Source organism: Hemicordylus capensis, chromosome 8 (genome assembly GCF_027244095.1).
Source record: "Hemicordylus capensis ecotype Gifberg chromosome 8, rHemCap1.1.pri, whole genome shotgun sequence".
Lineage (NCBI taxonomy): Eukaryota > Metazoa > Chordata > Lepidosauria > Squamata > Cordylidae > Hemicordylus > Hemicordylus capensis.
Genome location: NC_069664.1, coordinates 32,621,643 through 32,686,014, shown reverse-complemented (window position 1 = coordinate 32,686,014; position 64,372 = coordinate 32,621,643). Strand labels below are relative to the sequence as shown.

Genomic DNA, 64,372 nt, shown 5'->3' with positions numbered 1-64,372 from the left:
GCGGCAGGTGTCGCGCCCCCCCCAAAAAAAGAGGGCAGTGCAGCGCCCACCTCCTCTGAAGTCGGAGGTCCAGGTACTCCGAGGTGCTTGCTCCGAGGTGGCGGGCAGGATCCGGTCCCTTTCCCCGAACTGCCCTGGCAGACGAGCAGCACTTCGGGGGTTTCCAGCCTCGGGTGGACTCAGCGGTGCTCTTACCCTTAGACTTGGGGCCGAGAAGTGCAGGGCCTGCATAGCCCCCGGGCCCCGCAACTCCTCTTTCCTCTCTCCCGAGTGGTGTGGTCGCCCAGCTGAGCATGATGGTGCTTAGTTTGCAGGGGTGGGGCGGGGGAGCTCCAAAGGCCTTTCGGTCCAGGCTCCTAGGTGCACCTCCGATGGGGCGGGGAGGGGGTCTTGGCTGTGGCTGCTGCTGCGGGCTCGCCCACCCTCACCTTGGCCTGCCATCCTTCCTGTCTGGACTGAGAACCAGGACCAGCTGTTGAGCCAAGTGGATTGGTGTCTGCTTTCAAGTCTCACAGATCTCCTCAGCACAAGAATAGGCAGGCAATCCCCTGAGCTGTTGCAGCCTCAGGTCCTGTTGAGGAGGGGAGAAGGGGAGGCTGACCTGCCACCTGGCCCCCCCACAGTCTGGGTGGGTGGGTGTGGTGTTCACCCCAGACCCAGCAGCAGCCAGCCCCTCCCCCCCAGGCACACCTTTGCCCATCTGCCCGGCCTTTGGGCCTTTTGCAAACCAGCTCCGCAGGTGGCGCTGAGCAAGCACCCTTTCCTGTGGGGCTGGGCGAGAGGTGGCTGGCCCAAGAGAGACCAGCCGGAGTAAGCCCTTCAGTTCTCTTCTGACTTGGGGAGCCTCACCACAGCAGATTCAGGGAGGGGATGCTGTACCCGAGATGGGGCCACTCAGCAAGGAAGCCCGTCAAATATGTCGCTCCAAGACCAAGACCACCCTGAACAGGAGGCAGGCTCAAGCCCCGATCCCAGCGAGGAGCCTTTCTGCACTGCACAGATGCTGAGGGAGTCTCTGTGGGTGGCTCCAAGCTGGCATTCCTGTTGGGAAATGAGAGAGAAAGTGCCAAAGGAGGGAGGAGAGGAAAGCCCAGGGCCCCCAGTGGGCGCCATGCCCCATGTGAGGAGGGGGGTGCGGCTGCATGGCAGGAAAGGGGGGGCAATCCAATCCTCCCCCCCACCCCGGCCAGGCTGCAGGGAGGGGAGGGGACAGGGGAGGCCAGAGAGACAGTTGGGATCTCCTGGACAGAGTCTGCAGCAAGGACACCCCAGCGGGTTTGGGCTGGAGTGAGGGGCTGCGTGAGACCCGGATGCTGCTTCTCTGAAGGCTGCAAGGGAGGAACCACCGTGACTCAGGGATTGCGGTGCTGTGATGAAGGAAAGAGCTGTGAAGCTGCTGCCAGGACCGCCCTGCAAGCACTCTGAGGACCAGGTCTCCATGGGAAGCGGGAGGGGGGCCACTTCCATCCCTCCCTCCCTCCCTCCCTCCCTCCCTCCCAGTGTTGCAAGATGGCCACAGCAGAGAGCCAGTTGCCCAGATGGCAGATGGGGGGAGCCCTCTTGTGGTGGGGGCAACAACACAGGAGAAGAGTGGAGCCAGCAAAGAGGCGAACCCCCCCCCCGCCCCCCACAGGCAAGGCTCAAGAGCCCAGCGGTGAGGGGGATCCCTTTGGCCTTGGCCTGCCCGACTGGCTTTTCCTGCAGGGCGGGTGGGACGGACTCCTCTCTGGGCCTGACTTGCTTTGGGCACGCTGGATGGCCTGCAGAGGCTCCCCAGGACTGCTGGGCCACCCAGAGCAGCCCAAAGGTCTCCAGCAGTGGCCAGCCAGGCAGTTGCCCCAGGCATGAGTCTGTCCCCAAAACCTGCTAAGCAGCGGTATGCTGCCTCTGAGCATTCAGGTTCCATTCTGCCAGCCTAGGTAAGAGCTCTAGCTACAGCTACTCCCCAGGGACTTGTCCAAACCCCCCCCCCCCTTTTAATCCATTCTAGGCTGGTGTTGGCACAAGATCCAGGGACAATGGATTCCGTGCATTAATCGTAAGAATGGAGGCTGATTCCTGGGGAGCTGGAGGAGAGGTGGCAGGCCTGGTCCTCTTCGACTCTTTGATTTGTGGAGTCCAAAAGGCAGTGGCAGGGGGTGGGGGGAGAAGATGGCAAGGAACTTCGAGCCAGCCCCAGCCCCAGGCAGAACTAGAAGTCCCAGTCCCGTCCCCTCCTCCTCCTCCTCCTCGTGATCCCCGAGGGAGGCTTTCTTTGGGAAAGGAGAGCCTCTGAGCAGAGGGGGGGGGCTTCTCTCCTCACTCCCTTCTTGGCAAGGAATCTGCCCCGTGGCGGAGAGACGGGGCTTATTGGCCAGCTCCCCATGCCAGGTGCTCGGGGCCAAGGCAGGCCAGCCGTCAGGGTGCCCTCCACACGCTCCCTGCTGATGGATCACAAGGTGCAAAAATAGACGGAGCCCGAGGAGGAGGAGGAGGGAGGCCAAGCAGGTGTTGCCAGAGATGCTGACTTAGCAACGTCCTCCAAGGGGGACAGCAGCGGAAATCAGGACATCCCGGTGGTTATTTGGGGCAGGGGGGATGTTGGCGCACCCTACAGGAAGGCACTCAAGGAAGCCCTTGCCCCTCACTCCTGCTGTTCTCCCTGGGTGAAGGAAGGGTGATCCACACATGCGTGGAGAATCTCTCTCCTCTAATGCCCCCCAGTGGAGAGGGGTCCCTCCCTAGTCTCTGCTGAGTCAAGCTATGTGTGGGGCACATTTTTTCAGGAAAAGCCTCCCATCTCTGGAGGCAAAGCCACGCCTGCGCTGCTGCTGCTGCTGCTTCGGCAGCCAGGTGTCACCTTCCCAGAGTGACAGGAAACCGGAGATCCGGGCTCCTTCCGCCTGGAGTGGGGAGGCCAGCAGAGAGTGGGAGCCAGGGGCACTCAGGTTTCCAGGGCTATTCTGAGAGCCTGCCCTTGGGCCTGACCCATCTCACCCATTGCCATCTCTCCCTCCGGTTTTGCTTTTGAAGACTCTTCTCTAGGCCATAAAGCTGCTGCCAGTCAGAGCAGACAATGCTGAGCTGGATGGACCAAGGGTTTGACTCAACAGTAGCAGGCACAGGGAAGCTAGGAAGCTGCCCTATACTGAGTCAGACCATTGGTCTATCTAGATCAGTACTGTCAACCCAGACTGGCAGGGGCCTCTCTGAGGTTGCAAGCAGGAGTCTGGAGTCTCTCTCAGCCCTCTCTCGGAGATGCTGCCAGAGAGGGAACTTGCAACCTTCTGCTCTTCTCAGAGCAGCTCCATCCCCTGCTGAGGGGAAGATCTTGCAGTGCTCACACTTCTAGTCTCCCATTCATATGCAACCAGGGTGGACCCTGCTTAGCTAAGGGGACAAGTCATGCTCACTACCACCAGACCAGCTCTCCTCTCCAGGCAACTTCTGAGCATCTCTTGCCCTCGGCTGCCCACCCCTTGCCAAAGCAGTGCCAGGCTGGTCTCCTTGCTTGGGAGATAGGGGGCGGGTGGAAGGGGCATACGTATCCCCCTGCTTGAAGCACTGGGGCGCCAGCCCGCCCCTTTCCAGGCAATCTCCTGCCTGTGTGTGAGCTGAGGGAGGTGTGGCGTGTGAGAGACAGAACCAGTGGTGTCGATGATGCCAAGGCAGGAGGGCAGAAGAAGGGCTCTGCATGACAGCCCCCATGGCCATGCCCACCCCCAACTGCCAGAGAAGCCAAGCGCCGCCCGGGGCTCCTGCCTGCGCCTCCGCCCTCCACCACGAGCGCTCTGGACAGAACGCCGGCCCGCGGCGGGCTTTTCCTCGGGGTGGGGGCGAGAGGCTCGAGGCCTGCGAGGAGGACTGCCCGCTCCATCTCTCCATGGCGCTTCCCCTCCCGCCCCCACGGTGCGGCGTTGGCAGAAGAGGTCCCGAGGGAGCAAGGAAGTGGAGCTCAGCCTCAGCCGGCCCCTGCCCACGGATCCAGGTGGAGGAGGCTGCGTCCAGAGAGCCCCCCCCCCCGCCCGAGGATGTCAGCAGCACGGTCCGGGGGCGCCTTGGGAGGGCGACGGCGGCCCTCCCCTTCTGCTGCTTCCACATCACCGCTCCACGCCGGAGACTTCTCAGCCTGCAAAGACGGCGACGCCGGGGCGGGGGGGGGGGGGACACTTGCCGGCCTCTCCCTCGCTCCCGCGGACTCTCCTCTTTGGAGGGGGCAAGCCACGCAGTCCGCCTGTCCCGCAAGTGCGGACCGCTAGCAGGCAGGCCCCCTCCCGCCCCCCGACCCCCCGACCCCAGAACAGCAACTGCCTGCCTCGACGCGCGGCATCCTCCTTTCCCAGGAAAACTGGCGCGTCCTCTGGGTTGGGCGAGGAGGCGCGTGGGGGGGGAGCGAGAGAGAGCGCCCAAGTGCCTGACTCTGCAAACTCTGCAAACTGAGCTGCCTGCAGCGGGACAGTCCGGCTCAGAAGCAGCTAGAGCGCGCGCGAGGCGCCTGCTGACTGAGAGGCCAGAAGCAGCGTCGGTGGCGGGTGAGTCGTTCAGCTCAGGCCGCCCCGTCGGAAGTGCGCGAGCGCAGGGAGGATTCCCACCACCCGATCTTGGGGCTGAGTAGGTAGGTGGCGGGCGTCGAGGGTTTGGAGTGGCCAACCTCGAGGCTTGGCCCGAATCTTTCTCCGGGACTCGGCCCTCCTCCCTCGCCAAGGCAACTTAATGCGAGGGGTGCGGTGGGGTGGGGGCGCAATTACAGGGATGACTTTTATCAGCCAGACTTGTTGGCTGCAAGATCTCCCCCCCCCAGTAGGGGATGGGGCGCTCTGGGGAGAGCAGAAGGTTCCCAGTCCGCTCCCTGGAGGCAGCATCTCCAAGGTAGGGCTGAGAGAGGCTCCTGCCTGCTACCCTGGAGAAGCTGCTGCCAGTCTGGGCAGACAGTACTGAGCTGGATAGACCAAGGGCCTGACTCAGTCTAGGGCCGCTTCCTATGCTGGCAACCCTGAAGGGCTGTTGGCTGACGCGGAATCGCTGCGAAGGAGACCCGTCCGGCCCGCGGTGCGAGGGCCCGCGGACAGCCCTTTGCCCGCGAGTTCACCGACCACGCGGCGGACTCGTCGTCGGGTTCAGCGCTGCTGCAGTGCCGCCGGCCCAGCTGGCGAGAGAGCACAGGCGCCTCCGAGCCGTAAGCCGCCGCCGCTCCAGCTCTCGGGCCGGGCCTGCATGGAGCGGACAAGCGGCTCCGTCCCGGACTGGCGAAGGGCCCTCTCCGCGCGAGACGAGGAGGAGCCGCTGCCGGCTCCTGCCTGCCTCTGGCCCAGAGCGCACCTGCTGCCCAGCTCCCCAAGCAAGAAGTGGAGGCGGCAGCAGGACCGCTCCGAGGGGCAAGGCCTGGATTCCCCGGACAGGCCCAGGCAGAGAAAGGGCCAAAGAGCAGCGCAAAGACCCGGCAGGGCACGGTGGGCTCCACCCGCCCCGTTTCTTGTAGATGCCCAGCCAGCCAGAAGGACATTCCAGAAAGAGGCTTCAGTGGGATCCAAAGGGCAGACTTGGCAAAGCAAGGTGGGGTGGGGGAGATGGTGGGCCAGGAGAGCAAGGGCCAAGCGCCGTCCCAGGATCCAGCAGGATCACCCCCACCCCCAGGCCACTCTGCTCCCCACAGTTCCTTTTGCCCTCAGGTGCCGCAGCAGCAGGAGAAGCTCCGGGTCTCTGATCCAGCTCTGTCACAGGCAGGAAAGGCAGGTCAGTGTGCGCTGAGCGGAGAGAGGAGGGGGCCTGGCACAGAGCACCCAGGAGTACCCCCCCCTTGTGCCCAGACTGCCTCCCCCCACACCAAGTGCTGAACTCCAGGGGGTTCTTGGGGAGGGGGACCTAACCACACACCCCCAGCCAATTCTCCCTTTCCCAAATTGTATGGGGCAATAGGAACATGGGGGGGGCAATGATAAGGGGCAAGAAACAGAAGCTTCCCTTGCAAGAATCCCTTGATAGGAGCCCCCCCCTGATGCTTGCAGGGGGCAGGAAGTAAGTAAGTAAATCCTTTATTACAGTCTTTGACATAGTGATAAATAACACCAAATGGGATGTACCAGTAAAATATGTACCAGTAATATAACAGTAAATAACTTACATGATAGAATAAAATATATGGTTGTTGTATACCACCCAGAGACAGAAGTCTGGGGTGGTCTACACATTTGGTAGATAAAATAAGCAACCAACAAGGAACGTGCACAGAGACCAATTCAATGCAATAGTTTTCCGTTGCTCAGTTCACCCAATTATAGACGGGAGGAGTCCTTGGTTAATTCATGGCGCACTCTGCTAGCCACTGAGTAAGGGGGCAGGAAGTGCTCTGGAGGGTGGGCTGTAGTTTTGCGGGCCCCCACCCACTGGCAGTGAATGGTTGTCTTGGCAGTCGCAGATTGTGCTTCCCTTCCCTAGAAGGAAGGCGAGAAGTGGCAGTTTTGGTATCCCAAAGGAGAGCCCAGCCCAGCCCAGCCCAGCCTGCCCCATCCTCTTCGGGGAGAAAACAGATCCTCAAAAGTCCAACCACCTTGGCTGAGTTCTGCTCAGTTCCGCTCCCTGCATCCACATCGGGGGCCCAAGCAGACAAGGAGAGGCCTCCGGGCAGGGGCTGGGCCCAGGGCTCCAGCTCAAAGGCAAGGCCCTTCAGCCCAGACTGCTGGGGGGCAGGGGACGGGGGGGGGGTTCTAGCAACCCCAGCCCTGCTCACCTCGAGAGAGAGCAAGACACACAAGCACGGCTGATGGGGAGAAGGCGCCCTCCCCCGGCCTGGCCTCTCCCCAGCTCACCCAGCAGATGTAACCAACCCACATCTGGGAGGGGGAGCCGAGACAGGCGGGCCGGGCCGGGCCAGCTGCCTCCTCTCTGGCACCACGGAGGAGGCCCTTGCTTTAGGTAAAGCACATGGGTGTGGGGGGGGGCAGTGTACAGCAGGGAGGACAGAGGAGGCGTGGCGGCGGCGGCGGCCTGCGGGGAGCTGGCTCTACTTGGTGCCCTCCTCAGGGTGGCCCTCCCCATCCGTCTTCCCCTCCTCCTCCGTCTTCTGGTCATCCGTGTTCAGCTGCTGCTGCTTCTTCCGACGGACACACTTCACCACCACCAGCGCCAGGATCACCACCGCCAAGAGCACCCCCACGGTGGTGCCCACAATCACGGCCACGGTGGAGTCGCGCTCAGGAGGCTCTGCGGAAACACAGCCGGGGGGTCAAGGTAGGAGCGGGGGGGGCAGAGGGGCTTGGCAGGGCCGAGTGGGGAGGGCCCCCGGAGGGCCTTGGGTGGGGAGCAGCAGCAGGGGCCGGCCAAGGGAAATCCCAGCTCCCTGAGCAGACGGGAGGCAGCTGGGGCTTGCTGGGGGGAGGCCCTGTGGGATCCTCCCCCCCCCAGTGCACTGCTGCACCTTTGCAGAAGGAAAAGGGGTGAGAAAGAGGCTGGGGTGGGAGCCGCTTGGGGAGGGGGGAGGACAAGCCCCCGCCCCCGCCCCCAGGGCCTGTGCACTGACCTTCTGTGATGACTTTCAGGTCGATCTTGGCCAGGCCCTTGTGTCGGTCAGGGGGGTTCATCACATAGCAGCGGTACACCCCCTCGTCATCCAGCTGCACGTCGTGGAGGGTGAAGGAGACGTCGTTCTTGGTGGGGTTCCCAGTGAACTCCACGCGGTTCCCAAACCGATTCGGCTCCACAGGAAGAGCCCTCAGTTTAAACGTCAAGAACTGGGGAGGCGTGGGGGGTGGAGGGTATTTGGGGAAAGAGAAACCAGACAAGAAGAAGAAGAAACACCTCAGAAGACCAGGCAGAGATGCTCCGGAGAGCGGGGGGCGGGGGGTGTCCGTACAGAGCTGGAGGGGGAGGCGGCACACCCCAACCCACTGGTCACCAGTGCTCCCTTGCATGTCTCAAACAAAGAGCGTCCCTGAGCACAGGCAAGAGTGCCTTTATTTGGATATGGAGCCACCCCTACAGGAGAGGACGGAGGGGCTTCCCAATCAGAGGAGCCACAATCTAGGCATGCTTCTCAGGTACCTCCAGGGTCTCTCCACATGTGGACTTGCAGTATCCCAGGGCTTAGTGGCCCTCTGGGGTGGGGCGGGGCATCTGGTGTGCCCACCCCACCTGCTCGCCAGTGAACTTACTGCATCCTCGCTGCAGTTGCTGCACCCCTGGTAGGTCCAGTTGAGGGAGAAGTGCTTTTTTTCCACTTGGTAGCAAGAGTTGAAGGTGCAGGTGAGGCGGATGGAGGAGCCGTTCAGGGCACCGATGGTGGCAGGAGCCATGACCTCCATGCCCAGGCCTCTTGGCACTGCAGGCAGAGACGCAGACCGGGTCAGGAGAGACACCCCAGCTGGCCCCGTCACACTCGCAGCCCCACCTGCGCTTGGGCAGAAGGAGCAGCACCCGGGGCAACGGGTCTTGTGCGGGCAGCAGGGAGGGGGCGGAATGGACAGACGGGCAGACAGCAAAGGAGCCAACGGGCCATTCCTGGTCCTGCTGGTGGCGGGGCAGGCGGGGAGATGCCCTTCGGACCACTGCGGAGCGCACACAGCCAGGTGGGGGGTGGGGGGGCCCGATCCAGGCCAAGCAGCTGCCATAAAGCGAGCGCAGTGCAGCTGCTTCACTTGCTGCCACCTCCAGCCCTCCCTCTCATGGGCAGATTCTGCCCCAGCCCTGGCACCTGTGGTGGCGGCGGCAATTGCAGTGCACCCAGTTAGTTCAGCAGGGCCCATCTCGGAGAGAACCTGGCCATAACTCCTAGGCAGTCAGTGGGTCTGCACTCGGGAAGCCCAGGCCGGGGGTGGGGTGGGGGGCCAGCGGCAGAGGCAGCAGCAGCTCCATCCCTTAGTCATGCTGCTGCTCCTGCACCAGCCCTCCGAGGAGGAGGAGGAGGAGGAGGCGGCGGCGGCGGACTTGTCTCTGCAGCACCATGGACAGAGCAGCTGCCTTGCACAGCCCGGGAGGGCCAGTCGGCCCCGCCCCCCAGCCCTGGGGGGCTCTTGCTGCAGGAAGCCGGTGGAGGGGGAGCCGCCCTTGCCCAGAGGATGCTCCAAGAGCGAGCTTCTGGGGCAAACTGAGCGCGGGGGGGGGGCAGGGTGGACTCTCCGGCCCGAGGTTGTTGCCTCCCTCCCTCCTGCTGACGCCCGGAGAAATAGTGTGCGTTGCTGCTCTCTGCCTGCTGCAGAACCTGCAGCGCCCTGCAGTGCTCTTAATGCAGCAGCAGCAGCCGCCGCAGCCGAGGCAGTTTCCGGCTGCGCTCATCAGATTTCCATGCAGGCCAGGAGCAGATCCCCACCCCACCTCGCACGCCCCACAAGCGGTGGAGAGCCATGCACCAGCTCCCCTCCTCCTCCTCCTCCTCCTCCTTCTCGTCTCACAGGGTCTGCAGCTGGGGGCGGCTGATCCTAAGGAGCCGGGTTAGGCTGGCCTGAGGAATCACTCACTCCTCAGCGCTACCTGATGAATGACTAGCCTGCGGGCGGGCAGGCAGCCTGGGAAGACCCAGATCTGAGCCACTGCTGCTGCTGCGGAGAAGCCTCCTTGGGCTCCCTACAACAAACCAAGGGCTGCCTGCCCGGGAGGGCTCCAGCGCCCCCGCTTCAGCTCCGGGACAGGCTGAGCACTCCGGGGTTCAGGCTGCCCAGAGCAGCCTTCGGGGGGGGGCAGAGCATCCCTGCAAGACAAGGAGCCCTCTCCGTCCTCTCCCGGGGGCATGGAGCAGGGGAAGGGAGGGGCTGGAAGGGTGACAAGAGCGGCCTGGCTCTGGGGCCGCCAACCAACTCTCAGGCCTCCCCGCCGTCGCCACGCATCTGAGAGACCATGGGGGGGGGGGGTCACACACAAGGAGCCGGCCAGGGAGCGGCCTTCGGCGGAGTTCCCGGCACCACCACGGGGCAGAGGCTGGGAGGAGGCTGCCAGAAGCGCCTGGAAAGCGCCCCGGTCCTGCCACCACTACGAGCGGCTCCCCCAGGGGTGGAAAGCCCCCCGGACTTTGCCTGGGTTGGAAGCATTTGGGGCGGGGGGGAGGAGTGGAGTCCAGGCTGTGGGATGCGGGTCAAGGCCCTGCCAGCCAGTCATGCAGCGGCTTTTCCTAGGGTGGGGGGGGGTGGCCCACGAACCAAGCCCACCGCAGGGAGGGAGGAAGCGCAGCTCCTCTTGGGGAGGTGACTCTGCTCTGCCGCTCCGACGCGGCGGCACCCCTGAGCGCCTCCAGGGGCGGCCCCCTCTGGCCAAAAAAAGCCCCGCCCCGCCCCGTCCCGTGTTGTGCTAGCCCAAGAGCGCCCGCCTGCTGACCGAGACTCACTGACGCCGCCGCCACCGCCGCTGACCCTCGACGGCTCCCGGCAGGTGGCGGAGCGCTCTGCAGCGGGGACCAGCGGCGGGCGGGCGGGCGGGCGACCGTCCGCCCGCTCCTCGCATTTCGCCAGCCGCCGCCGCCGCCGCCACCTCCGGGGCTCCGCATGCACCGAAGGAGGAGAGCCCGCGACGCCGCGCCGCGACTTACCCAGCGCGAGGAGCAGCAGGCTGAACGCCAGGCGGGGCGCCGGGGCAGCGGCGGCGGCAGGGCGCATCCTCAGGCCGGGCCGGCGAGTCGGCTGCTGGGCGGGGAGGGGCGCGCAGGGTCACATGCCTGGCTTCGGGGCCGCGCCGCGCCGCATCCTGCTGCCCAACCAGTCTCCAAAATGGCCGGCTTGGCTGCCGCCCCCGCCGCTTTTTGCTATGAAGAACCGGGGGCGTGGTGCCCCCCCCCTCAATCCTGTGGTTGGCAGATCGCGGCGAAGGAAGCGGGAGGGCGCGAAAACCGGCACGGCGGCGGGCCACGCGCGAGCAGAGCGGAGGAGCCCGTTTGCTCTCCAGGCCGGAGGGAGCAGGCGCTGCCGCTGCCTGCCGCCTCTGCAGCTGCTGGGACTGCGCCTGGAAGGGGGGCGGGCATCCAGGAGCCCCCGCAGGGCAACCCCACCAGGGGCGTGCACGCGACACCTGCCCCTCCGCGCGGCCACTGGATGGAGGAGCAGGGCTGTTGAAGGGGCTGCTGGGGGTGAGGCTCCTCCGGCGGGCGTGCTTGCTCTGGAGCGAGGCCTCCTCTCAGCTGCGCGGTGCGGCCGCCGCAGAAGGAGCAGCTCGCAAGGCTAAGCGTGACTCCTCGGCACGTCCTGCCAGCTGGCGAAAGCTGCGAGAGCCAGCCCTTCTGGCCGCCGCCCCAAAGCAGCGCAGGAGGTGCGGGCGTCAGGGCCACGATCCGAGGAGGCCCTGCCTGCTCCAGCCAGGAACTCGGGGGCGGGGGGGGCGCTCACTCACTTGCTGCTGGTTTCCTCGGGCTGGTGCTTGAGAGAGACCAACTGCCTGGCTGCACTGAAAAACCGAGGAGGGTGGCAACATGAAACAAGAGAATGCATCAGGACTGCAGCATGTTCACCCACTCCCAAGGCAGGCGGCGGGGGGGGGGGTGGGGTTTGCTTTCCCTCAGCACCTGGAGGTGTCAGCCATCTGTTGGAGGCCGGACTGGAAGCATGCCTCCATCTAGAAGGGAGGGCCCTACTGCAGCCCCCCGGAAGCAGGGTCACCGTGGGGCAGGGACAGAAGAGGGGGCTGCCAGCCCAGGATGCAAGGACAAGCCAGGGAGGGAGCTTGCTTGCCAGCCCCATGAGCCACACAGAGCCTGCTAGGGCTGCTGCCTGCCCTAGGGGCAGAAGAGGGCGCCAGGGAGGCTGGGCCAGCAGGCTCTTGGCCCAGGGAGGCAGCATCTGGGCAGACCCAGCTTGCAGGGAAGCCCACCTGTGGATCTCATGGCCCAGATGACCCTGTGGTGCCTTGAACCCTCCCTGCTTGCCCTCGCACCAGCACTCTCCACTGGGCAACAGGCCTTGGCCCCCTTTCCCTGGGCCACGCCCAGCTGAGGCCCGTGGCCCAACCACCATGGCACGCCCTGCTGCTCTCCAGGAGCTGAGCCAAGGCTTCTGTCCATCACAACTGCCCTGGGCGCCTTCACACCAGGCGCCTTTGGACAGGAGGCCAAGCCTCTGGCCCGGTCTCTTCCGCCAACACTGCAAGGCCCTCCCCCTTGGGACAACAGGCAGGGCTGGCTGGGCCTGGATAGAGTCAGTTTCTTCTGCTCCAATCACCTGCCCTTCCTTACAGAAGCCGCGATGGATGCCCCCAGCACAGGCCAGGCTGTGCCCAAGGCTGGCCCCTGGTTGCAAGGGGGCTTTGGGCCAGCAGAACAGGAAGGCCTGCCAGAACGGAGCTCTCCCCCACCTGGGAGCGCTAGCCCAGCTCAGCCAGCCCACTGTGAAGGGGGTTTCCAGGATCCCTGCAAGTCTGGGGTATTCTGCTCCGGCATCCTGCAGATGCAACCCTCTCCCTGTGTTGCCCGGAAGGGGAGCTGCGGCTGGCCCTGCAGGAGTGGAGAGGGCCAGGCCTCGTGGATGCCCTGCGCTTCTGCTGCTCCCCCACACCCAGGCAGCTGCTCCTGCTCCGAGGAGGGGTGCTGAGATGCAAAGCAGGCGCCCGGGTGGTGCTGTGGCATGACGGCAAGAAGATGGCAGCACCACAGAAGAGACACTGACTCAGCCCCACGCTGGCCACGACAGCAGCTGCCCACCACCCTCAGAAGATGTAGCTGCGCACGTGACTGGATCCTCAAGTCAAGTCAGACCCTGGGTCCATCTCACTCAGGATTGTCTACGCAGACTGGCAGCGGCTTCTCCAAGGTGACAGGCAGGAGCCTCTCTCAGCCCTCTCTGGGGATGGCAGGGAGGGCACCTTCCAATGCAAGCAGGCAGCCCCATCACCTCAGGGGAACAGCTCACAGTTGCTCACACATGTTGCCTCCCATCCAAAGGCAAACCAGGGCAGACCCTGCTTAGCAAAGGGGGCCATTCCTGCTGGCTACCACAAACCCAGCTCTCCTTCCAAAGAACCCAGCACTGGCTCCATCACATCCCTCCTGTGCTCAAGCCGGGCCTCTGCTTCCCCTCTCCGCTCTCCAGCTGAGCCCTTGGAAGCGGCCACAAACCAGCACGCTCTCTGCTCACCTGCCCAGGCTAGTTCTCCCTGCCGGAGCAAGGGCTCCGTGAGCAGCCGCCCGCCCCAACAAGCCAGGGGGGCACTGGAGGAGGAGCTGCAGCTGCCTCTGCTTCCCAGCAGCAGCTCCGGTTGCTTGCTCCTCTCTCTCCTCCCAACACGGCTCCCGGGTGGAAGGGAGAGGAGAAGCCCAAGTTGCCCCCTTTGGCACACGCACACACACACACACCCAGCTCATTGGGACACCCCCTCCTGAGCGGAAGATCTGGCTCTGCCCCAGCACGCCAGCATGACCTGTGTCACTCCACAATGTTATTTTCATCCCCAGGTTTCGGCACAAAGTCTGTGCTCTCCGAATTCTGGGTCTGCAGAATCCTTCCTCAAAACTTCAGGAAAATTTTGTAGGGAAAGATTCTGTAGGAAGCACATGGAATAGAGATGGTGTTCTGCTTGGCAACTGCTACTTATTTTCAGACAAACTAGAGTGAATGGTTTGTCCTTAGGTGCGTGATGATGCAATACCGGCATTTCCTCAAGGGAAGTTGCTGACGGTGAAGCCACACTGCACTCCTGGCTCCTTGGTAGACACTTGGTTAGGCCTCTATGGTCATCCATTTGACACATCCAGGCAGAGCTTAAGGCTACTATTCAAAGCCTATGTTTGGTTACAGCCCATCAGCCTCCAAACTGAGTGGATAGAATGACTTGTTCCCATCAGGACCTGGGAGGTCGGGGCCTGTGAACTGGAATGAGGCCTGAACCTCCTCTTTGGGAGTGACAGATTTCTATACTGCATATGCATTTAGCTGGCTCCTAATGTTCTGTGTTAGAAAGCTGTGCAGGGGTGAAACATCCACATCTCCTCTTCTACAGTTGGTTTGGGAGAGCAAAGAGTTTGTTTTGTTTAGTTAATTAGTTGACATTTTTATACCACCCAAAACTCACATCTCTGGGCAGTTTACAACAAAACAAAATAAACAGACAAAATATCTAAACATTACAACAATTTATAATTTCAAAACAATGTAAAAACTATTAGAACAGTAAAACTATTTACTGGTTATGCTTTGGAGAGAAGAGAGGGTTTGATTGGATTGCGTAAGTCTTAAAATGAGGGAGGGAACCTGAGTTGTCCTGACTGGCCTGTTTAGAAAAGAGTGAAAGTTTGTTCAAGTTGGAGTCAGTGGCACGAACAGGCATTTGCATACAGCAGCAAATGGGGTCAGCAGCTACGGGGGCGGGGGGACAAGCAGAGGGTGAGGGGATCGCCCTAAAGAACCCTCGGAGTGACTGCACAGCCTCTCTGCTGTGCATCCTGTGTTCAGCCTTCCTCCTTCCTTGCTGCCGCCGCCACGAATGGAATTTTTTAACACAACAAGTAAAGGGCCAGCAAAATCCTTTTTGCCTATGGGCAACAAAAAGCTTAATCTGCCCCATGTTGGATCTGGGGTCTTGGAGAGCCAGGAGAGAAGACCTGGGAAGAAAAGAGCTGAAATTAAGAGCTGAGAAATCACTGGGAGAGTTAAGCTGAAAAAACTGTTGAGATCCAAATCATCCTCAAAGCAGCTGAAGGAACAGTCTGGAATTGAACCTCTAGCACTAGAAAAGAAGAGCCAGACCTGAAGCTGAGCAAGGGGAAAAGCCAGGCTCACTGCAGAAGCTGATTAGAGGTGATTATAAGAAAACTCCTGGTAAGGACTCTGGGTTCACGCACAGCATTCGGTGCAGTTTAGATTGAATGCATTTTCCTCTTTTATTTGTTCCTTTATGCTCGTATGGCTGCTGTTTCTTTGTATTCAGTTCTCCCAAAGAACTACTGTTTTTAACAGTTTGAGAGCAAAATTCCTCTTTGAATTTAACTATTTGTAGCCTCTGTCTGTTTTCCCCACCTCAGGCTTAGAAGGCCTTTCCACACGACCCAGTTTGGATGAAAGGCTGTTTCGGAAGACTCAGCGAGAGAAAACATAAGTCCGCTTGGTGGCAGCAGTGAAGCTTAGAAGTCACAGGACTGGTTGAGACCCACGGCACGACAGGCCCCCATTTGAGCCCACATGGATGCTGCTCGCTCGGGCCAGTCACTTTATCCTGGAAATGCACAGAACCCGAGGGTCACTTTCATCTTTAGCACAGGAGTTTGGACTGCCAGTTCAAAGATTGTTTGTTCAGCCTCAGTAAACAGCCTGCTAGTGATCTACTAATGACAAACCTGCCTTACTCTGCTTTGGGGGGAAATCCCAATAAGTTGCTCTTAGCTGGTTGCTTGTGATCAGGGACTATCAAAGGCAATCAGTTTCTCAGGTAGTGCAAGTGGCACTCCATCCCAGGGGAAAGTGGCCCACTCTTGGTTCAGACAGACAAAGAGATGAGTAGACTGAGCTGGAACCAAGATGTTTATTGGCCACAAGAGAGAGGAGACCTCCCTTCAGCCCCTCTCCTGGAAAGGCCCCTCAGGGGGCAGGGGAGGGAGAGCGAGAGAGAGCGCACACACACACACAGGCAGGAGCAGGCCTCCAGGGAAGCCATCAGGGAAGGCCTAGGAGGCTCCTCTGGTGGGCCAGCACCCGTCTGTGGGCACCTTCAGGTTCTCGCACAGCTTGCCAAGGCCACAACCCTCACCTTAATCAGCCAAGCACAGCCAACTCAGCCAGATGTTGTCATGCAGGAGCCCCCACCCATCTGAATGCAAGGCAGCGGGGAGTCCCCAGGGCACCGGAGAAGCCCACCACCTGCAGCCGGCCATCTGTCACGGTCAGCTCAGCTGCCCCCTGCCCCTCCCATTCAAAGCAGCCCCCTTCACCACTAACCCGGGCGTGAGGCTGTAGCTCAGGGGTGGAGCACCGGTTCCACACCCAGAAAGGCCCCCGTTTGGCCTCCAGCACCTCCACCTGAGAAGCATCTCTGGGAGAAGAGCTTGCTCTGCCCGAGGCCTTGAGGGGGTCTCCGGAGCTGGAGCTGCCCAGTGGCCAGCCCAGTAGAAGGCAGCTGCAGCAGAGTACAGACAGGCCACCTAACCGCTGCTCCTGCTGCTGGGGGCCAGGATCCAAGAGGCTTCCCAAGGCCGATGGGAAGTCTGTGCCAAGATCCAGCCAAGAGGAGAACCACGAGGCACCGCACCTTCCGCAGGGATCAAATGCTGCAACCAGGCAGACCTCCGTGCAGCAAAAGGAGTCACGAAAGGCTCTCCCCTCCAGAGCAGACCATGGAGCACAAGGCAGGAAGCTGGCTGACTCAGCTCTATCCCCCACATGCCCCATTCATAAGCCAGACACACGGGGCAAGGGAGTCAGAACAGCAAAGGGGGCGCTGGAAGATCTCAGTGATGCCCAGGAAGAAAGAGAAGCGGGACCCGCAACACTGGGCACTTTCTGACATTCAGGGCCCAGTGCTCAGTTCCTTGCAGAGCTAGCGGAGGTGGAGATCATGGAAGCCTTCTGGTGACCCTTCAGGGGGTGGTCTTTGCCCTCCAGTCAGTAAGGGTCCTCCTCATCTGTATCCTAAGCAGGATGCCAAAAAAATAAAAATAAATCAGGCAAACGCACCCAATCAGAACCCGCAATGTCTCTGTGCCAAGAAGGACCCCCGGCCCAGACTCAGAAACCCTCAGCTGGCTGCAGCGGAGACTGTGGCGGGGGGGGGGGGGGAGCATGAGGCAAAGTAACCACCGGATCATCCCGGCAGAGGGTGCTCCCCAGCAGAGTGCCACGGAGAGCAGCCCAGACACCCTACAGCCATATGGGCAGATTACCACATAGGCAGTATAAGCAGCTGTCTATGGTGGCAAATCTTGGAGGGGGGAGCATCTTGGGGGTTAAATCTTTTCCCCCACTTTTAAAACTGCCCGCTGCTTTCTTGTCTCATCAGCATCCCTGGCCCTTCGTACACAATCATGACCCTTCCAGATGCTACTCTAGAGGCGAGCAAGCAAGTGACAGGGACAGATGACCAACCCCTCCTGGGACACAGTGGCCCCAGATGTTGTTGACTACAACTCCCAGAATCCCCAGCATCCCCAGCTGCAATGGCTTTGGCTTGGGGATAATGGGACGACATCTGGGAATCCCTGTGAGAGGGAAGACTGCTTGGGTATCCACCTCTTTGACAAAGTGGCTCCCAACCCAGATCCTGGCCAGACCCCTTCTGGGCCCTGATGCCCCCCGGGGACAAGGGCACAGGGTTTCCGAGCAGGCGTCTGGATGGGGCCATGCCCGAAGGGGCACTTGGCTGAGGCCCAGCATGCTTGGTGCTCTCTGCAGCCCTCCCATCCGCCACGCCAGGAGCCCTGCATCTCCTGTGGAAGAGCGGTTGGGGCTGTCGCTTACCAGGCACTGCATGCAACATCTGCTCAGCCGCGCCCCACAGCCAGGTTTCTCAGGCCTGCAGGAGAGCACAGGAGAGGCCCAGATCAGCACCACCACCCACCCCCGGTCCAGGGCCTGGTGGGCAGTCAGCCACATCCAGGTTCCAGTCCACAGGGAACACCCTTCGGGAGTCGAGGCTTCCCAGCCAGGCTCGCCTCTGCCTCTCCTGGGCTGGCTGCTCCAAGGGCTGCTTCTCAGGAGGACCCCCCTGGCAAGACTGGTCAGCAGAGGACCCCCCCCCCCCCCGAGTTGGAGAGGACAACCCCTGCATCTTGGAGCCAGAGGGGGCACCCCAGCCCCAGGACCAGAGAAGGTGCTCGGCTCACTCCTCAGAGACTTCAATGGAGGACTTCTTGTAGCCCGCCTTCTTCCCGCCTTTCAGCACCCCAAACTTCCTGCCCATCCGGATCAGCAGCAGACACACCACCGCAGCCGAGGGGAGGAAGACCAGGAGGGCGAGCAGCCCGGCCAAGGTCAGCTGGAAGGAGGAGCCTGTGGCAGGAGAGGAGGACAAGGACGTGGTGTCGGCAGGCAGTGGGGATCTTTTGGGAAGCCCAAACCCCAAGGAAGTTCCCACCAGGCGTGTGAAAAGAAAGGCAAAGCCCCCCAGCCCCGCCTTGGGGCCAGGGAACAACCAGGCTGCACCTCTCTGAGTGACGGTCAGTACAGTCCGGGGGAGGTTGTGCTGCACATCCGGGGGGTTCTTCACTGCGCAGGTGAAGGTCCCATTGTCCTCCAGGGTTGGGCTGGCAATAATGATGGAGGCATCGCGCTGGGCCAGGTCTCCAGCCCAAGAGATCCGGTCGCGAAAGGTGCCCCTCTTGGCCGGGTAGGCATCAGACTGGTAGTGGAAGATCTGGGCGGTGGGGGACACAGGCAGTGAGCATTGTGCCCCCTGCCCACCCAGCCGCCCCCCAGCAGCACATCCCTGCAACTGGCACCCGCAGGAAGGGACCAAGCGCAGGGACCAGAGACACTCACCGGCTCCAGCTTCCCTCCGGCAAGAGGCCGGAAGGTCCAGTCCACGGTGAGCTTTTCGGTGACCGGAGAGGAGGACGTGAACCGGCACTTCAGCGTCACTGGCTCGCCCACAAAGGCCCGGACCTCGGCCTCTGCTTGGATCTCCAGGGAGCAGACTCCAGTGACGGCTGAGGGGAAACGCCCCCCCCGCCCCGCAAATCAGGCACGGGGGGGGGCAAGCTGCGCTCTGGGGCACGTGCCTGCCCCAGTCCCTGCCGCCCCCTCTCTCCTCCAAGGTCCGCCAGGAAGCAGCAAGCAGAGCCAGCGCCAGCTTTTGCAGGGCCCAGCGCAGAAGGCCTTTCGGCCAGCCGGCCAGCCGCCCGACCCCTCCGCAGGCAATGTGGGTCCAGTCCTCGAGGAGCCAGCGGAGGTTCTGCTGCTGGCCTGCAGGTGGAGCCCTAGACGACTGCCCCCCCCCCGCTCCCAAACAGCAAGGCGGGCGAGAGGGAGCGGTCAACAGTACTGCCTGCCCCGCCAGCAGCTTGGCCCAGGCCTTTGCCGAGGAGGGCCGGCCGGCCGGCCAGCCCAAAGAGGTCCCCGGAGCGGCGCTAGACACCGGGATGCGCCTCCCGAGCGGGGGCTCGAGCCGGGACCGCCCAGCCCCACCGACCTCGGCTGGACACGGGACCTGCCAGGGCCACTTCCACTCCCGCCCCGGCGCTCGGTGGCTTTGGTCGCCCGCGGGGGCGGGTCCCTGAGGGCTCCCCAGCTCGGCCGGGTGGCCCCCGGGACCTCTGCTGCCTTCCTCAGCCGGCGGCGGCGACTGCCACCCCCATGAGCTGCGGGCTGCGGGCGGGCAGCGAGCCCCAGAGACGCCCTCAAGATCTCCAGAGGCACGGCCGGCCGCCCTCCTCGCCCGGACTCGGGACTCCCCGGCTGGCCGCCTTCACTCACCGAGCAGAAGCAGTGGGAGGGCGGTGGGCCCGCCGACCTGCCGCGGCAACGGCAGCGGCAACGCCATTTTCTTCCCCAGCGTTGTCCTGGACGGCACCTACTACCTGGCCAGGTGAGCCGGAAGGGGCGGGGCCACGCCCCCAAATGGCCGCCCGAAACTCCGGCGCTCTGGGCTGGCTTCCTCCTCCCGCGCCCCGATGTTGCAGGCAGGCGCTCTGCACATGCTCAGAGGCAGCTCTGCTGTCGAGCCCAAGGAGGCGGAACCTTTGCTTCCTGGCTGCCGCCCGCCGACCCGTCCCTCCTCGGCTTAGCGCCCCCCCAGCCCGGACTGCCTTCGCGGGGGAGGGGGACAAGCGCCCCCTCAGACGCATCGTTTCTCTCCCCCCCGCCCCCCACCATTTCTCTTTCGGGAATCGGATCTGTGACACAGCCGCTCACCCAGCCGGGAATGCACTTTGACCCCCCCCTTTTAATATTTTATATGTTTGGTTCCAGAAAGGCGGGGGGGGGGGAGGCCAAGGAGCCCAAAAGCCTGCTACATTTTGTTTAGAAGTACATGTCCAGCCTTTGAATAAGAAATATGGTTTATTTGTATACAAATGTTCTAAAATCTCTCTCTCTCTGTATAAATAAATTACAATCTAAAACCGCTGCGATTCTACAGCCACTATCTGCCCCGCCCCCTCCAAGTCACAGATGTGGAAGGAGGCGCAAGGAGCTCTGAGCTCGCTGGTACCTGCAAGCATCGCGATCAGGCTAAAAGGCAGCTTTGCGGTGAATGGGGGGGGTGTCAGGGGTCAGGCAGTGCTGTGCAAAGGGACGAGCCTGCCCCCTTGGCCCCAAGGCCAGCTGCTTCGGTGGGGTGGGGGTGGGTCATGCAGCAGCAACCGGAGAGGCAGCCTTTGGAGACAGGAGCTCATCCTGCTGGTGCCCCCCCAGGACCAAGCAGGCCTGCAAAAGCTGTAGCTCAGCCCGCACCCCCCATCCAGAGGAGGAAGCCCCCGGATGACGCCTTGTGGCAAAGGGGAGGGAGAGCTGCTCCCGCCTGGCAAGCTGGGCTCAGAAGCCGGAGTAGGCACAGGGTGGGTCCTGGTGCTTGTGCCGGGGGGCCTGATCCTGCTGGAAAGGGAGGCCCGAGTGGCGGAAGGCCTTGCCTTTCTGGAAGGAACTGCACATGGGCCAGCTTTCTAGGCACTGGCTCCACGTGATTCCCCTCGCTTAAGCGTGGAAGCCGCTCTCGCTCGTGGGGGCTCTTTGGAACAAATCGCCAGCCTTGCTGCAGCTGCCTACAGCAGCAGCTCTGGGGAAGTCCTGCACCCCAGGGCCCTGTTGTGTGTCGAAAACGAGCAGCAGTGTTGTAGCAGAGAGCCTGGAGGCCTGGCTCCAGGGGGCTGAGCCAGAGGGGGGTGGGCAGGGGCTGGGCAGCAGGAGCCGGGACTCTTCTTCTTCAGCACGGAAGGGGCAGCAGCCCCACAAGTGCCAGAGGATCAGGCCCCCACCCGCAGCAGGAGAGTCCACCTCCAGGAAGAGTCGGCCTTCACAGCAGGCCTGTAACCAGCCTCAAAATTGGGGGGGGGGGTTGCAGAAGTCAGGGGAGGCAGGTTATACAATGTCCAGTGGAAACAGTCAGTGAGGCTGAGGAGGAAAGAGAATTTCTTGGGGTGGCAGCAGGCACACACCAGGCCCCCAGCTGGCGACGGGCCTGCTCTCGGCCTCCTAGTCCTGGGAGCATTTCCAGCATCCTCTCCAGGTAAAGGAGATGGTTCTTGCTGCGTTCACGGGAGGCAGGCGGGATTGAGACAAGGGGAGGCTTCGTGCTGCCCCGTTTTCTTCCATGGTGCTGGCAGGATGGTTTTGCTTCCCACTCTTTAGAAATACTCTGCTGGTTGTACAGGAGTTGGCAGTTTAGCGAGTCTCTCTTCAACCTGCCCACTTCTCAGGGCAAGTGGCCAGCCCGTCTCTTCAGCCAGTTCCGCTTCCTTGCACGTAGCAGGGGACTGGGGGCTTCTTTCCTCCTAAGTGGAGGACGGTCCCCCCTCCCAGCTACAGCCAAGGCAGCTTTGGAAGAGGAATGGTGCCCACCAACAGCAGCCTCCTCAGCCATCTGCAGAACCAGCTTCCAGCTCTCACAGCATAGCGGGGGTGTGTGTGTTTGTGTGTATGGGTGTGTGTGTGTGTGTGTGTGTGTGTGTGTGTGTGGCAGCCCTGTGGAGAGAAAAGAGGGGAGGGGGGCAGGTTCGCCACACCAGAGACTGTGATGAGCAGAGAGCAAAAGCAACCCTGGTCAGCTGAGCTGCAGAGGGGGGCAGCATCCGTGCAAGGCAGCCGTGACCCCAGCTCCCTCCAAGAAGGCCTTGGTCCCCTTGAGAAAGAGGTAGTGCGGCGCTCACAACCTCAGCCTATCACACCTGCCGCTCAGCTCACCAGGCAGCATGGGGGGGGGCTGGGGTCTACCAGGCCCCTAAATCCCCTGGGTCACAGGAAAGCCCTCTGGAGTAGGAGGGGGGCACTTACCAGCAGCATCAGGCCCTCTCCCGGCAGCGGGGGCGGTTCAGTCTCCTGTCTCCTCTCTGGTTTTCTCCAGTGGCTCCTTCTCGGACCTGTGATTAAAGGCAGCCATCAATCGAGCGGCCCCAGGGGCCGAGTCTCAGGGAGGCGAAGCCGGCTCCTTTCCCCTGCAATGGGGAGGACTGGCCTAGATCTGGGAGGAAACCAGGGACAGCCAGGTACTGCTGCCGCCGCCCCCCATCCAGAAGTGGCCCAGGGGGAATTCCCACACTTGAATGTGCTCTACATTGCAAACTCCCTGCAAGAAGAACAGCCCAAAGGAGAAAGGAGTGAGCTAGACTGCTAGAGCCTCTCTTTGGAGAGAGACATTTCTAGATGCAGAGAATATTAAAGAGATACTCCCCAACACACCTGCAGTCCCTGTCAACATCTGTTTCTGCTCCAGCCTCTCCTCCAGTTCACCCCGCTGCAAGTTTCACAGGACCCAGAGGGGAGCACTCTGATGTTTCCCATTTCTCGTTACAGCATTTGCTAACCCATCCCCGGCTCTGTCTCTGAAGAGCCACACAGTGTTTTGTGCCGCTCTGGGTCAACAGACTGCCCGTTAGGTGTGACTAGCACGAGGCCAGTGCTAGCCCCCGCCCCAGGCCAGGAGCCCTCCTTACAATTCTGTCTCCACCATCTCCACGTTCTTCTCTTGCCGCATCCTCCGCCGATGACGGCAAATGACAACTCCAACCACAACAACAATCATCAAAGTGCAGGCAGAGCCAATAGTGATGGCCAGGATGTGGATCTCCGAGAAATTCACTGTGCAGAGAGGACAGACTTGAGGGGGGGCACAAGAGGAAACAAGGAGTCCCAGAGGCCCTGCCCATGCCAGCACCCCCAGCACCCTTCCTGGGTCACAAACCTTTCAGCACCACGCTCAGCTGGATCTCGCCAATGACACCGTCCACATCTGGCGGATTCTTCACTTGGCAGAAGAAGGTCCCGTTGTCAGTGGGGTTCACATTCCTGATCATGATGGAGGCATCGTTCTTGGCAATGTTGCCATCCCACACGGCTCGGCCAGAGAAACGGCCTTTTTGGGGTGGATAGGGCTCATAACTGTAGTAGAAAACCTGGGAGGTCACAGCAAGGAGAGTCCAAGTATTATTCCCGCCACTGGTGGGACAAACAAACCCCCACTTCCATCGATTTCACCACCTCTCCATTGGAGGTTGAGCATCTGAAGGAACAGGAAGGTCTGTGGATGAAGGAAGTCACGGGAAAAGGGGGAGCATGGTGAAGGAGGCTGGGCCTCCCTGGAGAAGAGGGGATTGGGGTTGCTTTCCCATCAGGCCAGCTTGCTATCGTGTAGACGCCAGCAACAGCTACAGAGGAGGAGGCCGAGAGACAAGCTGGAGAAGGCACAGCTCTCGTCTGGAATCCCCGGAGCGGCCCCTCGTGAGTCTGACCCTGGGAAGGGGCCGTGCCACGTTCTGCAGAAGTCAGGAGAGGAACTCACAGACTCGGACTGGCTCTTTTCCTGCGGCCGGAAGTCCCAGGAAACTGTCGTCTGCTGCCCAACAGAGTGATGGCTGCTGAAGGTACACTTCAAACGCACATCGGTCCCATTCAGCGCCTCCAAGGTGCCAGGTGTGTAGATCTCCACAGCTGCCACAGGCCAGAGTGCTGCAGGAAAGGGAGAAGGGTGCAGACAGTGCGGCAAGTGTGTGCGGGGGGGGGGGACGGACAGGGGGAGCCACAGCAGCATTCCCATGCAAGAATGGCCAAGAGCCCAGTGGTGCCTTCCTAGGCCCACGTGGAGGCAGGCTAGGGTGGGGCTCTGCCACCCCAAAGCTGGCCACAGTAGAGCCTGGCTTGCTCCTCACTTTAGGGAATGGGCCCCTGGACCGCAGAGTAACCCCTGGGGGCCTCATGGGTCTCTCTCTGCAGCTGTCCAGTCTGGCTGTCAGGGAGAAAGGGGGGCAGAGAAGGAGGGGGCTGACTGGGCCCAGGTTCAATGTCCTCCTCCTCCTCCTCCTCCTCACTCACACCCCCACCCCCAAGACTGCTGCCAGGGATTCCCAGATGTGGTTGACTACAACTCCCACAATCCCCAGCCAAAGGCCATTGCAGCTGGAAATGCTGGGCGGGCCTTGTGGTCAGCAACATCTGGGAATCCCTGTGAGAGGGAACAGGGCTTGCCAGCAAAGCGGCCTTCTAGAAAAGCAGGCCTCTAAAAGGGGGAAGCCCTGGAGATGCCCGGCCTGGCTGCAGGGGCACGAGAGGGGAGGGGGCCCCGCTGGGTGGGACCCCTTGCAGAGCCCCACCAGCCCCGGAGGCGCAGCAGCAGCAGCAGCAGCAGGCCCGTCTCAGGAACCAGTCCGGAGGTGGTGGTGATTCACGCCGCGTCCCGGCCAAGCCCCTGGCGGGCCGCGCACGCTCCGCGAGCGAACCCTGCGACCGACGGGGCGGTGATGCAAGAGCTCCGCGTCAGAGCGCCCTGTTGGGACACGCTCAGCGCCCGCTGGGGAGTCCCTGGCTGGCTGCCCGCCCGCCCGCCCCGGAGGAGCCTGGCGAGAAGGAAGCCCCCTCCCGCCGCCCGGCCGGCCTCCCAGTCCTCTGGCCAGCACCCCGTCCCAGGACAGCAGCAGCAGCAGCAGCAGCAGCTCCAGCGCCCGCCGCGCCCTCTCCGGGCCTGACCCGGCGGCGTCTCCCAGCCTCGACGCCAGGCGACCCTCGGAGGCCGCCTGGGGTGCGGCGGCGGACCGGAGGAGCTGGAAGGGGGCTGCCTGCCTGCGTGCTGCTGTCCGCCTGCTGGGGGCCCTTCTCCCCGCTCCAGGAGCGTCCGCGGCTGGACGTCTTACCGAGCAGCAGGACGCCGGTGCTCAGCAGGGGAAACCGGGCCGCCGACGCCTCCGTGGCCATGTCTGGGCGGAGTGAGGCTGCCGCGGCGGCGGGTCCGTTCCGGGGCTGCTGCTGGAATGCGCGGGGCTCCCTCCCGGCCTCGCTTCCTCCTCCAGCGGCGGAGCCCAGCCAGGAAGAGCCACGCCCCTCGTGCCCGCAGCCCCGCCCACCCGCCCAGGTAGAGGCAGCTCGGCCGCCGGGCCAGAGGGGGCGGGCGGCGGCGGCGGCGGCCTCCAGAGAGGACGGGGCGGTGCAGCTTGTTCGCCCGCGGGACCTCCCCAGAAGCGAAGGAGAGCCTGCCGGCAGCAGCAGCCGCCACCATGCCGGGAGTTCGGGCCAGCTGTAGCCCACTCCCTGCCTCTCCCCATTGGCCCCGACGCGGGTGCCTCTGGCCCTCCGCCCTCACGCAGACAGGCGGGACGTTTTTGTTTGGTTTGTTTTGATTTTATATCCCGCTCTTCTTCCAAGGAGCCCAGAGCGGTGTACTTAATACTTAAGTTCCTCCTCACAACAACCCTGTGAAGTAGGTTAGGCTGAGAGAGAAGTGACTGGCCCAGAGTCACCCAACAAGTCTCATGGCTGAAGGGGGATTTGAACTCGGGTCTCCCCACTCCTAGTCCAGCACTCTCACCACTACACCACGCTGCACTCGTTTCCAGTGGCTGCTGACTTCAAGGAACCCACAAGGAACTGGAGAGTTCCCAAGAGCCGCAGCTAAACTGGCCAGAAGCAGGAGGATCCTTGAGGAGGGGAGTGGGGTTCCCATCACCCCAGGGAGACACACCCACCCACCCACAACATTTGAGAAGAGGGACTGTCTTGCTGGGGTGCCCCAAGGCACTGGCTGACATTATAACCCCGGCTAACTGGGCGAAGAGGCACCTTTTAACGTGGTGATTCATTTTATTTTGAGGGGGAGAGTAACTGGCCCTGTCCACCCCCAGCACAGCATCCCTCCAGAGACTGTTGCTGGTGTCTATCTTGAGGTTTTTTTTACACTGTGAGCCCTTCGGGGACAGGAATGCATCTTATTTATTTGTTATTTCTCTGTGTAAACCACCCTGAGCCATTTTGGGAAGGGCGGTATAGATGATCAGGTACCTGGAGGACATTCCAGGCAGGGGCGTAGCTATAACTGAGCAGAGGGGTTCAAAGAACCAGGGCCTCCGAGCTCCTGAGGGCCCTCCAGCCCCACCCCTCCCTGTTTTCTGCATTCTCTCCCGGACTGAGAGGCTGCTGGAGAGAAGGGTGAACGCCCCCCCCCCCCCGGCCCCAGCTATGCCCCTGATCCCGGGCCTGTTTGCTGCTGCTGCCGCCTGGCTGTCCCGCTGCAGGAGCTGCCTGCCTGGTCAGGCCTGGGCATGCTGCAGGAGGGCAAGGCACTTGGCAGGGCCTGCTCTGACCCAGACCGGGCTGTGGTGGGGAGAAGGGAGTGGAGCTGCCGGACCCCACAAGCAAGCTGATTTGCCAGCCTGCTCCCCACTCTGGCCTGCCGGAGAGAGGGCCGGGGAGGAGCTGCAGCAGCCCCACTCCTGGGCAAGGCGCCTGCACTGCTTCCTGCCTAAGAGGTCTGAAACGGAAATACCGGGGCAGGTGGTGCCGGCAGCGGCTTGTTCATAGGAGCCGGGGAGCACCAGAGGAGGAGGAGGAGGAGGGTGCTCGGGTTGCTCCTCTCCCACCCCACCCTGCCGGCAGAGCTGTGCTGTCTGCAGGCTGACCATTCATCAGGTAGAGCTGCCCGCACAGCTCTACCTGACCAGTGGCCAACCTGCAGGCAGCACAGCTATCCTGGGTGGGGCAGGAGAGAGAGGGGCAACCTCTGGCCCCCTTGGCTCCTGCGGGGGGCAGATGACTTGTCTTGAGGGAGCATTTCCCCCCCTCTTGCAGAGGTGCTGGATGAGTCCCCCCTCCCACCACCGCTGCTCACAGGCCTCTGCCCCGCGGTGGGCTCAGTGGGGAGGCCCCACAGCCCTTTAGCCCAAGGGAGAATGGCCTTGGATGAAGAAGGACCCAGAGGACTGGAGGAGGGGTGGGTGGGGCTGGGGCAGAAGGGGATCCGTTCCCCTCCTTCAGAGAAGCAGCATATCCTTCTGCAGGCAGTGCACCAGGTTGCCCAGCCGGAGAGCTGGGAGAGACCCCGAACCCGGGACCTTGCTGACCCCCCCCCCTGCCCTTCCCGGCTATCAGTGGAGTGCCAAGGTGGTGTGCCTTGAGAGGAATTGGCTGGCTCTAGGATTCCCTTCTGAGTGGGGGGAACGGAGGCAGGCTTGCTTGGGCAAGCTCCAGAGGAAAGAGTCTTCTGACTGGGAGCCACGGGCGAAGAGGCCCCTCGGCCCAGCTTGGAGGAGCAAACGCCCGGCCCGGCCCATCTAGCCCAAAGGCCCTACCAGGCACCGGCTGGCAGCCACTGCTGAGGCCCCCCCCCCGCCGCCCCAAGAGCCTCACGCCTCCACACTTCCTGGGAGGGCTTGTGCAGCTGCAAACAGGGGGAACTGCTGCTGCTTCGGAAACAGAGCCTCCTGCTGCTGGTGGTGGTGCTGCTGCTCACAGCCTCCTTGGGCCAGGCTCCGCGATTCCGGACACCCCGGCCTGTCTCAGCAGCAAGGTTGGGAAAGCGCTAGAACAGCCAGGAGACGGGAGGGGCAGCGCCCAGATGGGCTGGGGGGTCTCCTTCAGTGCCCTGGGCCTCCTGCTCTGTCTGTGTAAGTACAAGAGGCGGGGGGTGTCTGTGGGGGGGGCATCACCACGGGAGGGCCCGGCTAGGTCCAGCTAGCCCAGGAGGCGGCCCCAGTGGCCAGCCGAGGTTGCCAGCAAGCCCTGAACAGGCCAGGAAGGCTTCCGCCCTCCCCCAGGTGGTCTGTCTCGTGCTGCTTCCCGGGGAGAGGGAGGAGGGGGACACACACACACACACACACACACACACACACACACACACCCGCGCACTGCTCCTCCGTGGAGTGGCCTCATCCCCTTTCCAAGCCCAGCTCCTGGCAGAGGAGGCCACATGTCCGGGATGCTGCTGTGCCTTGTGCGAAGGGCTGGCCCACAGCAATGGCTTGCCCTGCAGAAGAGCCTCCCTCCCACTCCACTCTCAGGCAGCCCGAGTAGGAAAGGGTGGTGGTAGTAGCAGCAGCAGCAGCAGAAGCCCAACCAGCCCTTTCAGCAAAAAGCTGTGAAAGCGGCTTACGCCGAAAAAGAAACAAGATGGTTCCCTGTCCTCAAAGGGCTCACAGACTAGACACCAGGTAGATACCAGCCACAGCCACGGGAGGGATGCTGTGCTGGGGCTGGAGAGGGCCGCTCGCTCTCCCCCTGCTGCTAGAGGTAAGAGAGCCAACATTTTAAAAGGTGCCCCTTTGCTCAGTTGGCCGGGGTGGGGGGCCACCATGAGTTCCAAACCTCCAGAGTGGGCCTCCTGGGCTGGAGGAGGCAGTGGCCACTGCTGAGTGGCTAGAGCCAGCCCAGGCACCTTCTCTGGGAAGAGCTGTCCTCTTGCAGCGGCTGCACAGCTTAGCCGAGAGGGCCAGCTCCTTCCAGCTCCTTCCAGCGTTCTTGGGGGTTGCCTGATGGGTGGCTGCCCCACAGACAGCGTCTGTCTGCCCAGCACTGGCTGCTCATCCTAAGGAGCAGGGGCCTGGGGAGCAAAGGTAGCACAGCCTGGTGGCGACTTCGGAGGAGGTTGTGTGGTTCTCCTCCGAGTTCAGGAGTGGGAAGGCTGCCTGGCGGGGTAAAGGGAAGAAGTCCTTTTTGTTGAACAGTGTCATATGCAGATGATGAAGAAGAATGAATCATCCATTTGCCCTGAGGCCAAGCTTCTTTTGCCCCAGTCCCACTGCTGTCAAGATGCTTCTGGGCCCAGTTCCAAGTGCTGGTTCTGACCTTGAAAGCACTTGATGTCTTGGGACCTTGGCACCTCAAGGGCCCCCTGCTCAACTTGCCGGGCCTTTGACACCTGCCACAGAGACCCTGCTCTCTGGCTTGTCATTCAATTTGATTGGCAGGGACCAAGCCTTTTGTGTGGTGGCCCAGTGCTTGCGGAATTCACTTCCACTGGAGACTCACTTGCCCCTCTCACTTGCCATGTCCAAGAAACAACTGAAGAGGCATCTTTCTCCAAAGGCCTCTCGGGGTTTAGGGTAGCTGCCCTTTTGTCAGTTTTGACTGCAGATTTGCTTCATTGTATTGCAGTATTGAGGATGTTTTAGGGTTTCCATTTGTTTTTAACTTGTTCATAAGCTGCCTTGAGGTTCTTGAAAATATAAGCTAGCATTCAGGCCCAAACCAGATGAGGGAACAGAGCTCTGGGATCTTCCGTCTTTTAACATCGGAGCCAACAGCCGGGTGCAATCCAGACCGCAAGCAGGGTCCTGGCTTTCCCCCGAATGGTTTTCCCAATGGAGATCACCTCTGGGCTGCTCTGGGCCGCCCCCTTCCACTTCCACATGGTGAGGTCTGGCCCTGCTTGCTCAGGGGAGGCCACCGAATGGCTCTCCAGCGCCATTTTGGCAGAGTCAGCAGAGGACTTTGTGGCTTTGTGAATACGACGCAACAGAAGAAGCCCTTCTAAAGGGCAGAAGCCGCCCGCGCTGTGCTTTCTCCCCAGGCCAGCGCTCCGGGCTAGGAGGAGGGCCCCTCCCTAACTGTTTTCCTTGCCCATTCACAGCCAGCCCTGTCGGGGGACGGCAAGACGAGGCACAGGATGCAAGTAAGTGAGGCGCCGCGCCCGGTTCTGCGAGCAGCTCCAGCGTCTGCCTGTCCAGTTCTTAGGCCGTTGGGCGGGCTGTGGTGCGCAGGGCTGCCTGCCTCCTCCTGTCCATGAGAGAAGCCCCTGGCCACTGCCCCGGCAAGAGGAGGCCTGGTGGTGGGATTCTTCATGAACTCCTCCCCCCCCCCGCCCCACATACATCCCCGGAGGCACCACTGCTTCTTTGCAGCGACTGGGTTGGGGGAAGCAGGCGTCATTTCCTCTCCCCCCCCATTGCGCCCCCCCCCCCACCCCGATCTGGAGTGGGGCCATTCCCACCCACACCTGAGAGGAGCAGACCTGGCCCGAGCTCTTCCCTCTGGATGCCTCCTCCCGCCTTTGTCTGTGTGGGGCTGGGAGCAGCCTCTGGGTGCAAGCGGAGCGGGAGGTCCTGCCCTCCCTTGGGGGCAGCCGCCTCGGGCCAGGGCAGAGCCCAAGGAGCTGGAGCTGCTCGGCAGGCCTCCCTGCTTGGGGTGCTGCTGGGGCATGGAGAGGCCCCCGGGAAAGGCCGGCTCTTGGGGCCCCGGCTTGAGCGCCGCCCTCCCTCCCTCTTCTTCTGTCTCCCCCCTTGCTGCAGAGTTCAGTGTGAGCATCTCTGGGAAAAGGGTGACTCTCAGCTGTCCCTCAGGGAGCCATTTCAAGGACAAGGACAAGGACACGTCAGCCATCACAATCGAGGGCGAGGAAGATGTGGTTGAGAAGAAGTGCAGCTGCAAAGAGGGCGAGGAGATCGTTGGAGACCTTTACCTGAAAGCCCGAGGTCAGTGCTGGGTGGGGGGCAGGGGGGTCCCAAGGCGGCCAGAAGCGGTGGCTAGTCTGCTGGCGCCAGGCTTTCTCTGCCCAGGGCAGTTGGGGAGGCCTTCCTCGTGAGGGGGGGGGCCTTCGAGCCGGCTCCGGCTGACACTGTGGTCCCACCAAGGCTAGAGGGGAGGGGGAGTCCTCCCTCCCCCTCCCCCAGGAGACCCTTCTTCAGGGCCTGCCAGGGCCCCTCTCCCTTGGCCCCCTTCCCGCCCGGAGTGACCCTCTTGCTCCCCCCGCCCCCCCCCCCACAGTGTGTGCGGATTGCGTGGAGCTGAGCGTTGCCCTCGTGGCCGGCCTCATCCTCTCCGACCTGCTCATCACGCTGGGCATCCTCCTCCTCGTCTACTACTGCGGCCAGAAGCGCAGGGCCCGCTGTGGGGGGGGGGCTGTGGGGAGAAGCCCCCAAGGACAGCCACAAGGTGAGTGCTTCTCCCAGGAGCAGCGAGAGCACTCCTCCCTTCCCTCCCTCCCACCCACCCTGCGCAGGGGAGCGGAGGCCCCGGGAGGGCCCCTCAGCCAGAGTGCTGGTCCTCCGGCTCCGCGGGCTCGCGGGGTCCCAGGGCTCTGCTGAGCGGGAAGCCCTGTGCCCCCCCGCCCCCCCCCAGGCCTCGGTGCAAGGCGGAGGCACCAGGCTCTGGCCAGACGAGGGTTTCCGGGCTCAGCCTGGCCGAGGCATCGGGGTGTGGGGGGGGGAGTGCATTGCACCTCTGAGCAAGCGCGTCCTTCTGGGTGTGGACGGAGCAGAGGCTGTGACAGGCCTGCGGCAGCCACCTCTGTGTCCGGCTTCTGGAAACAAGCTCCTCTCTGCTCTGCGTTCCAGGCCCAAAGGCAGACCGTCCCCCGCCTGTTCCGAACCCCGACTATGAGGTAAGCCAAGGAGCCAGCGAGGGCGGTCTCTGCCTCCAGGCTCCCCCCCCCCGGCCAGCAGAGCCTAGAGACACTGCCCTGTGGGGCCCCTGGGACCTCCTCCCTCTCCTGTGACCATCAGGAGCTGCCCTACCGGGGGGGGGGGCCCATGTGGATGGGACCCCTCTATGAGCAGCTCCTGCTCTTTGCTCCTACAGCCCATCCGGAAAGGCCAACGGGAGGTGTATGCCGGGCTGGAGCCCAGGGCCCTCTGAGGCCGGCTGCGGACCTGGCTCGGAGACCCGGGCAGCTCCCCACTCCCACCGCGGCAGAACCCCGGCAGCGGCTGTCTCCCACTGGCACCTGCAGCAGCTTCCCCACTGGGCTGAGCAAAGCGGGGGGGGGAGGTCTCTGCATGGCCCAGGAACCCTTTTCGGGGACCTAATCCTAATCCTACCCAAGCCCTAACCCTAACCCTAACCCTCACCCCTCACCCTGGGCCAGCCCCCAACACACACACACACACACACACACACACACACACAGAGCGTCCCAGGGATGACTTGTCCTGGCCAGAGGCAGAGTCCCAGGGCTGGGACTGCGAGTCAGCTTAGCCGAATCAGCTGCCCCTCTGGTGGACCCAGGTTGCCGCTCCTGCCTTTAGCCCCCCCCCCCCCCCCGCCGGCTCGCCACCTTGCAGGGAGCAGCTGGGAACTTCCCCACAGCAGGGATTTGACCCTTGTGGTGGCGCCGCGGGGCGGGTGGGGGGAGCACGTGGTTTACTTAAGAACAGCCCTCCTGTGTGTCTTTGCTGTATTTTGGTTGTGCTTGCAAGGAGTCCAATAAAGCCACCTTCTGGCCCAGCACCCTCCGTCCCATGGACTCTGTTTGCCCAGGATTCCTCTCTGACGTGGGGCCTCCTGCCTCTGGGGTGGAACCAACCCCGGGGGGTGGGGGGGGGCTGCAGCACAAAACGCGGCTGGGGGTCTGGAGGAGGCAGGTGCTGCTGGCCGTGGCCAGGGGGAGAGGGAGCTGAGTGGGCAGGGGCATGCTGGGCCTGGGAGCAGCGCGGCGGCAGGCCAGGGTGGGGAGGTGGAGGGCAGGGCGGCCTTCACCCCATGGGCCCAGAGAGAGGCTGCAGGGCCCATTTTGAGAAACTGGGACCGCCTGGGGAAATCCTCACCCAGCTTGGCCCATCCACGCTGCCTGCTGGGGTGGGAGGAACCAGCCCTCGAGCCCCCCTCCCAGGCACCCCCTCCCACCTCGCAGGGAGGCAGGCTGGCACCGGAAGCAGCACGCAGTGTTGCCGTGGGGAGGGCAGGGCGCCGTGGGCCCGCCTGCTGTGTGGGAACGCTCAGCGCCCCCCCCCCGCCCCGGCTAGCTGCGCACCTTCCACAGGATGTGGTCAAAGGCCGTGCAGCTGCTGCGCTTCGAGGAAAACACCAACGGCACCCACTGCCTGCAATGGCACCCGTCACGTGGCTGAATCAACAGCAGATGTGCGCCACGGAGCTGAGGTTCTCAGCACTGGGCCTTGGGGCCCCACTGCGAGTCCGGATCAGGGCCATGCCGCGTTGAGAGCCTGAGCTGAGCCAGACCCCCCCCCCCACCTGCCCTCGTGATGAACACCCCAAGCATAGCCGAGGCCGAGCCAGGCCTCCCCGCCCCCCCCCCCCCGCACCCGCAGTCTTTGCTCCGCAGCCCTCACGCCGCTTCGGAATGCAACTTCCAGTGACAAGGAGCAAAGTGCTTTATTAAGGCAGATCTGAAGTGCACAGGGGTGAGAGACGCGAGGAGCAACCAGGCGGCTGCAGAAGCGGCTGCATTTCGGCCTCTTCTCCGGAGAAGGGAAGTCGGCCCAGGGCAGAGTTCTGCTGCTCCGGGCCGGGGGCTGCCACTGAGGGAGGCTCTTGAAGACGCCTCCCTGCCCCACCCAGGCCAAAAGCCGTGCCTAGGCGGCCCCACCGCCCACCCAGCAAGGTCCCACCAGACTCCTTGGTTCTCTCCCCAAACTGGGGGAGATGCTGACCGAAGTGCACAGGAAGGGACGGCCAGAGCCTCCAGCCTCCTGAGGGGCCAAGCGGAAGAGGCTGCTCTTCTCTCGCTCTAGGGGCAGAGCAGCTACAGTGGGCAGCACTTGGGGCTTGGCCAAAGGAGGCAGGAGCGGCGGCTCCGGTTGCTCCCCCTGCTCCCCCCCCTTTGGGGTTAACCTGGCAGCTCTACCTGAGGAATGGCCGGCCTGCAGGCAGCGCAGGAGAGCGGGAGGAGCCACCTGAAGTGCCTCCTGCTCCTGGTGGGCGGTGAAGGGCAAGCAGTGGAGCGGGGCGTGGGGGGAGCAGCGCTTCCCCTTCTTCTTCGCCAGCAGGCCTGCGGTCAGCACAGGGGCCGCCTTCTGCACTGGGCGTGCAGCCAGAATCCCTGCAAGTGGCTGATCCGAGGGGCCCTCCAGAACGCGCCCCCAGCCAGGGCGGCAGCAGCAGCAGCAGTCCAAGCAGGCGAAGGCCAGGCCAGGCGCGGGCAGCGGGGCGGGGGCGGCTCTTTGTGGCACAGCGAGGAACAACCAGCACCCCCTTCTCACTGGCGGCGGGCCTTGCCCACGCCAAGGCGGCTGTACTCTCCATTGCTGCGTTCTCCGAGGGGCTGTGGGGGGGGAGAAGCCTGCATTAGGAGGAGGACCCATGTCTTTGCCGGGGGGGGCGGGGGGGCGGCAAGGCCTTGGTGGGTGCCCAGAAGCAGCAGCAGCAGCAGCAAGTGCAGAGCACCTTCCGGGACGCCACACGCAAGCTGCAGGAGGAGGAGGAGGAGGAGGAAGGCTGGCCGGCCCCAAGGGAGCCAGCTGCCTTAGCTGCATCTTGCGGGAGTGCCTTGCCTGGGGCGGCGGCTGGTGGGGAGTGGGGCTCCCTCCCTGCCGCCATGGGGCTGCTACGGCCCTCCCCCAGCCCAGCCCCCGGGAGCCAGTGGCCATCCCCACACCCTGCCGCAGGTTCATGGCGGCAGCTGCCCGGCCCTGGTCTGCCCCCCAGGCAGAGGCGCAGAAGAAGCCCCGCGTGGGGGCAGGAGGCGGAGGCTCCATCCTGGGCAAGAGCAAAGGCTGCGCTCGGACGGACCAGCCCTGCCACCAGGCGTGTGCGGAGTTCTTTGCTGCTGGACTCTCTGCTTCAGGCACCCAAAGGGTTCGGATCATCCCTCTTTAGAAGCTTTTCTCTGGCCTTGGACTAGAAATGGCTTCCCAAAGAAACCGTCTGGGCACAGAGAGACATGCAGAGAGCTGGGAATGTCGGGGTGGGGGGGGGCTATTTCTCTGCCTGCTGGGAGGAAGGAGCTGTGCAGAAGCCCAGGGATCATGGGCGGGGGGCAAGTCCAAGCCAGCCCCTCACGTGAAGGGCTGAGAGGCACTGCAGGAGGCGGGTGGCTCACCTGGTAGAGCTGATCACTGGCCAGCAGGCTCTGCTTGTCAGAAGCTATGAAGGGGGAGGAAGCCAAGTTAGTGGCCAGCAGGGAAAGGAGGCCCCTTGCTCCTCCTCGCAGGGGCCCTCTGGGACTCTGTCCACGCAGCCTGCTCCCCTGGCGGGCCACGGCCACGAGGGCACCTCCACTGCCAGCGTGGCCCCCAGGCCAAGCGGGGAAGAGTCCTCCCAGCTCACCCTGCCCTTCCCTGCCCACTTCTCACCTCGGGACAGCCGGCCCGGCTCCTGCGCAGCGATTTTGTAGACAGCCACGGCCAGGAAGACTGTAGCCAAGATGTTGCCCACCACAAGCCCCGTGACTGTGGCGGCGTCCAGATGGATGCAGGTCTGGCACACTGGGGCAAGAGAGAGGGCTGAGCATGAACCCCTGAGCCCAGCACCCTCCAGCAGGTCTACGCAGGGCTTAGTCGGAGCAGAGGGTGCAGGGCATCTGCAAATGGCCAGAAAGCACCACTGCCAGGTCCTAGGACCCCTCACGACCCTTTTGACGACCTGAGCCCAAGGTGTCCTGCAGCCCCACCACCAGCACATCCCCCTGGCTCCCAGCACAGGCACCAGCAGAAGTCTGGAAGTGGGGCAGAAGCAAGGGCAAGACATTCTTCGCTGCAGAAGATTCTAAGTTTGGTAGCACATATTTGACATCCAGTTATATTGGACAACAAATCACAATTGGAGCTCATCTGCCAGACAGCTGTGGGCGATGATGTTGAGTATTTGGTCAGAGCTGCTGGCACTGAGAATAACCGAGTTGACAAGCAGTAGCAGGTAGTAACATGCTGGCTTGGGAGCAAGTCCACTCATTTCATTATACTATGAGTAATCAGGCAACAAATCTATAAAGAGGGGATAAAAGCCAAATGAAGTCAAGGTCAGATCCAAAACGGCATAAAATTTGCTTTTGTTGCCCCCATTTTTGTCCGGCTTCACTTGGATGTTTATTTGCCAGTCCGCTTGACATCCTCCTCTCAAGACACTCACACCGTCCCCCTCCACCCCACACAAGGCGGCAGGTTCCCATCCAGCCCTTCCTGAGAGAGGAGAGTCACAGCTGGGGGACAAAGCAGATCTCTGGCAGCCAGGACAGTTCACAGCCGGACAACTGCTGGCCCCTGGAAATGGCCACGGGCCACCCACGGACCACCCCGCACAGCTGTGGGCCATCCACTGACCCCTCAGCACCAGGCCAGTTTTGCACCCCAGCTGTGTCTCTCTGGAGTCGCACTGCGTTGCGGCTCTTTAAGCAAGAAGCGGCTCACGTACTTCGGAAGAAGACCTGCAGAAATGTCCCATCGTTGCACCGGTAGATGCCTTGAGGGTCGTCCAGGGCGGAACCCAAGGGCAGTTTATTCCCACCTGCGGCAGGCGGCTCTATCGGCAACCCATCTTTTGTCCAGGAGGCATTTACACCCTCCGGGAGCTTACACACCAGGGTGACACTGCTCCCTTGCACCTTCACAGAGATGCCTGCAGAACAAATGGGGAAGGGGTGGAATTAGGCGGGGGGGCGGAGGGCAGGCCCCCCTGGCTTGGGGACCCAGGGCCAGTAGTCAGCCTGCAGGTAGAGCCCTCCCCCGAGAGGCTCAGAGGGCATGCAGAAAGCAGGGGCCCTTCCTCTGTAGGACCGAGGCCTCCTTGGCTGCGAGTGGGAGAGAGGCCTCGGCATTTGCCAGGGCTGGGAGGCGCTGCTCCTGGGGGGACCCGCTCCGCAGCCCTCAAGGGCACCTGCTTTCTCCCTGCCCCCCGCAAACCTCTCCCACAGTGACTCCTGCATCCACCTGTGGGCAAGGCCCTTTGGGGACAGGGACCCATCTGAGGTCTGTATTTGTCTTCGCTTTTGTCTGTTGTGCTTTGAGAACTGGTGTTGACAAGCGGAAGCTAAACATTCGCCATGCTGGTGGCAGGAAAGGGCCCCGGGTATCGGAGGGCAGCAGGCGGAGAAGGGTTTGCTTGCAAGAGGAGCGGCAGGCTGCTGCATGTGGCCTCCTCCTCCGTGACGGGGACGGCTCCAGCCAAGGCCACGGAGATCAAGGGGAGCCTCAGCCCCCCAAGCGGCATCTTCCCCCACCAGCCAAACTCCAGAGGCATTCCTTACCGTGAACGGATGTCAAGGTTCTAAAGGGGGTTGTGGAATGCTGTTGCATTTAAACTTTTGTAAACCATCTTGGGATGCTGGGCGAGCGGATGAGGTATAAACGCTGAACACCAAACCCACACACCCTGGGCCACACACACGCGTGTCCCCCCCCCCCCCGTAGCCCCAAGGACAGGGACCAGCCCTTGGAAGCTGCCCCCGCCCCCCAGATCTTGCCAGAGCATGGCTTGCCCCCAGACCCCGCGCAGGTGCTGCTCCTTCCACACATCTCTCGGCGGCAGCGGCAGCCGCCCGGCTCTCTGGCCTTGGTGTCAGCGCCAACAGAGGCCAGCCAGGAGCAGCCAAGGGAGGCCCTGTCTGTGCCCCAGTCTGCAGGCTCACGGCTGCAGGGGAGCATCCTTGCCTGGGGGCCCCCCCTGCTGGCCATGCCCCTTGTTCTCTTGCCCCTACTTGGCCCTTGGCTGCTTGAGGGGCTTCCTGCACAGGGCATGCCCAGGCATCCCTCTTCCACCCCAGGGGAGGCCTGCGGTGCCTTGGGCTCTGTCCCGACTCCTCCTCCTCCTCCTCCCCCCCCCAAGGGTCTAGGGCACAGTGAAGACCCACCCCCTGCAGCAGCAGCAGCAGCAGCAGCGTGGCCCCTAGGCACCTTCAGTGGGGCAGTGGTTAAGCTGGCCGGCCTTCCCTTCTGGGGACTGCGGTCTGGCAAGGGGACCACAGAACAGTCACCCCCCAGCCCCAATTCCCACAGCTACAGTTCCTATGATGGGTCATTAAAAAAAACAAAAGCTGGTCGGTCCATGACAATGCAGCAGAAGGTACATCTGCAAGCTCATAAGAGGGGAAGGACAAGACATTGTTTAAAAGGACTGCCCCCCACCCACCCCCCGCCCACAACGGTTCAGTGAAGCTGGGCAAAAGAGAAGGTCCTGGCTGCCCCACCAGCGGCTTCCGAGACAGAAACATTTGCAGATCTCAGCCCGGATCATGACCTCATTTCCCAGGAGGCATCAGGGTGGCCGGTACCATACCTGAGTCAGTGTTTCCAGTGGTGAAGATGCCTGAGAGGAGGAGAGAGGGGGACACAGTGAGAATCACCAGCCGAGCCCCAGGCACTGGGGGGCAAGAAGCAGCTGGCCTTGTCTGGGCCGGCCGCCTGGGAGTGACCCAGGGCCACGAGCAAGAGGGTCAAGGATGCTTGGGGCTCGGCCCCCAGGCCTGGACACCCCTCCCAACGAGGGCCTGCTCACGGCTGGAGCTCAGGCAATGATGCCTTGTGCAGAGAAAGCGGGTGCACAAAAGTCTTTCTCCTTTCCCCAAAACACTCGGACTCGGGGTCACTCCCTCCCTGGAAGTAGTTGGCAGACCAAAGGAAGTGCTAGTACGACCCCCCCTTGCTTTCAACGAAGCACAGGGAGTCAGTCATCTTGGCACTCACTGCCAGAAGATGTGGGGATGGCCACTAGCGTGGTCCACTTGCAAAGGGGCTCAGACGGTTTCAGGGAGAAAAGGTCCATCCATGGCTCAGTAGCGGCTTGTCCTAACTAGCCAGGGGGTGCCGAAGGGGGCGCAGCTGCCTCTGCTTCCTGGTGACAGCAGCCCGCCCCACCCGGGAGCCGCGCGGCCTGCAGGCTGGTCATTCGTCAGGTAGAGCTACCTGATGAGTGGCCAGCCTGCAGTCAGCATGGCTCGAGAAAGAGGGGCAGCCTGAGCTGCCTCCTCCTTGGTGGCCAGGGAGAGCCGCTTTGGCCAGGACTGCAGAGCACCTCCCTATTCAGAGGTCAGATGCCTCTGGATACCAGTCTCTGGGAGGGGGAGGGCTGCTTGCCTCCGTGCCTTGCTCGTGGGTATCCTCTGGGGGTGGCTGAGAGGGACCCCCCTGCCTAGATGGTCTCCTCCAGGTTCTAAGCCTGGACGGATCTTGCCCCTCCTGCTCCCCCCGGGCAAGGCTCTGCTCTTCAGTTGGGTTTCTCTCTCTGAGGCAGCAGACCAGAGAGGAGGCACACAAGGTGGGAATCTTCTTTCCAACGTGCTGAGTGTCGTGGAGATGGGGGGCTTTTCAGAGGCCTTCTGAAGTCACCTCTTTGGAAAACAGAATCTCACCAAGGGTGCCTCCAGAAGAAGCACATTCTGAAGCCAATGGCTGCCTCCTCCTGGCCGGCCCATCTCCTTGCCCCATGCGTCCACCCCTGCCCCGCCCAAAGCAGCCATGGGTGGGGGGGGGCAACCCTGTTCCTGGAACCCCCAATGTCTTTTGTCTATGGGACATAAGTACTTGCGGGGGGAGGGGGCTGTGGCTGGGCAGAGTGTGTGTGTTTCGGGGATGGAGTCTATCCTCAGCCTTTCCCCAGTGCTGTAGCCCTACTCCAAGTGGCCTCTCAAAACTGCTATCAGCCACGGAAGAAAAACTGTATGGGTGCAAAAACTGTGCCCATAGGTTTCCCCCATGCAGCTCAGCAGCTTTGGAGGAGGAGTGATGTAAGCTGGGGCAAAGGGTTAGACTCTCCTTCTCCCGCATCATGACTCTAGTCCAAATAAACCCCCTCTTGGCCGTGCCTGGGTAAAAAAGAAAAAATGAAATGGTGTCGGGAGCTCAAGCAGGGAGTTCCACAGTCATACCTGTTCTGGTGCCCCGTCCCCCTTCTCCTTCCTGGCCCTCTGTTTGCCATTCCCTGACCTGAGGCTTCAGTGGCCTCCCGAATAGTCCTAACCCCGTCCTACCTTTGAAGAGCAAACCCACGACAGTTGCATAGAAGAGATCCCGGCAGCTGGCCATGGCCCCTCTCTGGTATGTGTTGACCCCCCGGGTGATTTCCTCTCGCAAAGAGATTGCCCTGTGTGCAGAAATAATCGAAACGAAGCTGTGGCAGTTGCTAGTAAGCAGCAAGGAAACTTCTCTGAAGTCAGTAACAGGAAGCCTGTGGGTGGGAGCGCTCTTTCCCCTGAGCCTGGAGCGATGTGGGGTGTATGAATAAGTTAAAAGATGTCAGAGACCTGAGAAAGTACATCTGCTTCACCGTTGCCTGATATCCTTTGCAAAACAACGGCCAAGAACCAGGTTTTCCAACAGATGTCTGTTTGGAAAAGATTGCTGTGTTGGGTTTGAACTTTTATTGCTGTCCATTGATAAAGCTTTGTTACTCAGATGAGAGCGCGCGAGAGCACACGCACAATGACAGATCTGGGGGGCCAAAGGCTCTCCCATTAAGGATCTCCTAGGGAGACACATGTGGGTACGACTTAATTTACTGGATGCAGCACAATTAAATGTCGTGTAAACCACCCAGAGACTTGTGTTTAGGGTGGTATACAAATATGTTCGATAAATAAAATAAATAAATAAAATGGGGGTGGGGTGGGGGTGAGAAGAAGCAAATCTTCCAAGCAGGATTTGTTTAAGACTACAATGACTACTAAAATTGGGTCCAGTCTGGCCTCAGCCCCAGGATTTCAAGGGGAGAAAGCAGCAGCAGCAGCAGCAGCAAGCACCACAACTCAAGAAGGATGGCTTTCCAAACTCTCCCCTGACTGCAGTGAGAATGTTCATTCAAGCAAACAGTGACACAGTTTCACCCAAAAGGAGTAGGGAGTCTGTTGGGACAACAAGCCATGCGTGATCACAGGAAATCCACTCCCTGACATCAAGGGGGAAATGGGCCCCCCTGTGGAACGACAGCTCACGTACTCTTGTACTGTCCCTATTATCGCGATATCTGACATAAGCTTATCTCCTGAGATATTAGCTCATATCCAGGCTGTGCTGATTCCTTTTACCTGAATTTCCTTTTAGCAGATCAGAATGACTCTAGGTCTTATCATGTGACTATGTTTTGTCTTATAGCTAGCAACATTCAATCAGAGCTCATTAAGAACTAATATTCTATGAGATTTAACACCACTCTGTATTAACTATATAATTTTGCTGTCTAACTGCTTTTATAATCAGTGTCACTCTGTTATTAGTCTTGCTCAACACTTATATATAGTTTTATCTTCATAGTTTTAACTTTTGGCGTCTTCTACTTATTACTTTAAGTAACTCTACAGAGACTTTTATGTTAAGGTGTAGATTGTTTGAACCGTTTTTGTCTGTTTTGCTGTTGTGCTGGTCAAAGACGGTAATAAAGATTTCTTACTTGCACACAGAGAATGGACTACTCTCTGTGGAGCTCCTTGTCAAGGTTAAGGTGTCGGCATGACCCAGGAGAGCTGGTCTGGCGGTAGCGAGCATGACTTGTCTCCTTAGCTAAGCAGGGTCTGCCCTGGTTGCATATGGATGGGAGACCTGATGTGTGAGCACTGTCAAATACATTCCCCTTAGAGGAGGGAGCTTCTCTGGAAGCGCATCTTGGTTCCAGGCTCCCTCCCTGGCAGCATCTCCAAGTTCGGGCTGAGAGAGAGTCCTGCCTGCAACCTTGGAAAAGACGCTGCCAGTCTGGGTAGAGTAGACAATACTGAGCTAGGGGGACCAAGGGTCTGTCTCGGTCTATGGCAGCTTCCTTCCTATGCTGTCCTAACCTAACCCACAAGCTGCCCATCCTCATGATCGGCGGGCAGCTGCGTATGTGTGGACAGCAGTGGCGGCTGGTGGTGACTCCTGGGACTGGGTGGGCGCCAGGCAAGGCAGGTGAAGGGTAGAGACACAGTGGGTGGAGGTTCCCTCCCTCCCTGGCAGCCTCTCCAGGTGGGGTTGAGAGAGGCCTGCCTGCAGCCTTGGAGAAGCTGCTGCCAGTCCGTGAAGGCAATCCTGTACGGAGCTAGAGGGACCAAGGGCCTGACTCAGGATACGGCAGCTTCTGAGGTCACGGAGCGATCCAGTCCAGGCAGTGGTGCTACTGGTGACATGGAAGGGATGAGGTGAGGGGGGGAATGGTGGGGGCCAGGCCGCAGGAATCAGTAGGGAGGAGTTGGTGGGGGGCGAAGTTTCATTTTGTGAAGTGACGCAGCACAACATAGAGCTGGAAGCTGCTGGTTGCTTTAAACCTAAAGGAGCAGCTAGGCAGGGCCTTTGGCTTCTGGGCTTGGGAGAGCAGCCTGGGAGGTGCTACCTGGAGCCCCCCCCCCGCCCCCACCCTCAGAAATGGATCCCTGGCAGGACAGTCAGCAGAAGGAGCAAGAGAGGAGGCAGCAGAGAGGGCAGTCAGACGGAAACCCCCCTCCCAGCCCCTTTGCTTTGCGGGTGGCTGGGAGGGTTGTGTGTGGTTTTGTATGCACTGTGGTGGGACACATCCTGTACCCAGACATGGCTTCTAAGAGAGACATCAAAAGAGAACAGGAACCTAGGAAGCTGCCCTAGACTGAGTCAGGCCCTGGGTCCATCTCGCTCAGGATTGTCTACCCAGACTGGCAGCAGCGGCTTCTCCAAGGTGGCAGGCAGCAGGAGTCTCTCTCTCAGCTCTATCTTGGAGATGCTGCTGCCAGGGAGGGAGCTGGGAACCTTCTTGCTCTTCCCAGAGCGGCTGCCTCCCCCGAGAGGATGACGCAGAGGAGGCAGGCGAGCAAGCAGCTGCTGACTGGGGCAAACTGCCCGCTCTGCCCTACGTGAGGAGCCTCCCCTGCGCAGCCCCTTTCGCCGACTGCAGAAACCTCCCGCTCAAGCCGCAGTCGGCGGAGGAGCGCCCCGCCAGGAGGGCCTCTCTCGTGGCTGACGGCGGTTGCGCGGCGGCTTGAGCGGGAGGTTTCTGCAGTCGGCGAAAGGGCCTGCAGTTCACGCATCCCGCCGCTATGCGGGGCGGGGCGCTGTCTCGAGGTGGTTCCTGCGGCGCCCTCAGGGACTTGACGGCACCGGACTGCACTGCAGGGCTGTTGTCAGCCTCGCCCGCGAGGAGGCTTCCGAGGAGGCTCAGGCGGGAGCCGGGCTCGGCAGCCTGCGCATGAGGCTCCTCCACCCACACACACCCGGGCGGGCAAAGCGGGCGGCCCCCTGGACGGGACAGGAGTCACTAGGCGGGGCTCGCCGGGCCGCCGAGGAGCTACCGGATGGCCCGTCTAGGCAGCTTTCTCTCTGAATCCTCGCAGCAGCCGCTGCTGCGGGCGCACTTCCGGCGCGCTCTGATGACGCCAGCGTTGCCAGGTTGACTGCCTGGGAAGTGGCGAAGCCGCCGCGACCCGGTGGTGGTGGTGGTGAGGAGGAGGAGGAGGAGGAGGAGGGAGAGAAGGGAGGAGGAGGAAGGCGAGGGGCCAAGCGCTGGGTGGCCCCCGGGGCCAGGCCCCCCGGCGCAAGCTCGGCCCAAGGGCCGGAGCCCCGCCTGGCCTCGGTGTCACCCCCGCCCTGCATGGAGCTCGGCTGGAGGGGAAATGACCGACCAGGAGAACAACAACAGCAGCGGCGGCGGCGGCGGCGGCGGCATCTCCAGCAACCCCTTCGCGGCCCTCTTCGGCTCCCTGGCGGACGCCAAGCAGTTCGCAGCCATCCAGAAGCAGCAGCTGAAGCAACCCGCCGGTGAGAGGCGCCGGGATGGTTCGGGGGGGGGGGGCGGCGGCAGCGGCTCTCCCCTCCCCTCCCCTCCCCTTGGGGTGGGGGGGAGGGGGTCCCGCATTTCAGAGGCTTGGGGGAGATGGCTGAGCCAAGGAGAAGGGCCTCTTAGGTTGAGACTGAACCTGCCCACAAGAGCCTGGGTGATGTGGAAGCCCCCAAGCGCCAACAAGCCCAATTCCAGACTAGAAGGGCTTTGTGGTGCAGCGGGAAGAGGAGCAGAGCTGGACAGACCGCTGGTGGGGCAGCTCCTGTGGCTCCCTTTCTGTACGTTGGTTGTCCCAGCTTGGCACACAGAAGGCAGCTGTGAGGCTGTACAGATTGTGTTGGGATAAATGGGAGGCCTAGAAATGTCTAGTGTCTGGCTGGTGGCAGTCTCCATCTTGTTCCCAAAGGCAGCTGTGGCCTTCTCAGTTGCGTCATGCCTGTCTTTACGACTGGCAGCTATTTGCAGTGTTGCCTGACACGTGGAACAGAAGCCAGATCTGAGGCATGGGGCAGGCTGGCTTGCCACACAGCTCTCCTCCAGGACTGGAGGCGATTAGTAGTTTGGTACTTAGGGCTGGGCCAAGCTCAGCTGCTTGTTGATGAGCTCTGCTTCTCCGGCAGAGGAAACCTCAGCCAGCCAGGATGACTCTGACAACAGCATCTCTGAAAGTCTGGATGATTGCGACTACTCGGTGGCTGAGATCAGTCGCTCCTTCCGCTCCCAGCAAGAGCTCTGTGAGCAGCTCAACATCAACCATATGATCCAAAGAATCTTCCTGATCACGCTTGACAACAGTAAGTCTGGGCTGTTAGTCCCTCAGGTCCCAAGCTGGGAAGAATGCTAGGAAGCCAGATCTTGGGTCCTTCACAGCCTAGCTGTGCGGGGAGAGGCGGCTGCAGACGCCACACCTTCTCTGATGACATGCCTGGATGAGGGCAGCTACTGGTCCAGTCTTCCCTTCTCTTGAGTTGCCTGCACTGAAACAGATAGACGCTGTTCTGATCGAGTACAGCTTGTGTAAAGCCCTTACATTCCTTTCTTGAACGTAAGGGCTGTGCAGCCACATAAGGTGAAAGCATTGGACTCAGCTGTGCACAGAGTTGCCCTTGCTGGATGCAAGGCTGTGTTCTTCAGTGTGGATTTATCCTAGCCAGTTCCTCCTTTAGGCAACCTTTGTGGGCTGTGTTTTTGCAGAGATGCAGAACATTGCAGAAATGAAAAACATTGATGTGGGCCTAGTTGTAAAGGCACTGACTTGCAGGCACTGGCAGGAGTGGTGCTGCTCTGTTTTCCTGCTCCAGCTGACTGTCTCTAATAGGGATGTGCCCAGATCTTTCCGGCGCCTCTTTGAAGAGGTACCGAAATGATTCGGCTCCTTGCAGCCAAAATGTTTTGGCACAGGGCAAGGGGTTTCCTTAAGAGAAGGCAGACGGGTCCTACCTGCCCTTCCTGCGAACCTCTGCTGCTCCACCATGGTGCTGTACTCTGTAAAGGTCCACTGGGACAACAGCAGCCCGTGCTGCTGTCTCCTTTAAGGCGCCCACCTCACAGACAGGATGCTGCTCCCAGCCTCCCTCGTGTGGCATCAGCACGCAAATGGTACCCTGGCAGGCACCTTAAAGCAGACAGCAGCACAGGCTGCTGCTGTCACAGTGGACCTTTAGAGTACAGCGCTACGATGGAGCAGCAGAGGCTTGCAGGACCTGCCTGTCTCCTCTTAAGGGAACCCCTCACCACCCCCTGGGATGTGCCCAAAGCATTTCGTGCACCTCCCTAATCTCTATTGCTGCAAAGTGGGGGTGGGGAAGCCCCAGCTCCCTTTGTGCAGAGGTTTCTTTCTCTTATACTCGTGTGTGTGTGTGTGTGTGTGCACGTGTGCGTGCACACACACACACCCCTACCCAAGATGCTTGTGATTCTTACCTTATTGTGTCTCTGCAGATATGTGCTATGCCACTTGCACTAAACAAACAGCTTGGATCGCTTCCTGTCCTCCATCTCTGTTTCTTTTGGTTAATTGTATAAGTCTGATTTTATATTGTAACTGTTTTATAAATGTTGTGAGCTGCCCTGCGCAGTAATGTACTGGAGGGGCGGGTTATAAATGTTTTAAATAAATCAATAATAAATATTATTTTTAAGGTCTGGCATGCAGGATACTTTGAAAAGGACCAGGATATCTGTCCTTAAGAATCCATCACGGTTGTGGGAGGGGGCTTGTGGGACAAAATTCTGCACTTAAGGCATCATAGGCCTGGTTTTGGTGATCCTCAACCTGCAGGTGACCCCAGTCTGAAAAGCGGCAATGGGATTCCTGCACGCTGTGTGTACTTGGAGGAAATGGCAGCAGACCTGGAGGATCAGGACTGGCTGGACATGGAGAATGTGGAACAGGTATGGAATGTTGTGTGTCTGTCTGCACACACGCACACCCATCAGCGTTTGGTCAGGCTGAGGCCTTGGCAAGCCATTGGTGAGTTGGCTTTGCTCTTCAGACTGATCAGTGTGTGTGTTCTTCTGGTCAGCTTGCCTTGGGACTGGAAGACTTCTGTGTACATGAGGGTTTGCCCAGATGACCTTTGGGTCTCATTCTGCTGCTTTGGAGGGATGATAAGTAGTTAGGCACCTCCTCCAAATGCCCTGGGGCAGCACCTGGGGGGTTGTGTGTTGGGCATCCATGCCATCTGTTTACTTGCTTCCTCAGGCCCTGTTTACCCGACTGCTGCTCCCAGAACCAGGGAATCACTTGATTCACATGACCACCACAAGCACCCAGAATCTCTCAGCTGAAAGAGATGCAGGAGAGAAGCAAATTCTGCGCTACCTCTTTGCCTGCTTCCAGAGGGCAAAGGAGGAGGTGGGTGAAGGCCCTACATTCTGCCCAGTCAGCCTGCTGGCCTGAGCAAGCGACCCAGCAGGCCAGAGGCAAAGCGCTCTCCTCTGTTCTCCCAGATCACCAAAGTGCCAGAGAACTTGCTGCCCTTCGCACTGCGCTGTCGGAACCTAACGCTCTCCAACACCCGCACGGTCCTCCTCACGCCAGAGATCTATGTCGGTCAGAATGTCTATGAGCAGCTGGTGGACTTGATGCTGGAGGCACTGAGAGGGGCTCGTAAGTTGAGGCAGAACTCGACATTCCAGGAGAGAGATTGGGCGACAGCTCCTAGAAGTCCTTCAGAAGTAGTCAAGGTTTCCTGCCCTTCTTTTCCCCTGCAGACTTTGAAGATGTGACTGAGTTTCTGGAGGAGGTCATAGAAGTCATCACTGTGGATGAGGAAGTGCGGACCTTTGAAGAGATCATGGTGCCTGTCTTCGATCTCCTCTTGGGACGGATCCGAGAACTGCACTTGTGCCAGATCCTGCTATACTCCTACTTGGACATGCTCCTGTACTTCACCAGGCAGAAAGATATTGCCAAGGTGAGCGCCTGGCCATCCTCTCTGCAGGGCAGGGATCAAGAAGGCAAGCAGGCTGGCCCTCTTCAGCCTCCCTCTTGGGGGAGAGGACCAGTCCCTTGCCACTTCCTGGCTCTGGGCGACATCCACAGGAGGCTGACTTCTGCGCCCGAGCCGCAATTCTCTGAAGGGGAGGGGTGTCTGTTGTGTTTACCAACCTCCATATTCATGCGTGACAGTCTCCTGATGCCTTTGGCAGACCAGCAGCTGAAGAACATAGAAAGCACCTGGCTGCTGGATTAGACCAAAAGTCCCTCTAATCCAGCATCCTGTCTTCTGAAGCAGGACTTGGAGGCCAATAGCCTTGTCTCCTTGCAGTTTCCTAGCAACTGGTGGCTGGAGGTTTCTGGACCTGCAAGGAGCATATCACTGCCATGAGTATTTATTTATAAATATTTATACCCCACCTCTCCAGTACACTACTGCTTGAGGCGGCTCACAACATTAATAAAACAGATACAAGGTAAAATAAGACAAAGTTAAACAAGTTAAGTTAAAATACCAGGCTAAAACCACATTTAAAATTACATTTTTTAAAAAAGAGCTTTATTTTAAAAGCTAAAAACTAAAGAACCTACCAGATATAAGCATTAGATAAAATATTTTAAAGCCTCTTTAAAAAGATGTGTGTTTAAATGTTTTTTAAAAAACACTGAGGGAGGGAGCATGGCGGAGCTCTTCGGGGAGAGTGTTTCGAAATTGAGGGGCCACAACTGAAAAGGCCCCATCTCTGGTCCCCAACAACCGGATCTCGGTCAGTGGCGAATAGAGATCTCATGAACAGAGCCTGAGATGCTGAGTTGGAGGGCCCTTGCAGGATCCTAGGGGCAGATGCAGTCCAACAGGTACCCCAGCCCCAAGCCATGTAGAGTTTTAAAGGTCAAGACCAGCACCTTGAATCTAGTCTGGAAGCGGACTGGTAACCAATGAAGCTGCCACCGCATTATGGTACGGATGAGTGTTAAAATAGCTTCTGTTTTAATTTGCTCAGGTGTTTGTAGAATACATCCAGCCGAAAGACCCAGCCAATGGGCAGCTGTACCAGAAGACTCTGCTGGGAACTATCTTGAGCATCTCCTGCTTGCTGAAGACCCCTGGAGTGGTGGAGAACCATGGCTACTTTCTGAATCCTTCTCGGTCCAGCCCTCAGGAGATCAAGGTGCAGGAATCCAACATCCATCAGGTGGGTGGCAGCTCTGCTTGTGCAACTGAAACTAGACAAGGCTCAAAGGAGGGAGGGAAAGAGAGAAATGCTGGAGTTCCCGACATGTGTGAGCAGAGGGAGAGGCCACAGCCAGGCCCAGTGCCAACACGTGGCGCCCTCAAGCAAATGCCAAGTGGGGTTCAGTGCCGAGAAGGGCCTGCTGTTGGTGTCAAGGACCTCCCTGCAACCTTTCTTTCCCCAGCACTGGGAGACTGGCAAGCACACGCCCTTTGAGTTCCTCCAGTGCTCGTCCCTTTCACAGTGTTGCTCCAGGGCGGTGTAGCATCTGGCGGGGGGGGGGCACACTCCAGCCTGCCTTCACTGCAGCTGCACCTTCCCTTCCTGTTGCTGCTTTTCCTGCCAGCTGTGGCAGTCGTTTGGGAGGAGCAGCGGCAGTGGTGAAAGCAGGCTGGAGCCACCATTTCAATCCCCCCAGGGTCTGGCTCTAAAGCTGTGGGTGTCTCGGGAGTGATGTGCTGGGTCAGGGCTGGCGCTGGAAGGATGGAAACTGCTCCCGCCTGCCTTTGTGGCCTCCCTCCCTCCTCCGCCTCCTCACTTCTGCCACCAGAGCAACATGCTGCTTCAAGGCCAGGCACTGGGGGAGTTTGAATGGCGGCAGCCTGCTTGTATTGAGATCTATTGAGCGTTCAGTTTATAATCTCAAAGCAGTTTACAGTGTAGTTAAAACAATATACAGTTAGGATACAGAAAGTACAGCTATTAATATATGGTCTCTGTTTGAAAATTAAAAAACCTAGATAAAGCAATACACAAAACACAAAGCAGAAGAAGTAAAAACTAATCTCATTTAAAAGCCTGGGTGAATAGCCACATCTTTACTTGTTTTCCAAGAACTGTAGTGGAAATTGAGGAGCAAATGCCAGCTGGAAGAGCATTCCAAAGCCTGGAGGCCATGACTGAGAAGGCCCTGTCCTGAGTGCTCGGCAGTTGAGCCTCTTTCACTGTTGGCCTGTGGAGCAGAGCCCCCTCCAATGATCTTGTCAAACGGGCACTGCCACGGCCCTTTTTAATCCTCTTCCTTTTGAGTCTGGTGAGCCTGGAAACCCACCAACTTGGAGGGAGGGGGCCCAGAGCCCCCTCAGACCTGGAGCTGGCCCTGGCCATCACCTAGTAGCAAAGTGCGTGCTTTAGTGGCAATTCAACCCCGGCGCCCACTGTTCAAGGAGCGAGGGTTGCAAGCCTGCGGGAGCTTTTTCTGCTTGAGAGTCTGGAGAGCTGCTTCTGTCAGCCGTGCTGCTGGGCGAGACAGACCAAGAGCCTGACTTGGTGGGCGGCAGCTTCGTTGGTGTCCCTCCTTCGGCTCTCCGTAGGGCTTGCTGAGAGGGGGGTGTTGTGCAATGTACCTTTTGTGTTTGAGGGCTTCTGCTGTCTCGGTAACAGTTCATGGCTCAGTTCCACGAGAAGATCTACCAGATGTTAAAGAACCTCTTGCAGCTGTCGCCGCAGACCAAGCACCGGATCTTGTCCTGGCTTGGCAACTGCCTCCATGCCAATGCAGGCCGCACCAAGATCTGGGCCAACCAGATGCCAGAGATCTTCTTCCAGATGTATGCCTCCGATGCCTTCTTCCTGAACCTGGGCGCTGCCCTCCTCCGGCTGTGCCAGCCGTTCTGCAAGCCCAGGTCTCCCCGGCTCCTCACCTTTGACCCCACCTACTGTGCTCTGAAGGAGCTCAATGAGGAAGAGCAGCGGAGCAAGAACGTCCACCTGAGAGGTGAGCTGTGGGGCCCTGCGTGCAGAGGACCTGGGCGCAGCACTGCCCAGCGGCAAGGCAGGAGGTGAGGGAGGGCTGGCTGGCTGGCCGGCCCGGGGCAGAGGCTGAGCTGAGCGCACCCCAGAGGCCCCCAGCGGCTCCAGAATCCTCCCGGGGGCAGCTGCTGCTTAGAGCTGGTGGGGAAGCATTTCCTTTAACTCCCTTCAAGGTCTGCAGAAAGAAACCTGCTTGATCCCAGCTGTGACTGAGCAGGAGCCAGAGTTTGCCCCCAGCTACAACCTGGTGACGGAGAACTTGGTCTTGACGCAGTACGCCCTCCATTTGGGATTCCACAGGTATTGCCTCCCAAGGGCCCAGTTGCAGAGGGGGACAGCCAAGGCCTTGGGAGCCCCAGGGTTGTTGGGGACTACAACTCCCAGAATCCCCAGCCAAAGACCATTTCAGCTGGGGATGCTGGGAGTTGTACTGAACAACATCTGGGAATCCCTGTGAGAAGGAACAGTGCTTGGGACCCCCTCTCTTGCAGAGACGGGAAGCGGCGGCGTCCTCAGTCTGATTAGCAGCCTTAGCAAGTCAGGGGGACTTGAGCTGTTCTCTTCTCCGGTTGGACCCCCAGTAGGACTGCAGCATGTGCCCTGGTGTGAGAGCACCCCTGAACATAAGCCGAGTTTGCGTCAGCAGGCCATAACTTGGGGGAAGGCTTCCTTCCTGTTCTGCTAGAGAGTGGGGTGGGGAGAGGCACCCCCTCAAAGCCCCCCTGCTCATTCATAGGCCTGCAGAATCCCATCGGAGCATAAGGGGTGCCCCTCCCCTTGCAGAGGTGTCCTGGGTGCAGGCGGCCGGCCTTTTTGGCAGGCAGAGCGTTGGGTTGGCTGGCTCGCCTGGGCCACTCTTCTGTGGCTGTGTGCGGCCTGCAGGGCGTCCTCCCGCCGCCCCCGGGCTTATGTCTGTCTTGTTGCTGCTTCTTGTTGTTCAGGTTGCACGAGCAGATGATCAAAATGAACCAAAGCCTTCATCGGCTGCAGGTGGCTTGGCGAGAGGCTCAGCAGAGCTCCAGCCCCACAGCCGACAGCCTCCGAGAGCAGTTTGAGCGGCTCATGACCATCTATCTCTCGACCAAAACTGCCATGACGGAGCCACAGATGCTGCAGAACTGCCTCAACCTGCAGGTATCCATGGCTGTCCTTCTGGTCCAGCTGGCCATCGGAAACCAAGGGACCGAGCTGGTCGACTTGACGTTCCCTTTGCCGGAAGTGAAGAGCAGTGCACTGGCCTACATCCCAGGTGATGGACATCTCCTGTAACCAATGGGGGCCTGTCGGGAGAGGGGCGTGCCTCCCGCAAGTGATAAAACGTTGGGTTCGTCTGTAGGGTGGCCTTCTGCATGGCAGGGTGGGAGCACCTGTGGAGCTGCCCAGTCACTTCTTGGGAGCTTGGGGCGCTTGCTGAGTCGCTCCGTGACCTGTCTCTTAGAACAAGAACCGGCGGGCCTCCTCCAAGACAGGAGACCCTTCCTGGCAGAACAGCTCCTCGCTCTGCGCTTAATGTATCGTGAGCATTCCTCGGGCTCGAACTGCTGCTATGGGCTGGAGTGGAATCGATGCTGTGCGTGCAGGCACAGGGGCTGGCTACCCCCAGTCCGGCAAGCAAAAATATCCAGATAGCATGGCTGAAACCAACTAGGGAACTTGGTGTGGTGGTGTTTTGCTTGCAAAATCTTGTGTTGGGTGTGCTTGTGTTACCTGTGTCCCAGGCAGCAGGCCAGAGTTTTTTCTAGGAGTTTAGAGCGCAGGAGAGAGGGAGGCCAGAACCTGGTGCTGGCTGCAGACCCCTGCATGGAGAATGCCACTTGGCCCATCCAGAACCGATGCTGAGGGCCCACCCGCTTCCAGGCTCTGCTCGACACACAGGGCGGCCAGAGAGGGCTCTTCCTCAAAGAGACAGCCGTGCTGCTTGGACCGCTGCGAGCCACACCCGAGTTGGGCCTGGTTGGCTGTGCAGATTTCACCACTCTCTCATGGCCCCCCAAGCTTCCCTTGGGGGGCCTTCTCCCTGCAGTTTCAGGCGCATGCGCTATTCCCAGAGGAGTCACTGTGTTAGTCTCTTGCAGCCAAGTTGGCAGTGCCTGTAGTGCCTCTTCAAGCCTGGCTAGTTCATTGCAGCCGGTTTTTGTAGGCAAGGCAGGAGTGCAGTTGACAATGAGAGTGTGGCGGGGGGTGGGGGGGGCAGGGAGAGAGGCACGCGAGTGAGTGAGTGAGTTTTGCTTGGCCTCCCATGTACTGCCCTTGCTGAAGCTGCAGTGCTGCCCAGCTCCAGGGGAGGTTTGGTTCCGGCGGGGGAGCTGCTGCTGCTGCTGCGCGCCTAGGGAGAGGGTGGCTGCTCTTTGGGTTGGCCCCCAGCAGCTCCTGCTGCCCCACTGTGGGAGAAGGGCCAGGTGCTGGGGCAGGGCGCTGAGCCTTTTGCCAGCAAGCCACTCATTGGGGGCCTTATGTGCACAGAATTCTTTGCTGACAACTTGGGCGACTTCTTCATTTTTCTGCGCCGTTTTGCTGATGACCTCCTGGAGACGTCGGCAGAATCTCTGGAACACGTCCTTCATTTTGTAACTATCTTCACTGGGGATGTTGACAGGTAAGAGCCTCTCCGTCTTGTTAGGCTGGGACATACAGAGTCATTCTCGACCATTCAGTACAGTCTTTTCCCTGTACACTAAATTAACATTTTTGCTTGAAAAGATTTCTCCAATCCCATGCACTCAAAGAGTGCATGGAAACCAATCTGCGTGCTTCATGTGATGTTGGAGGTCTCAAGGCAGGGAGGAGGATTGTGGCTCGAGTAAAAATGAGTCCCCAGTGGCCCAGGTTGGACTCCGCCAGGTCCTACACCTCGGCCCTGAAGAGCAGAGGCTGGTGTGGAACCCTTTGGCCAGGCAGGGAATAATGGCTGCTGGCGAACTCCTGCTCTGCCTCCTGGTTTCCATGGACATTCCTGAACAGGATTGTCACAGGTGCATCCTCCATGCCTGAGCAGTTGTTTGGGGAGGCAGGCTGTGACGCAGGGGCCGGGGTGGCCTTCCAAAGCAGGGCTGCAGGGCTGTGGGTCTGGAAAGGAGGGCCAAGAAAGCAGCAGGGAGCCTGTGTGGCGGCAGCGGCGGCTGCTGCTGCTGCGGGGCTCTGGCCTCGTGCCTCCAGTGCCCACCCACCCCCGCCCCAGCTGCGGTCCAGACCATATTCAGAGGGGCCCAGGAGGAAACCCAGCATGCCAGCCCAGTTCCAAAAGTGCTGATGGCGTGAATGGCTTGCCCTCGGGACCTCCTTCTGCCTCTTGCAGGATGAAGAACCCACACCTGCGGGCCAAGCTGGCCGAAGTGCTGGAGGCTGTGATGCCTCACCTGGAGCAGGTGCAGAACCCCCTTGTCTCCAGCATTTTCCATCGCAAGAGGGTCTTCTGCTCCTATCGGCATGCCGCTTGCCTTGCTGAGGCACTCATCAAGGTCTTTGTGGACATTGAGTTCACAGGTACGCTGGTGGGTATCCCCTTGCTTCCTTCCCCACCTGGACTGGAGCTGGCATGCAGGGAGCCCCACTGTGACTGCTCAGGCCGGGATGGAGAGACTCTCTCGGGAAGTGTAGCAGGTCCGAGCCTTCCTCAGCCAGAGCTGCTGCTGCTGCTGCTGACAGCATCGTGTTTTCAGGCCCTCTTCCCAGTCCTGGTCCTGGTGTCCTCTGCTGAACCTAAGAACAGCCCTTCTGCTGGATCAGGCCCCAGGAGGCCCATCCAGTCCAGCATCCTGTTTCACCCAGTGGCCCACCAGATGCTGCGGGCAGCCACAGGCAGGAGTTGAAAGGGGCCGGCCCTCTCTCCTGCTGTTGCTTCCCTGCAACTGGTTGTGATGCTGATGCTGGCCTGGGATGGTGACCTGCTTCTCACAAGGCCTCTGAGATCATTACTCTGCTCTTCTCTCCCATCCATGGCCCCAGTTAGGAAGCGGGAGAGAGGAGAGCTGGTCTTGTGTCAGCAAGCATGAATTGTCCCCTTTGCTAAGCAGGGTCTGCCCTGGCTTGCATTTGAATGGGAGACTGCATGAGTGAGCACTGTCAGATAGTTCCCTCAGGGGATGGGGCTCCTCTGGGAAAGGTTCCAGGTTCCCTTCCTGGCAGCTCCAGTTAGGGCTGAGAGAGATTCCTGCCTGCAACCTTGGAGAAGCCGCTGCCAGTCTGGGTAGACAAGACTGAGCTAGATGGATCTGTGGTCTGACTCGGTAGAAGGCAGCTTCCTGTGTCCCTAAGCTGAGCTCCTCTTGCCCCCATTTCTTGTCTGCAAATCATGAAGCTGGAGGGTGGGAAGAGCCAGCATCCTGCAGTCGTCCTTGTGCAAGAGGGAAAGTGCTCACGCCCATGGCTGCACCCTGAGCACAAAGGCCCTCCACGGGATGGGCAAGCTCTCTCTGCTGTGGCTGCTTCTTGCTCCCTGCCATGGCTAGTGTGCCAAGAGGAATGTCTCCTCCTTCCCCTGCTTAGGAGATCCCCATCAGTTTGAGCAGAAGTTCAACTACCGCAGGCCCATGTATCCCATCCTCAAGTATATGTGGGGCACCAACTCCTACCGGGAAAGCATCAAGGTAAGGCTTGGGAGGCCCACCAGTCACTTCGTCCAGGGCAGGGATGGTGTCTGGCGGAAAGGACTGAATGCCTGTCTCCCCCCCTCCCCCCCGTGCAGGCGCTGGCTGATTATGCCTCGGAGAACTTGGAAGCGATGACCCCTCCCCTCTTCCTGCGCTTCCTTAACCTGCTCATGAATGATGCCATTTTCTTGCTGGATGAGGCTATCCAGGTAAAGCACTCCTCTTCCCCAGCCACGAGTGGCAGGAGGCATCTGAGAAGGACTTGGTGAAAGAAGAGTTGCTCTTAGCCATGATTGTGGAAGGAATCTCCAGCAACAGCCCACCTTGGCTCTGGGGAGTCGAGCTGGTGCTAAGTGGCGCACCAGGTTGAGACTGGAGGAAGGAAGGTGGGCCGGAGGGTGGGTGAATGAAGCGCTCCGTCTCCCTGGTGGCCTCTAGGAGCACTTGGACAGATCCTCACGGGACAGGCGCAGGAAACGGAAGCTTCCGCGGCAGCCACCGTGCCAGGAGGCAGCTTGCTCTGTAGCGCTCTTGTGTGGGAAAACTCCAGACACAACCATAGAAGTCTGTCTCTTGCATTTGTGGGGTGAATTCCCTTGGCCCACCTTCCTCCCTCTCTAGGTATTCTCAACTCGCTGTCTTCTCTTGGCCTACTGGGATTTCCCTTGTCTCTGCAGGGCAGAGCTGTGATCTCTGCAGAGCATGCCTGCCTGGAGAACTGCATCCAGCCCCCAGCTGACTGCAGAAAAAGAAACTTGGCTGAGCTCCCCCCCACCCCCGGGAAGGAGTGGTATTGGAGCCAGAGTTTGCTGGCCTTCCTTGGTCCCAACCTCCCCACCCCACTGCCTCCCTGCAGCTTTCCCAGCTCCAGAGTGAGTCTCCAGAGTTCATGTGTATGGGCCAGTGGCCACTGAGCACTAATGCGGGCCAAACTCTCTCTGCAGTACCTCAGTAAGATCAAGATTCAGCAGATTGAGAAGGACCTGGGTGAGTGGGACGGCCTGTCCCCAGAGGTTCGGCGGGAGAAGGAAGCCAGCCTGCAGATGTTTGGACAGCTGGCTCGTTTCCACAACATCATGTCTAATGAGACCATTGGGACCCTGGCCTTCCTGACCACAGGTAAAGGCCGCCCTCTGCAGCTGGGACTGAGGCCGGGAGCAAGGCTGTTCAGGCACCTCATGGACCCTGCTGGTTTCCATTGCAGAGATCAAGTCCCTCTTTGTGCAGCCCTTCCTGGCTGAGCGCATAATCTCCATGCTCAACTACTTCCTGCAACATCTGGTGGGCCCCAAAATGGGGGCCTTAAAGGTCAAAGACTTCAGCGAGTTTGACTTCAAGCCCCAACAGCTGGTTTCTGACATCTGCACCATCTACTTAAATCTGGGGTATGTTGTGTGGGGCAGAGGGGGCAAGCTCCTGGCAGAGGAGTCTGCCTCTGGCCTTGTACACTTGCCTGGGTGCCTCCTGTGCTGCTGGGAGCAGCCGTCCAGCCAGGAGCTGGCCCTGGCACCCCATGCATGCAAAGCCCGTGCTCTGCCACCGAGTTGCAGACCCTCCCCTGGAGTTCTGGCCCCTTGGCCTCCCCCGTCTGGTGCACGGGCCTCTCTGGAAACAGACTCCAAGACTCCTGCACCCAAAGCACAGCTCGTGCCAGCCAGCTCCCCCAGCTAGGAGCATCAGGAAAGGAACGCTGATGTGTGCCATGGCCACTTGCTCTTCTCAGGAGGAGGAGGAGGAGGAGGAGGAAGGCATCCTGGCACAGTCTGCTGCTTCCACTCTCCGATAGGAGGCTTAATGGGATGTGACATTCCTCGGGTGGAGGCAGCACACTTCTCGATTTCTGGCCAGGAAGGAATGTCCCCCCCCCCCAGCTGATGCTGACCAGGATGGGGAGCCTGGTCTCTCCTTCCCTTCTGGATGTTCCTTGTGGAAACCGCTCCTGTCAAGCCAGAGCTCCAGGAGAGGCTGCCACGCTTTTGCCCTTTTCTCCCAGTCCAGTCGAAACCTGTTGCAAAGCTTCTCGTGGAGTGGCGTTGGTGGCGGGGCAGGAGTGTGGCTGTCCCGTGGCTTCCCTCCACGGTGTTCACTCTTGCCGCATGCCAAGGGGCTGCTTTGGGCACGAGTCCAGAAGGGCTGCTGCTACGTGCCAGGGCGCTCTGGAGCTGGCCCCACTGCTGCACAGGGGCTCTGTTCCAGCCCTGGCAAGGAGCTAGAACTCTCTTGTGCTGGGGATCTGGGCTCTGGCCAGATTTCTCGTGGGGGTTTGGAATGCCAGTATCTCTGTGGGGCTCAGGATCAGTGGCGTTCTTCCCCTTCTCTGAGCTGAGGGAGAGGGAGAGTGGAGGTGGGGTGCCAGGTGGGGGCACTCAGAGCCGCCTTGCTCTTCACAATAGCCCTGCTGGATCAGGCCCCTCAAGGAGGCCTCTCCAGCCCAGCACCCTGTTTCCCACAGTGGCCCGCTAAGATGCCTCTGAGAAGCCCACAGGCAAGAGGTCAGGGCATGCCCCTCCTGCTGCTGCTGCTGCCCTGCCACTGGTAGTCAGGCGCTGGGTCCATCCAGCTCATTCTTGTCTGCCCAGACTGGCAGCGGCTTCTCCTGGATTGCAGGCAGGAGTCTCTCTCAGTCCTCTCTTGGAGATGCTGCCGCCAGGGAGGGGGCTTGGAACCTTCCCAGAGCAGCCCCATCCCCTTAGGGCAGGGTTTCTTAACCTTGGGGCCCCAGGTGACGTTGGACTACAACTCCCATCATCCCCAGACATGGCCTTTGTGGCGGAGGATGATGGGAGTTGTAGTCCAACAGCACCTGTGGGCCCAAGGTTAAGAAACCCTGCCCTAAGGGGAATCTCTGGCAGTGAGATTCCCATTCAAATGCAAGCCTGGGTGGACCTTGCTTAGCAAAGAGAACGATTCATGCTTGCTACCATAAGACCAGCCTTGCCTCTGAGAGACCTCCATGGATTCGTCTAAGCCCCTTTTACAGCCATCCATAAGATGGCTTCCCTTCATGGTGGATGCAGGACTGGGCCTGGGGGCCCCTCTTCCTCCAGAACCGGTCCCAGTTCCCTGCAGCCTTGCCTTTGGGAGTGGAAGGAGGCTCCTCTCATGGCCCCTCCTAGCGCTGGCAGGCAGGCAGTCGTCGGTATCTCCCCCGGCATGCTCCTGCTGCAAGTGCCGTGGGGCCTGGGGAGCTTCTGGTCTGACCCAGCACGGCCGTTCTTGTGCTGGTGAGTGCAGGAGGAGAGCCCGAACGGGCTGGGGCCCCTTGCCTGCGGAGGTGGAAAGAGCTGGCGTGCAGGTCCGCTGCCTTCTCTCTTCCAGGGACGAGGAGAACTTTTGTGCCACGGTGCCCAAAGACGGGCGGTCGTATTCCCCAACTCTCTTTGCTCAGACTGTCCGAGTCTTGAAGAAGATCCACAAGCCTGGCAACATGATTGTGGCCTTCAGCAACTTGGCCGAGCGGATCAAGGTGAGGCGGGGGAGGGAGGGGGGAGGGAGGGGTCTCCCCTCCTGTCCGCCCGCCTCCATCCCAGAACCCGGCTCTCTCGCTCTGCGCGCTCAGCCTTTCCTGTGGGGGAAGTGTCTGGTCTCTCAAGACCTCCCAGGAGGAGGGACCGCTGCACTCTGCACTCCTCGCAAGGCCCGGGTGGCTGGAAGCCAGTCAGAGGCAGGTGGCACACCAGCCCCAGGGGCAAATGTGCCCGGTGGAAGCTGGGGCTCTGTTAGGACATTCTTGCTGGCACCCAGGCCAGGGATAAAAACCTCTTCTCCCTGGGTGCCACCAGTCGGGGCTCGGTGGGCAGCCGGAAGCCCAGTGGCTCTGCTGGAGCCCCTCACTCTCCAGCTGGCCTCTGGGCTGCCTCCGGCCTTCCTGGGCTGCTCAGGGGTCTTTCTTGGAGGAGGCGGCGGGAGGGCTTCCTGCTGCGGTCCAGACCTCTGCCCCTGTGAGCGGGGGGGGGGGGAGCCCTGCTGACTGCTGGGCCTGCTCTCCTCAGTCGCTTGCAGATCGCCAGCAGCAGGAAGAGGAGACCTACGCCGATGCCTGTGACGAATTCCTGGACCCCATCATGAGTACGCTGATGATGGACCCTGTGCTGCTGCCTTCCTCCCGGGTCACCGTAGACAGGTCGACAATTGCCAGGCACCTCCTGAGGTATTTGGAAGTGGGGAGGGCAGCTGGAGGGTGCACACGTGGCCATCTCTCCTCTGGGGAAGGAGGAGTTGACAGTGGATCTAGGCATTCCCCACCCCCCCCACCCACACACTGAAAGGCTTTGGAGGCCAGTCACTCCACGCCTGCTTGTGCCTGTGCCCAGATCAGGCTCCCCCATGGCCAAAATGCAGGGCTATCGTTTGCATCCAAAGACAGGTGCGCACACCCCCACCGCCACACCCACACACCACCACCCCTACACACACCCCTGGCGGGTTCCCTGGAGCAGGGTGTCTCAAGTGATGGCCCTCCAGGTGCTGCTGAACTACTACAACTCCCATCACTCTCAGCTACAATGCATCATGGGTGGCAGTGATGGGAGTTCAGCCACATCAGGAGGACCACCCGTTGAGACACCCTGCCCTAGACGACGCCTCTGTGGTCGGCTGCAGGCACTTGCATGCCTGTTGACAGCAAATCAAGTGTGCGAGCTGTGGCCTGGCTGGAGGCCCCCCCCCCCCCCCGCCCGGCACGTGTCCTTGTCCACCAAAGCTCTAGGCAGGAGGTCCCCGACTCCCAAGATGGGCAGCTGTCCCTGACTTGCTTCCCTCTCCCAGTGACCAGACTGACCCTTTCAACCGGAGTCCCCTCACCATGGACCAGGTCAGAGCAAATACTGAACTGAAGGAGAGGATCCAGCAGTGGCTGGCAGAGAGGAAGAAACAGAAGGAGCAGCTGGGAGGACACCAGGCCCTGCACTAGCTGCGGCTGCTGCGACCCGCATGGAGATCCGGGCTGAGCTCCCAGGCCCTCGAAGCGGGCTGCTAGGAGTGCGGGGGGGGGGTGCTCCCTGCTTGGGCACCTCCACGCTGTTCTTGGGTTTCTTGCCTCTGGGACTCGGCCGGAAACCTTCCCGTTGCCCCCTTGCCATGTTGGTTAGCCTGCTGTGCCATTTCAACAGCAGTCGCTGACCCTAAAACCCTTCCTCGGAAGTGCCCCCGCCCCCCGTTGCTGCAGCAGCTTTTGTGCTAGAAATGTTCCTTTTGGTTAATTTCTGGTGTTTAATGTGAAAGCAAAAGCTCCCCTTTGGACAGGCTGTTCTTATGCAAACTCATCCTGACAGTGTTGGTCACTGTGTCCCGAGCAGGGTTGAGGGGCATCAGCCGATGCCCTGTGCCTGGAAGAACCTGGGGAGGGGAAGGGGCAGGGTGTGTGGGCTCCCCCATCTCCCACCCAGTCCCCACTTGGAGCATGAGCTGCCCTATCCAACTCTGGCTGGAGGTCTCAGACTTATTACTCATGGTAGTGATAATTGCTTCCTGGCCTTGGAGGCCTGCTGGAAAAGCACTATGTACATGTTTATGCAGGTGCTTGAGAACGCCTGCCTGCATTTATACTGTGCCTGTTGCATGTCAATATGTATGCGGTGTGTATATAGGAGAGCATTTGCCTTAGATCAATAAAGGTGTCCGGTGGCCAGGTTTCTTTGGAATGGATGTCTCTTTGGTTTGCTGGCTTCCCCTCTGTGGGGGTAGCTGTTCCTGCTGTAGCCAGATCGTGTGAGCAGCGATCAGCTAGAGGCCTGGCCTGAGCCGGGTGCTATGTTTAAATCCCAGCATCTCCACTCCGAGCTCTTGACCTGAAACAGAGCTAATGCCAGGGCAGCCTGCATCAGCACCTTGCTCTCTGCGTGGGGTTGAGCACAGAGGAGGGAGGTTTTGTGCAACTGCCTCTCCAGACAGCCCTTGCTGGGAAATCACATCAAGCCCTGGTCCTGTGTGAGGGAGGAGGCAGCGTGAACTGGAACCAGCATGTGAGCCGAGCTCCTGCATTCCAGCCTCGTCCTCCGTTCTCCTCCTCAACGCCCTTGCCTGAATACTGCTGCTCAGCCCTCCCCTATGTGTCCTGCCTCTCAGGCTAACCCTTCCCCTTGGCCTGTGTGGCCTCCTGTGTCGGACTGTGTGCACCAGCCTGGTCTCTGTGTAAGCCGGGACGGCCTCCATCCATTCTGCTAAAGCAGGCCTTGGAGCTGATTTGGCCCATGAAGCTTAGCGAGAGTTCCTTGGAGAGGCCCCCTCTCCTTTTAACCCGTAGATAAACACCTTAACATCTTTGTCTGGCGGCTACTCGGGAACAGGCCTTCTCCACTGCAGCCCCTGGACTTTGGAATGTGCTCCCTGTTGAGATAAGAGCCTCCCCATCTCTTGCAAGGCTCTGAAGATGCATTTATTCGCCCTGGCTTTTAATTAGATAGAGCTATTTATTTTTAAAAAATAACACTGGGTTTAAAATGTTTTAAAATTTTAATTAAGTGATTTGATGTTTTACATTTTAATTGTAAATCACCCAGGGATGCAAGTTTTGGGTTGTATAGAAGTGTTATAAATAAATAAAATTAACAAAAAAACTTTCAGACCCAGGGTTGCATCTGCCAAGTACTGTGGGGGTAAGATCCACCAACAATTAATTTCTACCCTTTAGATCTTACCATAAAACGTTTAATTTGTTGGTGTGGTCTGCTAGTTTTGTCCGAATGTGTGATTTGTCGCGTTTATGTCTGATTAGGGTCATAATAAAGCCATCCATTCACTCACTCAGAGGGCGGCCTTTTGAAATGTGAAGGCTGCGGCTTGCGGGGCAGTTCTCCGCAATCTGCTCCCACGAAGGAGGCCTGAAGGGGGGAGGGAGGGGAGCTTCTCTCTCTCTCTGCCTTTCCGCCTCCCTCCGGGAGAGCCAGTCCGGGGCTCCTCTGTCGGGGCGCAACCACCAGAGCTCGCCCAGCTGTCGAGAACCACCCGGGCGTCAGGTCTGCAGACAAAGGGCCTGTCCAGCGGGGGGAGCGGCGGGCCGCGTCCATCCCTCTCCCCGACAGCCCCCCCCCCCGAGTGAGGGAGATAATGCAGAAGGCAGGGAGGGGGGAGCTGGGGGCCCTCGGGCTTCGAACCCTTTCGCTCCGTTATAGCCGCCCCCCTGCCCCGCTCCCTTCCCTTCCCTTCCCGGGGAAACGGGCGTCGCACAGCGGGGGAGACCATTCCCGCGCGTGCGCTGCCGGTTGCCCTCGCCTAACGCGCCTGCGCCAGGTAGGTGTCCTCGAGAAACGCCTGCTCCAAAGTATTGCCTGGGAGAGTCAAGCGCCTGCCCGCCAGCCAAGGCGCGGGTCGGCCAGTCGTTCCGGCACGAGTAGGGCAGCACGCGGGGTCCTGCCTGACGCGGCCCGTGACCTTCAGGGAGGCGACGAGAGGCGCATCCGGCGGAGCCGCCGCAGCAAAAGCAGCAGCAGCAGCAGCAGCAGGAGGGTGTCCGGCCGCCTCGCCTCGCCTCGCCTCGCCTCCTCCCGGGGTTCCTCCCTCGCTCGGGCCCGGCATGGCGCAGGCCGCGCAGAAACTGGTCAAGGCCGTCACCACCAAAGGGCCGCAGCTTGTTTCTGGTCAGTCGGGCGGGCCGGGCCAGAGCAGGCCAAGCGGTCGGCCAGCCCGGGCCGCTCCCCCCCCCCCGCCCCGCTCTCCTCCGGCGCCGCCACGCTCTTCCCTACCCCGGTCCTGGGGGCGAGTCCTCTGGCTGGCTGCCGAGGTCGCGCCGCTGGCTGGGAGGGCGCCTCTCCCCCCGAGCTCCCCCCCCCGCCCGGTGCCCGCCTCCCACAAGTCGCCAGTGCCACTTCGAGGGGTCGAGGGGGCCAGAGGAGGCAGGAATGGCGCTGCTCGCTGCTGGCATTACGTGCCTCGCGCGCTCTAGCCCTGCCCCGCGGGGGGGGGGGAGGGGAGGGGAGGGGAGCGGTGCCAAGAGTTCCTGCGCGCTGCAGGCTTTGCCCCAAGTGTGTCTACACAGCTGTGTGGAGGGCTGGGAAAGCCACAGGTGCTGCCTTGCAGGACTTAAAGGCTGGAGGCTTCGGTAGGCAGTTCTAGCCCAAGGTAGTCAGCCCCAAACTCCAAGATGGAATTGAGGGCAGACTTCATTAGCGGGACATGTAGGCTGGCTCCAGAAATGGGAGACTAGATCTGCCCACCGACTCAGGTGATCTGTAGTGATGTCGGCTACCTGTTACTAAAGAACTGCGTCACCTTTGCCCACAAGAAGTTATGGTGCCATATGAACAAACATCTGTTTGCTTTTATATATCAGCTACTGAGTCTCATCCTGTTCTCATATCTTTCAGCTGCTGTCACTTACTCAAGACCTCGTCTGGCCACATTCTGGCACTACGCCAGGGTTGAGCTGGTTCCACCCACTCCTGCTGAAATTCCTAAGGCTATTGACAGTATGAAAGCAATGGTGAAGAGCTTCAAGTCTGGACGCCTCACACAACTCACTGTCAAGGTACCAGTAAGCTGGGGCAAGGGTTCACTACTAGTGCTAGTTCTTGAACTCACAGTTTACTCTAGCAGGTTTAGCCTTTCATTAGGCATCATCAGTCAGGAGTTCTCCCGATGATGAGCCTGAGTGCCTGACTGGTCTTTCACAAACTAGGAAGAAACAGCTTGGCTTGTAAAACTGATGCTCATGGGAAAAGGTTGAATAGACTTTGACCTCACCGGGGCTGGTAACCTACCTGCCCAACTTCCTGCAGCAGTCTGTCATGGAGTAACCAGCTCCCATTGAAGTTAAGTCCCTCTGTCTCCCAAATTGTAAATGGACATTCAAATCGCATTTTCATATCCTTGTGTGTAGCTAGCAAAACTTTTAGTCATAAGATCACCAGTCATTGTGCCTAAAATCCTGGTAGAATTTCTATGTCTTGGGGCAAGATATTCAAATATGTAAGCCTCATGTCTTGGTCCTGTGGAGGAATTGTGGGGACAGATGTTTTAAATGTGTGCCAGTAGTTGTGTGGTTTTCTTCTCCTCTCTAATATTATTATTTACATTTCTATACCCCCCTTCCTCCAAGACGTTTGGAGTGGAGTACAGGTTCTCACCCTTATTGTCATCCTCATAATGGCTTTATGAGTTAGATTAGGTTGAGAGAGAGAGACTGGCCCCGGATTAACCAGTAAGCTTCATGCTTGAGTGGAGACTTCAATCTGATCCAAGTAAATACTCTAATTGCTACACTAACCTGGCTCTTCAGGTTTCTGGGGAGACTTCTGGGGTGGCTGATGACGATGATCTTGCAGGCTACCATAGAAGCAAAAGGTTGTAAAACATCTTTCTCTTTTCTTTCAGGAAGCTCTGAGGAATGGTTTGGTGGCTACCGAGGTGCTGATGTGGTTTTACATTGGCGAGATCATAGGCAAGCGTGGCCTGATTGGATACAATGTTTGAAAATCTCTTGCTTTTGAGTCTAACATAACATTATTAAACTATGGCGCTGAGATGGAACTGTGGTGGTCTCTACAAGTAATGTTCAGATGTGGGCAGGATTGTGTGTCCTGAAAGCTAAGGAGTCCTGAAACTACGCCTCACCTCCCCCCATAACCACAAAAATTTTTACTTAGCTGTTCCGATAAACACCCCAAAGAAAGCATGTGTACTCAAGAAATGAATAGGAGGGGCTCTAAAGTGCTGATTAGTACTTATAAGTAGCTTGGTGCCGACCTGATGCTTGAGACTGTAATGTCAAGTGAGATCAAAATCCAAACAGTTTACCCCAGTATTGAAAATTCTGCAGCTTGGCCTATCCCAGATTCTGTTCATTAGAAAACTGAGTTAAGTAGCATTATTTGTCTGAAACTCTTATGCTTGGGTGTCCCACAGCACTAGAAGCCTAGCAGAAACTTCGTTTAATAGTGTGGCATACTTGTATTGTGTTCTTCTTTAGTGCCAATTAAAACATAACGGTTAAAACTGTAGATGTTGTTTTAATCCTCAAACATGAGGTTAAAGCTCTCTTCAGAGCTCAGTCGTCACCACCCACAACTCCCCGGCCAAAAAAGTGAGGGAATGGATGTGGCTGGGCTTTATGTAATTAGGCATGGCTGCCACTGAGAGAACCTTGCTCAGACACCTGTCAGAGCCTACCTTCTGAAGTGATGGGACCCAAAGCAGAGAAGCCAGTTGCTTCCTAAGATGAGCTGGCATTGCTACTAGCAAGAAAATGGAAATAGAAAGTGATTATATGTGGATGTGTAAGTCATCCTCTCAGTGAGCCTTTGATGAAAGGACATTTGGGTGGAT

The 64,372-nt window shown here is 60.0% G+C and overlaps 7 protein-coding genes across 14 annotated transcripts; 3 read left to right on the top strand and 4 right to left on the bottom strand.

Annotated features, from left to right (window-relative positions):
• Positions 1-5,995: 5,995 nt before the first annotated feature.
• Positions 5,996-11,311, bottom strand: SCN2B (sodium voltage-gated channel beta subunit 2). The gene is made up of 4 exons (XM_053269694.1): positions 10,490-11,311; positions 8,127-8,293; positions 7,496-7,706; positions 5,996-7,179 (listed from the first exon to the last, which is right to left on the bottom strand). Exons 1-4 carry the CDS (start codon positions 10,554-10,556, stop codon positions 6,980-6,982), a joined length of 645 nt encoding a protein of 214 aa, XP_053125669.1. The 5' UTR covers positions 10,557-11,311; the 3' UTR covers positions 5,996-6,979.
• Positions 11,312-13,999: 2,688 nt separating this feature from the next.
• On the bottom strand, positions 14,000-19,661 carry MPZL3 (myelin protein zero like 3). The gene is made up of 6 exons (XM_053269693.1): positions 19,281-19,661; positions 18,348-18,514; positions 18,012-18,222; positions 17,693-17,858; positions 17,328-17,382; positions 14,000-16,502 (listed from the first exon to the last, which is right to left on the bottom strand). Exons 1-6 carry the CDS (start codon positions 19,345-19,347, stop codon positions 16,476-16,478), a joined length of 693 nt encoding a protein of 230 aa, XP_053125668.1. The 5' UTR covers positions 19,348-19,661; the 3' UTR covers positions 14,000-16,475.
• Positions 19,662-19,846: 185 nt separating this feature from the next.
• Positions 19,847-24,845, bottom strand: MPZL2 (myelin protein zero like 2). 4 transcript variants are annotated; one of them, XM_053269695.1, is made up of 6 exons: positions 24,644-24,845; positions 23,299-23,465; positions 22,702-22,912; positions 22,454-22,598; positions 21,795-21,880; positions 19,847-21,485 (listed from the first exon to the last, which is right to left on the bottom strand). In XM_053269695.1, the coding sequence occupies exons 1-5, from the start codon at positions 24,702-24,704 to the stop codon at positions 21,832-21,834; spliced, it is 633 nt and encodes a 210-aa protein (XP_053125670.1). In that variant the 5' UTR covers positions 24,705-24,845; the 3' UTR covers positions 19,847-21,485; positions 21,795-21,831. The 4 variants fall into 4 exon arrangements, with proteins under 4 accessions (XP_053125670.1, XP_053125671.1, XP_053125672.1 ...); XM_053269696.1 differs by having other exon boundaries at positions 19,847-21,162; XM_053269697.1 differs by having other exon boundaries at positions 19,847-21,159.
• A 2,491-nt stretch (positions 24,846-27,336) lies between these two features.
• On the top strand, positions 27,337-31,349 carry LOC128333839 (T-cell surface glycoprotein CD3 epsilon chain). The gene is made up of 7 exons (XM_053269858.1): positions 27,337-27,385; positions 29,347-29,388; positions 30,005-30,187; positions 30,480-30,602; positions 30,715-30,957; positions 31,049-31,095; positions 31,293-31,349. Exons 1-7 carry the CDS (start codon positions 27,337-27,339, stop codon positions 31,347-31,349), a joined length of 744 nt encoding a protein of 247 aa, XP_053125833.1.
• A 1,460-nt stretch (positions 31,350-32,809) lies between these two features.
• Positions 32,810-42,649, bottom strand: LOC128333638 (T-cell surface glycoprotein CD3 gamma chain-like). Of its 3 annotated transcripts, none has more exons than XM_053269339.1 (7): positions 42,529-42,649; positions 39,352-39,464; positions 37,662-37,691; positions 35,802-36,005; positions 34,745-34,876; positions 34,492-34,535; positions 32,810-33,714 (listed from the first exon to the last, which is right to left on the bottom strand). In XM_053269339.1, exons 2-7 carry the CDS (start codon positions 39,404-39,406, stop codon positions 33,649-33,651), a joined length of 531 nt encoding a protein of 176 aa, XP_053125314.1. In that variant the 5' UTR covers positions 39,407-39,464; positions 42,529-42,649; the 3' UTR covers positions 32,810-33,648. The 3 variants fall into 3 exon arrangements, with proteins under 3 accessions (XP_053125314.1, XP_053125313.1, XP_053125312.1); XM_053269338.1 differs by lacking the exon at positions 42,529-42,649 and adding an exon at positions 41,910-42,265; XM_053269337.1 differs by lacking the exon at positions 42,529-42,649 and adding an exon at positions 40,767-41,673.
• Positions 42,650-42,688: 39 nt separating this feature from the next.
• On the top strand, positions 42,689-59,754 carry UBE4A (ubiquitination factor E4A). Of its 3 annotated transcripts, none has more exons than XM_053269330.1 (19): positions 42,695-43,072; positions 43,727-43,888; positions 45,376-45,488; positions 45,799-45,951; positions 46,047-46,206; positions 46,311-46,513; positions 47,541-47,732; positions 49,155-49,488; positions 49,697-49,823; positions 50,465-50,772; positions 51,987-52,119; positions 52,819-53,006; positions 54,009-54,109; positions 54,208-54,321; positions 55,057-55,231; positions 55,317-55,497; positions 57,431-57,578; positions 58,105-58,262; positions 58,880-59,754. In XM_053269330.1, the coding sequence occupies exons 1-19, from the start codon at positions 42,928-42,930 to the stop codon at positions 59,022-59,024; spliced, it is 3,240 nt and encodes a 1,079-aa protein (XP_053125305.1). In that variant the 5' UTR covers positions 42,695-42,927; the 3' UTR covers positions 59,025-59,754. The 3 variants fall into 3 exon arrangements, with proteins under 3 accessions (XP_053125306.1, XP_053125305.1, XP_053125304.1); XM_053269329.1 differs by having other exon boundaries at positions 43,715-43,888; XM_053269331.1 differs by lacking the exons at positions 55,317-55,497; positions 57,431-57,578; positions 58,105-58,262; positions 58,880-59,754 and adding an exon at positions 54,551-54,733 and having other exon boundaries at positions 42,689-43,072; positions 43,715-43,888; positions 55,057-55,183.
• A 1,648-nt stretch (positions 59,755-61,402) lies between these two features.
• ATP5MG (ATP synthase membrane subunit g) lies at positions 61,403-64,047 on the top strand. The gene is made up of 3 exons (XM_053269341.1): positions 61,403-61,689; positions 62,416-62,576; positions 63,422-64,047. The coding sequence occupies exons 1-3, from the start codon at positions 61,626-61,628 to the stop codon at positions 63,518-63,520; spliced, it is 324 nt and encodes a 107-aa protein (XP_053125316.1). The 5' UTR covers positions 61,403-61,625; the 3' UTR covers positions 63,521-64,047.
• The last annotated feature ends 325 nt before the right edge of the window (positions 64,048-64,372 follow it).

Bases quoted from the DNA above. Each gene is read 5' to 3' on its own strand.
- SCN2B (XM_053269694.1), bottom strand. From the start codon at position 10,556: ATGCGCCCTGCCGCCGCCGCTGCCCCGGCGCCCCGCCTGGCGTTCAGC. The intron at 7,707-8,126 runs GTAAGTTCACTG...ACGCCTCCCCAG, and splicing joins GCAACTGCAGCGAGGATGCA to TTCTTGACGTTTAAACTGAG. The intron at 7,180-7,495 runs GTCAGTGCACAG...GTGTTTCCGCAG, and splicing joins CCTGAAAGTCATCACAGAAG to AGCCTCCTGAGCGCGACTCC.
- MPZL3 (XM_053269693.1), bottom strand. From the start codon at position 19,347: ATGGCGTTGCCGCTGCCGTTGCCGCGGCAGGTCGGCGGGCCCACCGCC. The intron at 18,223-18,347 runs GTGAGTGTCTCT...CCCACCGCCCAG, and splicing joins CCGGAGGGAAGCTGGAGCCG to ATCTTCCACTACCAGTCTGA. The intron at 16,503-17,327 runs GTAAGCGACAGC...CATCCTGCTTAG, and splicing joins GATGTTGCATGCAGTGCCTG to GATACAGATGAGGAGGACCC.
- MPZL2 (XM_053269695.1), bottom strand. From the start codon at position 24,704: ATGGCCACGGAGGCGTCGGCGGCCCGGTTTCCCCTGCTGAGCACCGGC. The intron at 22,599-22,701 runs GTTTGTGACCCA...CTCTCTGCACAG, and splicing joins GCTGAGCGTGGTGCTGAAAG to TGAATTTCTCGGAGATCCAC. The intron at 21,881-22,453 runs GTAAGGAGGGCT...CTTTAATCACAG, and splicing joins GAGATGGTGGAGACAGAATT to GTCCGAGAAGGAGCCACTGG.
- LOC128333839 (XM_053269858.1), top strand. From the start codon at position 27,337: ATGGGCTGGGGGGTCTCCTTCAGTGCCCTGGGCCTCCTGCTCTGTCTG. The intron at 30,958-31,048 runs GTGTGGACGGAG...TCTGCGTTCCAG, and splicing joins GAGCAAGCGCGTCCTTCTGG to GCCCAAAGGCAGACCGTCCC. The intron at 31,096-31,292 runs GTAAGCCAAGGA...TTGCTCCTACAG, and splicing joins TTCCGAACCCCGACTATGAG to CCCATCCGGAAAGGCCAACG.
- LOC128333638 (XM_053269337.1), bottom strand. From the start codon at position 40,861: ATGCTCGCTACCGCCAGACCAGCTCTCCTGGGTCATGCCGACACCTTA. The intron at 37,692-39,351 runs GTAGGACGGGGT...TCCTCCTCTCAG, and splicing joins CGTGGGTTTGCTCTTCAAAG to GCATCTTCACCACTGGAAAC. The intron at 36,006-37,661 runs GTATGGTACCGG...TTTGTTCTGCAG, and splicing joins CACTGGAAACACTGACTCAG to GCATCTCTGTGAAGGTGCAA.
- UBE4A (XM_053269329.1), top strand. From the start codon at position 42,928: ATGACCGACCAGGAGAACAACAACAGCAGCGGCGGCGGCGGCGGCGGC. The intron at 45,489-45,798 runs GTATGGAATGTT...TTGCTTCCTCAG, and splicing joins ACATGGAGAATGTGGAACAG to GCCCTGTTTACCCGACTGCT. The intron at 47,733-49,154 runs GTGGGTGGCAGC...TCTCGGTAACAG, and splicing joins AGGAATCCAACATCCATCAG to TTCATGGCTCAGTTCCACGA.
- ATP5MG (XM_053269341.1), top strand. From the start codon at position 61,626: ATGGCGCAGGCCGCGCAGAAACTGGTCAAGGCCGTCACCACCAAAGGG. The intron at 61,690-62,415 runs GTCAGTCGGGCG...CATATCTTTCAG, and splicing joins AGGGCCGCAGCTTGTTTCTG to CTGCTGTCACTTACTCAAGA. The intron at 62,577-63,421 runs GTACCAGTAAGC...CTTTTCTTTCAG, and splicing joins TCACACAACTCACTGTCAAG to GAAGCTCTGAGGAATGGTTT.